Here is a 68,706-nt window from a genome sequence, read left to right as displayed (position 1 = left end):
GAAATTTCAGAAAGATGGCTTTATAATGTTTTAAGAAAAAGCAGTAACAAACTCCTACTATCAAAATTCAAGATGGCCAACTACCGACCTTCTTGTCCGATTCTTCCAAAATTGCAATATGCAATATTGCCTATTAGAGCGGACTGAAGGGTGGACAGGAGACCACGGACTGAAGGGTGGACGGGAGACCCTGGACTGAAGGGTAGACTGGAGACCACGGATTGAAAGGTGGAGGGGAGACCACGGACTGAAGGGTGGACAGGAGACCCTGGACTGAAGGATAGACGGGATACCACGGACTGAAAGGTGGAAGGGGGACCACGGACTCAAGGGTGGACGGGAGACCCTGGACTGAAGGATAGACGGGAGACCACGGACATAATGGTGGACGGGAGACCACAGACATAATGGTGGACGGAAGACCACGGACTGAAGGGTGGACAGGGGACCACGGACTGAAGGGTGGACAGGGGACCACGGACTGAAGGGTGGACAGGAGACCACGGACTGAAGGGTGGACAGGAGACCCTGGACTGAAGGGTGGACGGGAGACCCTGGACTGAAGGGTAGACTGGAGACCACGGACTCAAAGGTGGACGGGAGACCCTGGACTGAAGGATGGACGGGAGACCACGGACTGAAGGGTGGACAGGAGACCACGGACTGAAGGGTGGACGGGAGACCCTGGACTGAAGGGTAGACTGGAGACCACGGACTCAAAGGTGGACGGGAGACCCTGGACTGAAGGATGGACAGGAGACCCTGGACTGAAGGATAGACGGGATACCACGGACTGAAGGGTGGACAGGAGACCACGGACTCAAGGGTGGACGGGAGACCCTGGACTGAAGGATAGACGGGAGACCACGGACATAATGGTGGACGGGAGACCACAGACATAATAATGGTGGACGGAAGACCACGGACTTAATGGTGGACGGGAGACCGAGGACTGAAGGATGGACGGGAGATCACAGACTGAAGGGTGGACGGGAGACCACGGACTGAAGGATGGACGGGAGACCACGGACTGAAGGATGGACGGGAGACCACAGACTGAAGGATGGACGGGAGACCACGGACTCAATGGTGGACGGGAGACCACGGACTCAAGGGTGGACGGGAGACCACGGACTTAATGGTGGACGGGAGACCGAGGACTGAAGGATGGACGGAGACCACGGACTGAAGGATGGACGGGAGACCACGAACTCAAGGGTGGACGGGAGACCATGGACTGAAGGGTGGACGGGAGATCACGGACATAATGGTGGACGGAAGACCACGGACTCATGTGTAGACGGGAGACCACGGACTGAAGGATGGACGGAAGAACACGGACTTAATGGTGGACGGGAGACCACGGACTGAAGGATGGACGGGAGACCACGGAATCATGTGTGGACGGGAGACCACGGAATCATGTGTGGACGGGAGACCACTGACTCAAGGGTGGACGGAAGACCACGGACTGAAAGGTGGACGGGAGACCACGGACTGAAGGATGGACGGGAGACCACGGAATCATGTGTGGACGGGAGACCACGGAATCATGTGTGGACGGGAGACCACTGACTCAAGGGTGGACGGAAGACCACGGACTGAAAGGTGGACGGGAGACCACGGACTGAAGGTGGACTACCTGATGACATATTTTATACTTACGATTCCATTGATTTTCCAATGGGTTTTTTCTAAATCAATACGCAACGTCGACGTCTCTATTGTGACGTCATGATAACGTCGAGTTTTCACGCCATTCTCGAATTTTCTTCAAAATAGTACGAAGAAAAAGAACCTACCAATCAAATAGTAGAATTTAGTATAAAAACAATTAAAAAGTAATTATAATTTATAAAAACATGCATACAAATTGAGGGTAGGTATCTTTGTTGGGCTTTTTTTCCAATCACAATATTTGTTGCTTTTCGAAACATTTATATTTAATTTCTCTTCGTTTTCATAGCTAAACTGGCTTTCTGATTGGTCAATACGTTTTTGAATCCGAGAATGGCGCGAAACCCCGACGTTATCGTGACGTCACAAAGACATTGCGTATTGATTCGGAAAAATGAATCCCTTAAAAAATCACTGATTCACACAGTTTGCAAACAAATTGTTTTTCAAACCCAATACATGTAATATCTAAATAAACATTAATGCTTAAATATTAACAATTAAAACCACTTGAACAACACTCAAATGTCACAACTAACCTTTCGACAAGGTTTGAACAAAATTTCCTTCAGCAGAGAATCTAACAGGAGACAAAAACAGCAAAGTTCATTGTGCCTTGAAAGCTGGTCCCTGCTTTAATGGACTCACTTAATCCATCGTACTCGTACCAGGATCCCGCAAATTTGATCTTGGCAATGAAATGGGACCTCCTACAGATAGTTACAGCAAAAAGTGCATAACTGGAACAAAAAAGATGAAAACTACTTTTTAATGCGAGTTTATGTACATGTATACCAACAAGTAAAACCTACACTAAATAGAGTCATCTGAGATAATTAATACAGAAAATTAATTTTAAACCATACCCTTTTTGTTGATGCGTTTCGTTTTACATCTTACAATGAATGAAGGCTATGCTTTGGTGGCGGATTATCGCCTAAGTGACATAAATTTATAGTCAGGCGAATATCGGACAAAGTCAAATTGATTAGTTTGTGACAATATAGCGATTTGGAACGTTTAAATTTTAGGTAAATTTGAATAAATAGTACATTGTAGCGGAATGGAATATTGTTTTCTACTGTTCAGATAGAAATATAATATAATTGAATATTCTCCTCCAGATTTTCAGTATTGTCAAACCATTTAGTACAATATATACTATTTTTCATCATAACTTCATTAAATGTGTATTCAATTGATACGATTAATGGTCCTTACCTCTTCTCTTGCACAGTCAGTCTTTGATCGATGTCGTTGATGGTCAAATTTCGCACACGGGATAGGAATGACACGTCAATAACCAATATTTCTGGGGCCCTGTCTTTGAATCGCCTTTGCGTGAAAGATCTTGTGCCTTTGCAGATTTTGTTCCTCCTTCAATCAATACAATCAATAAGAATTGATTTAAAGGAGGAGTGTCAATTTGGGCCCTCTGGTTGGCATGACCGATAAGCATTATTTTTTGTTTACAGATACCCGGGGTTTAGGACATCATGATATGAAATATGATTAAGGTCAGGTCGGAGTCCGTTGTGAGTTATGGGGGGTTAAACAGGATGGATAATTTTCGGTTTTGTCCAGTTTTGTTGGAACCAAATGATATTTTTGAATGATTTTACATGCATTTATATGTTAAAAATAAAACTTTTTTTGAAAATAAAACTTAAGTGTCAAAATATAGGTCACAGTGATCTAATTTTGTAAAATGTCAATTTTGTAAGAATACTGTTCATCTGGTGCCATAATTTACCAGAAAAAAATGTTATATATATATTATAATAGATTATATTGAGCAATATATATATATAATTTGCATATTATAAACTTAGGCATAGAGTATTGTGGATGGGATGAGATTGGGTAGGGGGTACAGGGTACAGGGTACAGGGTACAAGGTATGCAAGTATGACTCGGAATAAATTTACCGACTGCCATTGGTATGAAAGTAATTGAAAAATTGCTTTTATATCAAGTAATAAGATTCCATCATAATCTATTGTAATTCACTCGAACATCTTAGGCGTCTTAACCTGCGCAGGCGCAAGCCGATAGTCCGTAATAGCAACTCATGTAGTGGGTAGGGGGTACAGGGTAGAGGGTACAGGGTAGCGGGTACAGGGTAGAGGGTACAGGGTAGAGGGTAGAGGGTACAGGGTACAGGGTACAGGGTACAAGGTATGCAAGTATGACTCGGAATAAATTTACCGACTGCCATTGGTATGAAAGTAATTGAAAAATTGCTTTTATATCAAGTAATAAGATTCCTTCATAATCTATTGTAATTCACTCGAACATCTTAGGCGTCATAACCTGCGCAGGCGCAAGCCGATAGTCCGTAATAGCAACTCATGTAGTGGGTAGGGGGTACAGGGTAGAGGGTACAGGGTAGAGGGTACAGGGTACAGGGTACAGGGTACAGGGTACAGGGTAGGGTACAGGGTACAGGGTACAGGGTACAGGGTACAAGGTATGCAAGTATGATTACCGACTGCCATTGGTATGAAAGTAATTGAAAAATTGCTTTTAAATCAAGTAATAAGATTCCTTCATAATCTATTGTAATTCACTCGAACATCTAAGGCGTCATAACCCGCGCATGCGCAAGCCGATAGTCCGTAATAGCAACTCATGTAGTGGGAATAAAATTACCGACTGCCATTGGTATGAAAGTAATTGAAAAATTGCTTTTAAATCAAGTAATAAGATTCCTTCATAATCTATTGTAATTCACTCGAACATCTAAGGCGTCATAACCCGCGCATGCGCAAGCCGATAGTCCGTAATAGCAACTCATGTAGTGGGTAGGGGGTACAGGGTAGAGGGTACAGGGTACAGGGTACAGGGTACAGGGTACAGGGTACAGGGTACAGGGTACAAGGTATGCAAGAATGACTCGGAATTAATTTACCGACTGCCATTGGTATGAAAGTAATTGAAAAATTGCTTTTATATCAAGTAATAAGATTCCTTCATAATCTATTGTAATTCACTCGAACATCTAAGGCGTCATAACCCGCGCATGCGCAAGCCGATAGTCCGTAATAGCAACTCATGTAGTGGGTAGGGGGTACAGGGTAGAGGGTACAGGGTACAGGGTACAGGGTACAGGGTACAGGGTAGAGGGTACAGGGTACAGGGTACAGGGTAGAAGGTACAGGGTACAGGGTACAGGGTACAAGGTATGCAAGTATGACTCGGAATAAATTTACCGACTGCCATTGGTATGAAAGTAATTGAAAAATTGCTTTTATATCAAGTAATAAGATTTCTTCATAATCTATTGTAATTCACTCGAACATCTAAGGCGTCATAACCCGCGCATGCGCAAGCCGATAGTCCGTAATAGCAACTCATGTAGTGGGTAGGGGGTACAGGGTAGAGGGTACAGGGTAGAGGGTACAGGGTACAGGGTACAGGGTACAAGGTATGCAAGTATGACTCGGAATAAATTTACCGACTGCCATTGGTATGAAAGTAATTGAAAAATTGCTTTTATATCAAGTAATAAGATTCCTTCATAATCTATTGTAATTCACTCGAACATCTAAGGCGTCATAACCCGCGCATGCGCAAGCCGATAGTCCGTAATAGCAACTCATGTAGTGGGTAGGGGGTACAGGGTAGAGGGTACAGGGTACAGGGTACAGGGTAGAGGGTACAGGGTACAGGGTACAGGGTACAGGGTACAGGGTACAGGGTACAGGGTACAGGGTACTAGAATCATACTTTCGATGAGTATTCCATGCACTCTGAGAATAATATTTTCCGTGGTAAGTTATATACAAATGTATTTTGATTTTGAAATTGATCACATCGACAAAATATAAAACTATAAAGACTGTATCTGATTTCATTTTCCATGGTCGGTTATCAATATCAACAAAATTATAATTAATAACGAACGTGGCTATACTTACCATTTTAATGACTTGAGACAGTCTTACCTTGTCATCTTTTAGTATGTAACATTTTAGACTATTCCGTTTTATGTAATTGCATGTGATAGTCTCACATAGTGTCTCAGTAAGCCGTCATTGGCTGAACATATCTGATGTTTGAAGAAGTATTACTTTTATAAAATGATGACAATTTGATATCCTCTAAACCCACCCCATCCCACTCGAGCCCTCTCCTACCGGTAAGCTATGATTTAATAAACAAAGTATATATAATTTAACGGGTGTTAATTGATTAAACAATTTACTAATTATTGTGCTGTTAATTAATTAATATGCATCATTTTATTAGTTTGATGTTTTCCTAATTAGTTTATCTATATTGATATCATAAGTACATCAACAATATGTCGATCAGTTATAATATTTTTTTTTTTATAAAATAATTCCGGAGCACATCAGCTGTTTGTTTTATCTCTTATCTAAGCTAACAAAACTTCCGGTTTTATTCCAGTCCCCCAAGGCAAAGATATACGGGCGACGGGAGATAACCGCAACTTCTTCAAACGCCTCCATATCTTTTAGATCTCTGATAGCAAAAAGGTAAGTCAACATAATTACCAATGGTTTATTTTATTGTTATCAAATATGCGTTCAAATATCGTACACAAGTGTACCTTGTAGCCATTCTTACGTTTGTCTACATATCCGTTAATTAAGGTTAAACACTATTTTATTGAATAATAATTAATGATTATGATACAGTACTACATAATACCTTATCATGAGATGTTTGATTCGGAAACAAGTACAAAATACTTATATTAAGCCGCCTCCGTATAACCGTTTATTTTTTCTATATATATACAATTGACTACTAGCTCAAACATGCTAAAATCGTTTAATATTTAGTGAATTTTTATATGTGCTTATTATGTAACTGCTTTCATTCTTAGATGAACGCCAAAAATACCTCTTTTCTTATCAGCATATCAATCATGTAAAATATGTATCATTTTACCATCAAAATAGAAAAAAAAGTATCTTAACAGGGATTTGCTAAATTGTTAACACGTGAATCAGACCCATAAATCACTTAAGCGAATTAGGCGCATGGCACATCAAAGGGCACCGCCAATCGATGCATTTCGTTGTAATCCTTTAAGCGTTTTTCGTTCGGCACTATTTTCGAAATCATATTTTGCCATTTTTTTTGGAAATTTGCCTTTGTGGATGCTAATGAAAGTGGGTGTGGTCGGAAAGAAATCGTCGACAAATTTCAGCTAATGAACACACACGTTCTTTGTGGGAGATAATTGCCTTAATTCGTTCTGAAAAATAATTATTATGTATGAATTTGCAACATTATAGCTGAAGACAGTCGGTCTCGATGAGAGCCTGACAATACTGAGAATTGCTAGCTAAATATAGAATGTAATATCATCTAGTAGAACATTTTTTTCTCGCGGATTGGTTATTACGAAATAACCTTTGGTTGTATATAACCCGTCATTATATCTTTATTATTCTAAAAAGCAGGTAAAGAGAGGTAAAATTTATTACTCCGTGGTTTGAGGTTTCCTCTTGGATAAAAAAATGGCATTTTGGACATTATGGTACATCTATGCCCCATATGTGATACATAACGGATTCATGAAATGTACCGTCAAAATTCTATTTGCTATTAATTAATTATTGATGTTAAACACATATAGGAATTGGGGGGAGGTCTATTTCGAAATTGCTAAATAGTTAAGTTTGTTACTGCAAGGGAATAAAATATTGATTTGGAAAAAGTCAAGTAACCAGTGGTTAGGTAAAAGAATCCTTCGCTTCAGTACAAAAGGGAGGGAACTCGCACTTACTCATATCATGCTCCTGATATTGTATTCTTTAACTTATAGAAATACAAGGTATAATACATATGCTGTTCTTAAAGTATTCGAAGCAATGGAAATAAAATGAAAAAAAAACAAGATATAAATGTTACAAATGCATGTATTCAATGTGAATATTAAAATAAACTGGAAACTAATGATCAAGATAAAAATCAATGTTATCCATGTATGTTACTGATAAATGTGTTAAATTGAAATATTAAAATAAAATGGAAACATTTATCAAAACAAAAATCAATGTTAAATGTTTTAGACACATTTTTATTAACTGATTATTGATTAAATGCCAGGCTCTTTTATGTTTGTTTGTTTGTTTGTTTGGTTTTTTTTTGTTTGTTTGGGTTTTTTTTTTCTCTGTAACAGTCAGGCTGGTTTGAAAATCAAAACAAAAATAGTTGATAATATGTACATACATATGTATGTATATGTAATGAACCCAATTATACTTCATACAAGATAAACCCGTATAATTCACATTTATACTCATTTAAATATAGTTTTAATCATGGATTCAACCGTCCAATGTCGTTTCAGGTTCATTTTGATGTAGATATATGGCATTTTCCCAACAAGGTAAGTAAATCAAGCCATGAAAACCACTTGAGAAATGTATTGATCTTTACCGTTTTTGTATTGAAATAAATAAAACAACACAGTATTACATGTCTACTTATGATATAAAAATCTAATCAACTATCCAAGAGCTATAATTCAAGGGATTGTATTTGCATTGTTCTAGTCCAAGTAACGAGGTCATTTTACTAAAACTTCAGATATTTAATGATAATATATAGTTTGCCACAATGTTTCAATTCAATGAACACTTATTTACTTTTATTTGCTTTCATACTAAATCCAGCTTTTTTATTGACAGATATGTTTTATTCATATACTATGAAGAAATATCCTTAAATGGCGCGATGCCTCGACATTATCATGACGTCACAAAAGATACGTCGACATTGCGTATTGATTTCGAAAAAAAAGAATACTTTGGAAAATCAATAGAATCGTACGTTTAAACGTATTTTGTGTTATCAAGTAGCATGAAAAACTAATTATAAGTATTGAAGTAACTATATTTAACTTCATCGGTTTATAAAATAAATTTTGTTTGCAAACTTTTGTGACCATCCGCTACGCGGATTCACACAGTATGAAAACAAAAATTTCTACACATACATACATCACACAACTGCTCAACTCTGTACACGTACACACATCAGAACCCGGCTCCACTCTGTACGCGTACATGCATCACACCCCAGCTCCACGCTGTACACATACATAGATAGCTTACTAGCTCCACTCTATACACGTACATACATAACATACATGTACCAGCTCCACTGCACACATATACATCACACCCCAGATCCAAGCTGTACACGTACACGCATCACACCCCAGCTCCACGCTGTACACGTACATACATCACACCACAGCTCCACCCTGTACACGTACATACATCACACCCCAGCTCCACGCTGTACACGTACATACATCACACCACCCCAGCTCCACGCTGTACACGTACATACATCACACCCCAGCTCCACGCTGTACACGTACATACATCACACCCCAGCTCCACGCTGTACACGTACATACATCACACCCCAGCTCCACGCTGTACACGTACATACATCACACCCCAGCTCCACGCTGTACACGTACATACATCACACACCAGCTTCAATCTATACACGTAAATACATCACACACCAGCTCTAATCTGTACACGTACATACATCACACACCACCTCCAATTTGTACACGTACACTGGACATACATCATGCATTAGACACCAGCTCCACTCTGTACACGTACATACATCATACAACAGCTCCACTCTGTACACGTACATACATCATACACCACCTCCACTCTGTACACGTACATACATCATACACCAGCTCCACTCTGTACACGTACATACATCACACACCAGCTCCACGCTGTACACGTACATACATCACACCCCAGCTCCACGCTGTACATGTACATACATCATACACCAGCTCCACTCTGTACATGTACATACATCATACATCACCTCCAATCTGTACACGTACATACATCACACACCAGCTCCACTCTGTACACATACATACATTATACACCAGCTCCACTCTGTACATGTACATACATCATACACCACCTCCTATCTGTACACGTACATACATCACAGACAGCTTTTAACTATACACGTTCATGCATCTGATGTCATCTCCACGCTGTACACGTACATACATCGCACACCAAATCCGCAATGTACACGTACATACATCAGATCCAGGCTCCACTTTGTACACATACATACATCACACACCAGCTCCAACTGTACACATACCTATATCACACACTAGCTCTATTCTGTACACGTACATACTTTGGACATAAACGTCACTCACGTACACGTATAATCATCAGTTATAAACTCCACTAACGTACTCGGACATACCTTATACATTAGCTCCACTCTGTACACGTTCATGCATTACACACTAGCTCTAATCTGGACATATACATACATCTGTATGGGATAGGCTCATACATGACAAATGATGGCAATAGTTTGAAAAGAGGTTCAGACAGGGAAATGGTTGTCATAGTATGAAAATAGGATAATACATGACAAACAGTGGCCACAGTATGTGAAGAGTTCACACATAACAATCTGTAGTTACAGTATGACAAGAGGCTCAAACATGACAAACAGTGGCCACACTATGAAAGAGGATCAAACAGTGGCCACACTATGAAAGAGGATCAAACATGACAAACAGTGGCCACACTATGAAAGAGGATCAAACAGTGGCCACACTATGAAAGATACTCAAACATGACAAACAGTGGCCACACTATGAAAGAGGATCAAACATGACAAACAGTGGCCACACTATGAAAGAGGATCAAACAGTGGCCACACTATGAAAGAGGATCAAACATGACAAACAGTGGCCACACTATGGGACGAGGCTCAAATATGACAAACAGTGGTCACAGTATTGGAAGAGGCTTAAACACAATAAACAATGGCCATACTCTGGAAAGGGCTCATACATGACAAACATTGGCCACATTATGGGAAGAGGTGCAAACATAACAAACAGTGGCCACATTATTGGAAGATGTTCAAATATGACAAACAGTGACCACAGCATGGGACGGGGCTCAAACATTACGAACAGTGGTCACATTATAGAAAAGGCTCATATATGATAAACAGTGGCCATCGTATGGGGAGAGGTTCAAACTTGATGAACAGTGGACACAATATGGGAAGCGGTTCAAATATGACACAGAGTGGCCACATTATGGGAATAGGCTCAAACATTATGAACAGTGTCCATAGTATTGGAAGAGGTTCAAACAAGGAAAAAATTGGCCAAAGCATATAAAAAGATTCAAACATGATAACCTTGGACACAGTATGGAAAAAGGCTCAAACATGACAAAGAGTGGTCACAGTATGGGAAGAGGTACAAACATGACAAACAGTGTCCGCACTTAGCAAGGTGCTCATACATGACAAACATTGGCCATACTATGGGAAGAGGTTCAAATATGACAAACAGTGGCCACAGTATGGGACGGGGCTCAAACATTACGAACAGTGGTCAAAATATGGGAAAGGCTCATACATGATAAACATCGGCCATCGTATTGGAAGAGGCTTAAACCTGAAAACATTTGCCACATTATTGGAAATGATTCAAATATGTCAAACCGTGGCCACAGTATGGGGCCAATAGAGGACGGGGCTCAAAGATTACGAATAGTGGTAACACTATGGAAAAGGCTGATACATGACAAAAAGCGGCCACCGTATGGGAATGGACTCAAACATGATGAACAGTGTCCATAGTATTGGAAGAGGCCCAAACCTGACAAACAGTGGACACAGTATAGAAAGAGGTTCAAACATGATAAACATTGGCATCAGTATGAAAAGAGGCTCAAACATGACAAAGAGCGGTCACAGTATGAAAGGGGCTCATACATGGCAACATTGGCCACATTACAGGAAGAGATTTAATTATGATAAACAGTGGCTAATGTATGGGACGGGGCTCAGACATGATGAACAGTGTCCATAGTATTGGAAGAGGCTCAAACATGACAAAGAGTGGCACTATTAAGGGAAGATATTATGGGAAGAGGTTCAATAATGACAAGCATTGGTCACGGTATCGGAAGGGGCTCAAATATGGCAAACAGTGGCCACCGTATGGGAAGAGGCTCAAACATGGCAAAAAATGGCCAAAGTATGTAAAAAGATTCAAACATGATAAACATTGGCCACAGTATGGAAAAAAGGCTCATACATGACAAACAATAGCAACAGTATGGGAAGAGGTTCAATTATGACAAACAGTGGCCACACTATGGAAGGGGCTTACCCATGAAAAACATTGGTCAAAGTATCGGAAGGGGCTCAAACATGGCAAACAGTGGCCACCGTTTTTGAAAAGGCTCAAACATTCCAACAGTGGATATAATATGGGAAGAGGCTCAAACATGGCAAACATTGGCCAAAGCATGTCAAAAGATTCAAACATGATAAGCATTGGCCACAGTATGGAAAAAGGCTCAAACATGACAAAGAGTGGCCACAATATGGGAACAGGTTCAAATATGACAAATAGTGTCCACACTATGTAAGGGGCTCATACATGACAAAAATGACCATATTATGGGAAGAGGTTCAGTGATGACAAAAATTGGCCACAGTATAGGAAGGGGCTCAAACATACGAGCAGTGATCACACTATGGAAAAGGCTCATACGTACATGACAAACAGTAGCCACCGTATGGGGAAGAGGCTCAAACATGATGAACAGTGTCCATAGTATGCTAAGATGCTCAAACATGGTAAACATGGGCCACAGTATGGCAAAATGCTCAAACATGACAAACAGATGACACAATATGGGAAGAGACTCAATTATGGCAAACAATGCCCATGGTATGGGGAGAGGTTTGAACATGACAAACAGTGGCCACAGTAAGGAAAGAGGTTCAAACATGAATTACATTGGCCACAGTATGAAAAATGGTTCAATCATGTCTAAAAGAGTCAACATTATGAGAAGAAACTCAAGCAAGACAAACAGTTTTCACAGTATGGGAAGAGACTCAAGTAAGTCAAACAGTGGCTACAGTATGGGAAGAGTTTCAAATACGTCAAACAATGGTCACAGTATTGGAAGATGCAAAAGCATGACAAATAATGACCACAGTATGGGAAGAGACTCAATCACGACAAGCAGTGGTCACAGTTTAAGAAGAGGCTCAAAAATGGCACACATTGACCATAATATGCAAAGAGGCTCAAACTTGACATGAAGTGACTATAGCGTGGGAAGAGACTCAAACATGTTAAACATTGCATTGGTCACAGTATGGGAAAGTTTCAAACATATCAAACAGTATTGGAAAATGCTAAAACATGTCAAACAGTGACCACAATAATGGGAGACGCTTTACATGATCGGAATCAGGTCATGGAAGTGATCACAAACTGTCGTCGAAGGAGTTAAGCGAAGTCGATGTTAGAGGAAAGATGCAATCAATTATATTACTAAATTTACGACAGATGAAAGGTTTATGTTTAGAATAAAGGTAAGTCAATTTTGTGGATTCTGTAAACCTACATAGCCAAGCCATTCGATGTCAGGTGACCATAAATGCTTAATAATTCATTTTTTTTGGAATTTTATATTTCTCGATAAGTACATTAGAAACTAAGTCGTGTTACCTCGCTCAACAATGACGTGCCGAGTCCATGTTTCTATAAGCCCCTTATATCGTTTGGTATCACGGAAAAACAACTTTTAGGAAGTACAACTGAACCTATACCACTTGAGGGGGTTTTAATATACAAATCTAGCTGACCTCCATCGATGTCTAAATGGCTTATATGGTTTTATACTACATTTTCTTATGTCCATGTATCCTCGCCTGTTGGTACCGATAAAATAATTGATATAAGACTTACTTACTTATTGTTGTAAGGAAGCTAATGTAATGCACTCGATAAAACCGATAAATAATTGTTAATTCAGCAAGTGACTGTCTCGTATCCTAAATCAGTCAATGGATTCGTATCGAGGTTCGATCATGTTACTTCTGTATCCATTTAACCATACCATTGTGGTCCATGCGTTTCGATTGGCTACGAACAAGGTTTTTTTTGTATTCTTTGCATTTCCTATTGTTCCTTTGAACAGCGGACCACGTTATTTCTTACATCCACATCCCAGTCAATGTGAATTCCAAATGCCAACCTCGATCTTGGCGTTTCCATCTTTTCATCCAATCTGGACCCTGTTAAGTTCGCCAGTTCATCCATATGCATCTAGATGAAATTATGTTATATTGATATCAGAGATGAATTTCATTACTTTTCGATTGTGCAAAATGCGGAAATTACACATAACAGGGGAAACTATTTTGCTGAATACTATATATATTAAAGGCCTGCTACCTACCTTTCCGAAACCAAAATTAAACATTGCTTAAAAACAACAATAACACAAGAAAATTTAAATCGATGCTATATGACTGGATTGCAACACCTAACAAATGTAAAATTATCTGTATAATCTATATTAAAAGGGAAGATGTATTTCGCTGTTTTGCTGTCTTACGCAGTGATAGTCAAGATACGCGCGGTAATTAGGACGACTACTGGAAACATAATACGACCCGCGTCATAAAAATTAACATCTTAGATAGTTTATATACATTGTATAGATGGTGATTGTTCGTGTAATATTAACGTTATTTAAATATTTTTGCGACTCAACAAAATAATCAATCCCGATTGACATTTCCATTTTAAAACTGAAAAGTCATTTCGGAAAAGTAATGGGCCTTTAAATATCCTACTTAAAAAACAGAACGTCCATTGGATATTTGCCATATTCAAATTATAAAAAAAAATATTTGCACTTTTTGTAAGATGGTTGGTTATGATGCTTTAAATTGAACACTATAGAAATCTTGTCATTGTACATCCATTTTTCCAGGCCTATTATTTTGTATATTATATATGCTCCCATGTAATACATTTATATATGCGTGAGTTCCTGCGCAGCCTCTGTTGTCACCATCTCTCACTCAGCCTAGCGTGTCCAATCTGGCTCCTCTTCATCACTTTTCCAATTCAGCTCCGTATTTTGATGTTACAATTCACACGTAATCCATATAACTTTTATACCCATTACTCCAAACAGCTACTTCTTGTTTATATTGTTATTATTATACATATATCACTCTTTATCATTTAATTTTTATCCTTTTGTTTAATATTACATGCTCCACCGCCGACAGAGCATAAATGATATAAATCATTTGAACAATAACAAGGGTGTTTAATCGTGTACATATACGCCTAATTAACACAAAAAATAATATAAAATAATTTATTTCACCTTTGGCGCATGCGCAATCAGTACTTCATTTCATATAGGATATAGTGTCACGGAATTTTTTTCGGGATGCAATTAATTATTTTTCATATTTTTAACTTGAAGTAAAATTAGAAGCTCAAACTTTTCAATGGTGGTAATGGTGTAAAGTAAGTTACTTTTGTAACTGAAGAAAAATACTAAATCGTCTGCTCCTGTTTTTGATAGTGAAAAAATACCATTTGTCAGCGGTGGAGCATCTTTAATATTACAATTGACCATTGTGCCTTGGATAGACCCCTGATAGGAGTTGTCTAAAGTATCTTGCTGTGTGTGTGTTTTTTTTTTGTTTTTTTGTTTGTTTTTTTTTGTTGCTTTTTAATAAAATATTGATAATGTAAACATGTTAATTGATGAACTTTACATTTATTGCCATAAGTTGATAATGCATATTGTGAGAACGATACAATGTATATCCCGATAAACAATGACTGAGCTGACCCGCAGACGAACTGTTGTAGCCGCGCAGCTGTTTATGATAATCACTGACCATGCCATAAGGTCGATCAACTTCATGTAAATCTGAAATCAATTTTAGAGACATTTGCATTTATCATATTCGGCAAATCAAGTGAAACGCGGCTATTAATAGTCATGTGAATTTTATATCAATAGTATTAGAATATCGAAGTAATATTCGCATTGCCTCCCTTGCACTGTAGAATCGTAATATGGTAATGCATTTACGCAATATACATGTACTCTTTTCACTCAATTCACTAAAAATTCAAAGGTCGCTTATGTCAGCAACACTATTTAAACATGATAATTTGTATACATTTATATATCACTTCACTTTATGAAATTTACGTTCGCTTCTTTTATCACCACGGAACACCTTTTTGCCTTTAATAAAAGCTTTCCTCTAAAACCGTTTCAGTTTTTAGCGTAATTTAATGGATGTTACATAATAAATGCGGTAGTCCTGTGAAAAAAATGCATGTAATAAAAAGTAATAAAACAAATTGATGGAAATGTACTTTTAGAGCTTTACAAGCGAAATTGCACTTCGTCATTTATTCAATATAAGTAGCAGTACTTATCGCGCATATATTACTCTTGATAAGTACATGTATAAACACATAGACACATTTAACAGACTTTTCTAAATTTGATTTCTTCTCGACGTGTCTTTTAAAATAAAAATTTAGCTAAACGTTTTATTTTAATAAGTTTAAATGATAGATCAAAAAAATTGAGCTTTTAATTTTAAAATTATACTTTATTGTTTATATGTTTTGTACGTTTCAATTTGTCTCGCTGAAATATGACTAAACTTGCCGTTTCAAAAATAGCTACTTTGCAATCTAGAGTAACCGCCTCTCTTGTGATGTTGACCAGGACCTAGTTTCATAATCCTTCCTTAACTTTAACTTCTCAATTGCATATTCTCCATCGCATTACAAAAATAGGTGAACATTTCTTAACTTAAAATTTCCCCTGAACGTCTGTGATGTTTCCTATTGAGAAGTTATGGAATTCTCTTTACTGTCGAGGAATGTTGATGAAAATGGACTCATGGTTAGTTATTTTCCAATGAAGTATACAATGGCTTGTATAAGATAACATTTATCACTAACTGTTGTTACTTTACTACAAAAACATGAATGATTTCTTAGAGGAATGTTATTATTCTGTACGGACCAAGGAATTTCGTTTATCTTAAAACAAGATAAACGATTTGAGGAGCTAGTTGTACTTATATTTTACATTAAATTAAAATTGACTTTCTTCTGAATTTGTTGTTTTTGTTTTAATGTTCCTGCAAGTCTATAGTTGTGTTGATTTTCATGGAAGCAAAACGTAAATACATGAAATATTCATTAATATAGTGGTACCCATTTCTTTCATATAATTACATAGAAAATAATTTCATATCAGTCAATACTTTAACACTTTGGGTAATGATTCGTCGTTCTGATTTCTCCGTGTTAGTCTATACTCAAAACTTATTTGATATCCATAATAATTTCCTCCAAATGCAGTATCAGTATCCCTGTCTAGTTTTTCGCTAGAATCCATATACATTTCTGTATAGACAACGTATTTGGGTCAAAGAAACACAACGCGATAAAAATGACAAAATATACATACAATTGAGCAGCTTCGGGTTTTATCTTCAAAATCTCAGTTTTAACATGGTTCGTCGTACTGTAATGAATTTTATAATATAGTATCATTTGTCTCTGCCTATATTTAAAAAAGAGTGTGCATCGATATCTCGTGCGATCTCATCTCAAAAGTAAAAAAAAAAAAAAAAAAAAGAGGGCGCTAAACTTGTTATTCTGGTTAAAAATATTGATTTTTCTCAGGAATTCCACCACGGGGGTCTCCGAATTATTTTCATGTTTAGATGTAAATTAAGATAAGTCGTTATATATACACACGTTAACAGACATAGTTGCTGTAGTTATCACAATCCATTTACTAGTTCTCGTATTAATACAAATTGCAGTCATTATTTAGTAAATAATAAGTTTGCATATCCAAGCATTTAAGCGTGATTTTAACTCATCAATTTATAAATTTATTGTCAAAATAACTTAGTTTCAAGATGTTATCTGTGATTGCGTTTTAATGATTTTAAATTATCCGATATCTTTACAGTATCTGACCTAGTTATAGCAACAATCTATGTAGAAAACAGACTTCATGTTTTGAACAATTCTCGTGTTTTAGGACAGAATCGATATTTTATTCCAACAAATAGGTTTCTATCACCATGCGAGTAAACTATGATAACCAAGGAAAATAATTATCAACGATTAGTATTGTATATACCACATGGAGCAGTTGCCTTTTTCCCCATTGTTGTCATCTAGAAAAATATTCAAACACGTTCTTACATTTTGGTTAAATTGTAAGGTTATCTTAACATGACATAAGTTTTTTTTTTATATTCGTTATAAATTAGATAAAAATATATCTAAAACATTTTTTTGCCATTTTTCGGTAAATTGGAAGTCTATCTAAACACGCAATTAAAAGTTTAAAATATATTTAGAAAAAAAAGCACAATGGAATTAAAAATGAAAATAGAAAAAATGAATAAAACATATGTGTTTTAGAAAGTCACAATTTTATTAATTATAACGATTTCTCTCTTCATGTTATCATACAACTTCAATATTCTCGCTAAACAGGGACAAGATGATTCTATTAGAATACTCGAATACAGCAGAATAGGTTTTCATTCTCACAACTTCTTAATGTTTCATTCACTATTGAATCTGGTTTCAATCGACGGGTTTATGTATAAATACAAAACATGTAGGTGTATGCCTTGACAAGCTAATTTACTGTTTACATGCGATCAGAAACACAAATAAATCATCATAAATCCAGATCGTGCGTTTGTTTTATATCTAGAGAATAGTTTAGGCTCAAAGCGCACGATTTAATTATGTACATTTCATAATAAAGTTTGCTACATCAGTTGTGAAGCTGATCGAATGTAAACAGTATAACATAATTTACCAAATATGTGTATGAAAATCTTGAGAAAAACATCAATCCATAGATTATATTCATTCAACACACTCGCTTTCAACCGAACACGTACACACACATACATCAGTTTCTCCCATTATTTGCACTATCAACATTTCATCACACCATTCTTCCGCTATTTCAAAGAATACCGAAAATAAGTCTGTATTTAATTTCAACATCATCTATATATACTATATTTATATATAAATGATAACAAATAAACAATAACTTTAACGTGAGTTTGGACTGAGGATTACAAAATGATCAATATAGCAGGAGAGACCTATACATACACAGTGTTATATATAGAGAGAGAGACCTTTGATGAAATTATATTTCAAAAGAAACATTTATTTTTTACTTTCATTTTGTTCACTTTCATTTCATTAAGAACATGTGTTCTCATTTATTTCGCTGCTTGGGAGAATCGGTAAATAATAATTATTTCAAAACAGTTATGAATAACTGGATTCAATACGGTACTACTTTACTCCGCGATATTCATACGCATTAGTGGGCGGGGCTAATGTGTTGGAGATATATCGAATTTTTCTATTGGATACACGTCGACCAAGTAACTACCTCTTAGTACTGTGTTTATTGGAGTGTAACGCTACACAGCTGGCTGTGTGACTCAGCTTTTATAGCAAGCTTGTGCTTAAAGCTACGGTTTAGGCCTTGACAAACCAAATAGGCCGATAAATATATTTATATATATATGTATGTTGTGATGGACACTTTTATGGAAACATAAAATTTATATCAATGTTTAATTCATCATTTCAATTGCTCTCATATGTCTCTCATTTCGATTTTAGGTTTTAAATTAATGTGCTGGGAAATAACAAAACTGTGTACATAATAAAATTATGTAGCGTTATAATTTTATTTTTGTCAGATTTTGATATTTGTAAAATTGCGTTTTTACTGTTTTACAATCATTGGTGAATAAAACCATTATTCAAATCAAAGAAAACCAAGTGGATTCTATGATCGCGATACTAAAAATATATTTTTTTAACATTTTATGACATGTTTCATATGATTGCAGCAGTTTATTTTTCTGAATAAAAAAAAACATGATTTACAACTAAAAATGATATAAAAATATATTGTTTATGCAATAGCTGGTTTATCGAACACAAATAAAAAGAAATACGAATCCGATAAATTGAAATTAATCAAAACATTGTTTTTTAACGTTTGGATTTCAATTTAGTTTTTCATTTCTATTTTAATGTTATATTGAAAACGCTATAAAAACAAAACAATTTACGTAACTTTTGCAGCGAATTGATAAATTTAACTCTCTATTTTATATGGATTGTTTGAATTTTTGATAATACAAAGCATATTGATTTATGAAATCATATATTATTTATAATAATGGGAAGCAATTAAAATTTCTCACGGGTTATTATCAAAATTACTTAAACACTTATTTACCGACCTTTAGCAAATGTTAAGTATTAGACGGTAGTTACATGTTCAGAAACAATGTATTTTCTATGTGAAAAAAAAATATTTTGATATTTTAATTCCTTTGTGCAAATTATCTTAGCTTTTTTGTATCTCTAAAGTGTGTTTTGTGCTCATAAATGACACATCACTATATAATAAACGAAAAAAAGACTAGTTTGAGATTATTTATCATTTCATTAAAAAAAGACTACAATAGAGAATCATTAGAGAAATTTCTGATATTTTACTTAGTTTGGAGATGAAGAGAATAGGGTGATACCGGCACCCGTGTATAATGTATAAAGTATGTCTCCAGAAATAGTTGATGAACATTGACGATGACGATGAAAAGGAAACACTCCACAAAAGTCTAACAGGATTTGTCCAAAACAAGCACTGTCACAAAACATAAGTAAAATCCTCTGTGAATATTTTCACATTTGTAGAATCAGTTTGCAAGAATACTGCCACTATAAAATTTATCCAAGTTCTCACAAAATATATTTTTAAAGCAGAAATATTTTTATATCTTAACATTCGATGTTTTGCATTAGAAGTTTCTCGTTAACAAATATCTCCAAAATCATGATTTTGATTTTATTTCCTCTGAATACATTTCAGTAGATAAACTACTTCTGACAAGAATAACTAACATATTTCTTTACGTTAAAGTTTGAGATTATGCAATATTTTAAAATCAAATATTAAAAATTGAATTATTTAAAAATGTTTTCTAAGAATACACTATTTGGGTTAGTTACATGACAATATTCCACAACAAAATGATACCGTTTTTCATAAAATAAAATAATATATTTATTCATTCGTCATGCAGAACTTGGATGAATTTATATAGTTACTCTTGACTTATTTACCCTATATAACCAACATCACAGACGGCATAAATGCTACGGTGTGTTCTTTACCGTACCAATGTTTGTAAGCACACACCGTTTTTAAACATAATACCGTACACTTGTAATAAGCGTTCATTAGCTAAAATACACTGGGACCTGCATGGTGAGCAAAAATCGGGAGTCCGTCTCGTATCTAAAACCGTCTTTTTACCCTGAGATGAATAAACGTGTGATCATAATTTTCGTTCTCGTTAAATCAAAACTCTGCCACGTAGTTACACTGTCGTATCATTAATTGGAATAGTTGTTTTCGTCTGAACTTGGACTTGCGCCAATGTTTGTTCTTTCTGAATCTGTTTCCGGTTTTGATCTATCAGGACCGGTTAGTTTTGGGATATTGTTCTCCTTTTTCCATTTCATTCGTCGGTTCTGGAACCAAATCTTGATCTGACGTTCCGTTAATCCGAGTAAATGTGCAATTTCTATTCGTCTCCGTCGGGTTAGGTATCGGTTATAATGGAACTCTTTCTCCAGTTCCAGCGTCTGGTATCGCGTATAGGTTTGGCGTGTTCGCTTCTGTTCGTATGTAACTTCTGCAAAATAATTAAAACCTATATTTTAGCAAGTTAAGACTGTTTTCAACAACCGTGAAAAGTACCTGCAAATAAATCATATATGGTTATTCAAATACAAGCAAACTAAACCCAGGAAAAGCATTGAATTTATATATTTATTCAATTTCAAGCAAATTTAAGCCAGGAAAAAACATTGAATTTATATATTTATTCAATTTCAAGCAAACTAAACTCAGGAAAAGAAATTTGATTATAACAATAAATCTCTAAATATAATACATAATAGTGTCAAAACTGTTACAGTTTTATATTTTGTTTTTTTATTGGTTATCTCCAAATATATACATACATTGTACTAGTTTGGGGAAAATAATAATGCACTCAAATATTGCTTTATCAAAGACTGATATTCAACTTGAAATATCACGAGCTGAATTAGATCTATTGTATCGAACGCGTTTTCTTAGTTTCGGAAATTAACAAGATTCATGTTCACATTGAAATCTCGCAATCCGGATTTAATATATTGCATCGAACGCGACTTCTGTTTATTTGAATCAAACGCAGCCATTAAATTCATTAAAAACCTTAGACAAATTGAATACGAAGTTCATTTATTTATTGTAGCTTGAACCAGATACATAACATTGACACCCTAACCTAAAGCAGAGGTGGAGCACGGGCATATGTGTATAAGCTACCTGACGTTATCGTAAAATCGGGGCTATTTACATTATACGAAATCGGAGCTAACTTTTTTGGCTGAATTTATGCTTTGCTTGAGGGCATTTTGTCGGTTGAACAGTGTCTATTTCTCCTCGTTAAGTGTTGTTTATTTGCCAGATATTATTACCCATAAAAATGAGTAAAATATCAATTATTACTAACTTATGACCCTAAATCATATATATGAATCTACGGTTTAATGCTATAAGTTAAGTTGGTAGCGGTGTACTACTATTACACACGGTATACACATATAACATTTTGTGAATTAGTTGGTGGATTTGAAACAAATTATAAAGATGTTCTTATCCACACTACGTTTCCATTTAATTCACACTATTTTTTGTTCACATGAATAAATAAATATTTGTATTTACGTCCAATGTACACATAATAATAAACTTGAATAAAACACATTTTAATAATATTTTGTTACGTTCCTATTTCTACTATAATATATGTTTATCCCACTACCCACTTAGAAGGCGAATGAAGTGGCTATACGTTGGTATTTAAATTGTTCTACAATACAGGGTCGACTAACAAATATTAGTAATCGTTATCATAAAGAATTCAATGTTATTATGTAACATATTTATATAAACTTATTTATAATAAATAACTTTATTAAAATTGAAGAATGTTTAATAATTATACAGTGATACTATTTTATTTTCAACTCGGTGAAGCTTTCAAGTTCAGGAATGAATTTAGTTATTGGCGTAGGACTGTGTTTTGTTTATACACGTGCATCCATACACGGTAAACTCCCCGCGTAGCAATCTTTTATTGACGAGGTGTTGATATCACGGGCGGTTAAACACCTGAATTATTTAATTCTGACTTGAAACCAAACACCACCACACATGGCGAATACCTGCACACAAATACTTCATCGATTACCGTAAAACGAACGCAACTGTGCATCAAACGCACCTTAAAAGTAAAGTGCATTAATTACAAATGTAGAACAAATTCCACATATTTTAATAAACATATATAAAATTCAAATTTTCTCTACATCGAATATATACATATAAAGACCCTCGTGTCATTCACCACACACAAAGCAGCTGTGGAATTGTAGAAAGACAAAAAAACTAATAAATTATGTTGGAAAAAAAAGTAGAAAATTGATCGATCAATTTGAAGATTATATCTATAAATTAGGTCATGCTTAGAGTAATTATGATAGTAAATCAATTAACTTTGAAGAACCACCACATGAAGGGGAACCCTGATGGTAGGCGAACACGCAACAGTTCGAAATAATACTAAAATTTTGTCTAATGGATTAAACTACTATAATATATAGTAATAAAATAGCATGAAACCAGGCTATGCCAAATGTGAATGTTTTTTTTTTGTTCTAGGTAAATACGTTTTTAATAATCCATCATTAATGTATATAAGTTTATTGGCAGTTATCACTAAATTACAAGAAATGGTGATTTTTTTTATTTTGCCAAAACTTTGTTGTCATTTTCGATACATGTGTATGAATATGTTAATTTTATTAGCCCACAAACAAATATCACTAAATTAACTTATATTCCATTGTTAATCAATAGACTTGTTTTTAATTTCCAGAAAACTTAGAGACATTTAACCAATGAGAAAACTCCCCTGGGTATACGACCATGTCATTGGTCCAGACTCATTAATTATTCTGATATCTGATTGGATACGGCTTCCGTCATGATGTATCACTCCGCGAGTTATGGGAAATGTCACTTTCCGTACAGCTGATAGACTCATATCTGGTGTATGTAAGGCTTGACCCTTGGTGATTTCGTTTTACTAAACTACAGAAGCCATAAATAAGTTAAATGCATATTTCTTTATTAACGAATCACATGGTTTCTTGCTAAATTGTCGATGTAGGCATTTTTCGTAGTTACATGGTAAACATTTTAACAACACTGTCGTATATTAAGTTCCCAGTTTTCATAAACGAATAAAAAATTTCCAAAACATGATAACTGCTTCAGCTATGGTGTATTGTATGACCGTTGTTACCTATATGAATAAGTATACACGGTTTAGCTTTTCGGTTTTCATTCAATATTCCCGCAATGGAGTCATTCACCCATTCTTCGTTTTAAGTCTAGACGCGTTTCTCCTTCAAATGACACATATCCAATGCTCCCTATAGTTCAGCACAAGTGCCAGTCTCCAGCTACACAGCCTAGGAACATATCAATCACAAGGAAACATGTCTACGGTCCAAGTGATGTAAATATTATCGATAGGGGGCTGGTCATTTTGCGAGATTTTCATACACTGACATCGCGTCTAAATGAGATTGGGTTCTTAGCTGAAATCCATTACATACCGCGCGCTCAGTGCTGATGTGGTTACAGCTTTACACTGTCTATGTCACAGTTCTTAAGCAATGTAGATTGATAGGATTTCTCTCTACTTGATAATAACATACGGAAGCCAGCCACAGGAAATTATTGCCAGGCATACCGACGTTAATTTCTAGAAATGTATCAGCGCGATTCTCTGCCATACGCCTTCTGGTGTCCAAAAGCGTCAGAGACAAATGTGCGCCTAATTAGAAAGGGCGCTTTTTAGTGATTTTATGATATATGTTGTGAATGTCACAACCACATTTAAATATATTAATGATTACAGAAAACAATTTCTGACAGAAAGCATGGCGCTATTGGATATCACCACAGCCAGTCATCCGATAAAAGTACACTCATACATGCATCTTTAGGCTTACCAATGATAAAAATAACTTTTGCAGTTAGTGTTAGCATATTGTACGGTTTGTTAGCTATTTACTACTTTTTCTTAATTTTAATGTATATCTTTTATTTTACGTCGGCGCCTAAACTTTATTTAACCTTCACTTTTAATGTGCGATTGAACTGAAGACAACATTATGCAATGTATATATAAAAAGTTACAGATACAAGTATATCCTGAATCTATATGAGTTGATATCTAAGTTATTACCTGTGCTAAGTATAGATGTGATGTTATATCTAATGGTTGTAATCCTAATGTGTGCAGTTTCACAAAACTTCAAAGCCGCATATTTATCTAGAAATATGAAACCGTATTTTTTATGAAGACTAGCTATAAAGCGGATACTTTAATAATGGAATATTGCATTGAAATATACACAGCATATGTAAATATTTCTATTATAATAATGTATATATTTATGCAAATTTGTAAGCGTGGTACGGTGTGTGCTCACTCACTCGCACCGACAATTTGACAATGCTTTTATCGCTGTGTTTCAAACTACATTTGCGTTCTCATAAATCATGCTGCGTTAGATCGTTGTCTTAGTTTTCTGGTTGGATATGATGTATTGATTCTATCCATTTCCACGTGTATAAAAACTTCTAAGTTATTGATACAAGATTTATAGAGCTACCACCTCAACATACAAAGCATGAGACAGTTGTTACAAAATATATGTATTTGTGTTTCACACAATAAATATTTAAGATTTATGAATCTAATTTTCACAGACTATGACTTATTGCATTTTTTTTCTCCACGAAGAAAAATAATTATAAGACAAGTTTTAGATTCCTCGCGTTAAGATATTATGCTTGTAATTATAGGAACTATACATTATGAAACAGGAAGGTTTTAAACGCCGGAAACCAGACGAGACAAGACAGATTCTGCTGGGCTGATGGTCGGCTAATAAAACGTCTCTTATTTAATTCACAGACAGTCGAAATCCCTTGATAATTACGAATTGGATGTATAGAGAATGCTTATTGAACGCTGCTAAAATATCATGTTTGCTATAAAATGTATGCAGACAGGTAACGCAGATTTTATTTGACTAAAGCAGATAGTGTTTTGGAGTGTTTCCAATATGTCAATATCAAATTAGAGTTTAGAAATTTGATCATCATCTTTAGATTTGTAGAGACATAACATAATGTAGTTCTGCAAATTCTGTATGGTGGTATAATATGTTGGTACCAATACAAGGATATATTTAGATACGATCATCTTGAATATCCAACCTGTTTCAAGTTCATCATAATTCCACTCCACATACGCACAAAATCCTGCATAGTATGTAGCTTGCCAAATCATTAAGTCTTGTATTAGCGCTCTTTGGGAGAATTAATTCTTGCATGTACTCTAAATCTGCTAGGATATTCAGTGGAACTATAAATCAATCTTTTCCCTATCAAAGTAGCTAACATCCGAGATATTTCCTGTCGCATATTGTATTGAGACCAACAGCTTTTATTGGCGTAAGGCAACCTTGTGTTAGACCTTATAACAGACACCTCAATTTTGTTAAAATTTCATTGAAGTATACATGTGTGTAATATGCCCAAGGTACAATGCTGTTGTGGCCCAGAAGCGGCCTCTTGCGGATCTTGTTGAGGAACTTTCCCGTCTCAGCACCGCCAGGGGGCGCTACAACACTAGGAAAGGTTGCCATGTTGCCCTTTCAGTCACCATGGATCTCTCGGAAAACCACACGAGACTTTACTGTTCCCATTTATAACTATTCGATGGTGTGTCAAGGCACAACATGTTCTCTCCAAACACAAGCATCCTTGTGGTTCTTTAGAGCCATGGACATGAGCCAAGCCTCGTTATAACCCATATGTGAGTCAGCCTCACTCAAAAGCAGCAATCGTTTTACTATGCGTCCTATATCATGTTTGCCATATTACAAAGTGTTCAGAAGCAAAAGTACTTCATATTTGAAATATTTGGTTAAGAGTTTTCAAATGCGCAGTCAGATTATCATATCTCTCAAATTTAACTCTCTGCTGATATCACTTAGAGCCAGCACACTGCCTTATATACCAATAAAGGTGGCAACTAGCAATTTCAAGTGCAAGAATAATTAGGTATGTATCGCATAGTAAGTGCTTAATATAGAAATTGAAAGGATATCTTCGTTGTATTTTGCAAAACCACAACATTGGAAAGTCTATTTTTCGAAATAAAATATACCCTATATTGCTCGCGAAGTAAGCTGGAAGAAATATATATATGAATACATATGAACTGACTATGAGTGATGTGTATTGCCTTGAGCCTGTCAGCTATTGTCTTCGGGAACAATGTTTTGACTAAGTCTGTCATTTGGTAACCACAGGACGTCACACAAAAGATGGACAGATGTTATATTGTGGTGACTTCTACAAGGTCCAATACAGTCTAATATTGTTTGACCATATGCTACATAAATTATCATCAAATAACTTCAGGTAAAAGACGGGTTAGATTATAGCCGTGTATCGTATTGACTTTAAGTCAGCACGTACGGTGTAAATAAAAGGACAGAACTTGATATCTGTATAACAAAACATATCTTATTACTTATTTGTGAGAAAAGTACAAGTCATTGTTGTGAGCAGTACCAATATAAGAAACGACGTCAACAAGAAGAATACCCCTAACTTGATACAATGGATTTAGCTTTACCCCTTTAACAAAATACACCCATGACGCCCGAGCTAATTCCAGGCTTTGTTATACTTTGTAAGACTGGAATGGTTTTGCATGCACGCGCCTTGTCTGTTGCATGTGTACGTGTGGTATATTATACAAGAATTCAATTAGACAACCTTTCTATGCACGAACTACGTTATTTATGGGCATGCGCAAACCACTATCTAGTTTTAGTCTTCAAGGCCGCGTAGATTCTGGTTGATAATAAAAACATGTGGCGTTAAACAAATTATTGTTTTAGCTTCAATATGATAAAGACACAAGATAGATCTTTATTAAAGCAAAGTATTTCACCATAAATTTCCCTTGATTTGGTGTTCGTTCATATTTTGCTGTTTCATTCTGCGATGAAAAAAACAAGAGCTGTAAAACAGAATTAAATCCCCAATGGACTTATATTCCCTAGGCGGTACTAAATGTTACAGACGCTGGTTTTTTGCCCGTACAATAGAATCGCTGATTTATACGATGAATGCTATTGTCTTTACATCTGTTCAAGGATCGATACTTCCTCTGTGTTAATATCGGAGATGGTTCGGTGAGTACAATATTAAATGGTACAAGTAAGTCCACAGTACTAAACGAACCAAGTAGCATAAGCCTTATCAGTCATAAAACGACTGCTTTAGTAACCTTCATATTAGACTAGCCATTAGTTTCTAGAATATTAAAAACACCGCTAAAATTTGGCATGATAATATTTGTTTCTGTGCTATGTTTATTTTTAAATTTTCAAACTAGGGGAGATAATACTAAATTAGAATTCTGCTGAGAAAATCGTATCAATAAACGGTAGGGACTGACGGCAAGTCTGCATACCTATCAATACGTAGTATTTCGGGAAGACTTTGATATTGATCTAAAGGATTTTAAATATACGCAGAGGAAGATGTCATGGTGTTAGATTCAAGTAGTGCTATTTCAAAATGTGTGCATATATATTGATCATATATTCATGTTTTGATGTTTAAAGCAAATCAACAGCTTGGCAGAATCACATTTCCGTTTGACATGCGCTATAGGAATCCTATTATCAATGTGTATCAAAAGACCCGGATTTTTATCTACTTCGGTTGCATTCTACTTCAGATATACTCGCCATTGTCCATATAAATGAATATTTTGTTTACATTCTGTCTTTTTTGTTCAAGCTCTGGAAACCTGTAGTGTTATTGTCTGTATGAAAAGCCCCTATGTGGTTTAGCGTACGTTTCACGCGTAAAATACTAATTATTGCAAAATAATTAAGTTCAATCCATCATTTAGTGACATGGATGAATTAACTCTAAAGTATCATGAGTAATATTGCTCATTCTTAACAACACGATATAATTTCAAAGCCATAATTATCTAAAGTATTTAAAGTAATTTTATTATCTTTTATGAAATAACTTTAACGTATTTTCTATTTAGCTTTTTTTTTATAATTTTGTGAAATGATTCCCTTAATAATTCGACAATGCACGGAAATACAAATTTTATGATATCAGTTTCACGAATAAGCCCTCTGCTGCGATATCAAAGACAGTTTTATTTATTTTGATTTTAGTTATTAAATTACGGTTATCCCTTGTAGAAAATATTGTGCTTACATTGTCTCTTTCTATTGAAAATTGTATGTTAAGGAAGTGTGTATAGTTTATGAAAAAATCAAGATCTGTTTACAAAGCTTACATTAGATATGCTTCAACCATACATCACATTTTCTAACAACCCCATTGGCATTCGAGTATATTCATTTGCGAGGTCGTGCAAGCAATTTCCATAAGGGCTAAGTGAATTCCATTTAAAAGTCTTAAAATGATAGTTTTGAAATTCCCTGTTAGCAATATGGCGCATGATAACGGATATGTGATGTTGTAGTATATGAAACACTACAATATATACACACAAACGAGTACAATGCAAGAGGCTAGATTTCTTATCCGACAAAAATAATTTCGACAATTTAGGTGTAAAGTCACGTACAGAAAGATCGCCATCTGGGCCAGCCATCGATTGCTGTACCATACCTATCGGGCAGACACGGTCTGCTGGCTTCGACCTAGTAGTACGTACGTAGATCAATGTGAGGCTCTATGTTAAAGTGAAATATATATTCACTTCCTGCCTCATCTTAATTAATCCACACGTCGTTAACGTTATACAATACATATAACGGTATATCTTTCCTTTCAATTCTCCTATTTTATTTACGATTAATCGTATTGCTGTCATTTGCTACTCATTGCAATTTCTTCTTTCAAAGGCAATTTGCGGTTAGACATTATAACAGAAAAGTTTCACTCGACATTTTGCTTTTATTTATGATCCATTTCATTCAAAGTGCAATTTCCCTTAAATGCAAAATTTATTTAGTAGCAATGTGCGACATTTGCCTGTTATTGGACTGAATAGTTACAAATGTTGTTGATTTCCCACCTCAGTATTAAGTACATTTTTGTATAAAACTACGTATGTAACGTTCTCGTTGAAGGACATTGGTGTGAAACGTTTTAATGAACAGGATCAAAGGTCAAATTCGTTTCAAGGGAGGTTTGATTGTCCGTCCGAATAACTTGCACATTCAATATGATATCATGATACAGATGTAAACACAAGGCTCATGATTCAACAACAGATAAGACTGCCCATGTTACCTTTTGAAATGTTTATATAACTTTTATGTGTGGTCATAAAACTTGCAAATATGAATTAATTCCATTGGTGAAATGGTTTCATGTGAAATTTTACAGACCATGACTGCAGTAAATGTTCGCTTACACTGGCATTGACACCTTGTAAGGTATAAACTTAACATAAAGTTTTACGTTTATGGATATGTATTAATTTTTCTTTCGCTGCAGTTTTATGACAAGCGCTGATGTCAGGGGACTGTCGAAAATGATAACACGGACCCTCCGATGTAGCAACACCTGTCACTACGTCATACAACACATTTGTCGTAATTTGTCGTCTCAAAATACACAATTTTTCGTCACAAGTAATCAATTTGTAATCTCAAATATACAATTTGTCGTCAAATATACACAATTTGTCATCACAAATACTAATAGACAATTTGTCGCCATAAATACACCGTTGTCGCCACAAATACACCAAATAAATCATCACAATTAAATCGTCACAAATACACAATTTGTCGTCACAACTAAACAATTTGTCGTCACAAATACACAATTTGTCGTTACAAACACACAGTTTGTCGTCACAACTGTACAATATGTCGTCTAAAATAAACAATTTGTCATCACAATCAACAATTTGACGTCACAAGTAAACAATATGTCGTCTCAGATATACGATATTTCGATACTTCACGGAAAACTTGAGCAAAGCAGACGACATTTTGTCTCGTTCAGAAATCATGGTTTCCAGATGTTTTTAGTGTCGGATGTCAGACTGCACCGTTAACATGAAACTGTTTTGTTCTATAATTGTTCACAGTAGTAAATCTGACGAATGACACCACAGTTTAACTGTATATGCATGCTGTCAACAAATAACTACATGTATAATATTATTCCTTCGATTGGAACCGTCTGCCAGATCAGATGTAGCAGGGCAGTGGATTAATGACAAATGTTGAAAAATGAGTCCACTTCATGAGAATTTTAATGATTTACACGATATTTTGTCAATACGGCAACGTTTCCGGATATATTTGCAACATAATGAGAAACGGATCGGTCCATTGGGTGGTGTAAGGGGGTGTCGGGAAATCCACGTTATGTTTTATCTGTTGTGGTAATCACATATATCACCAATGTTATCACATAGAACCACTTCAAAACAACAGTTCTGGATTAAAGTATGATTCACCAACCGCCTAGAGCTTGTCGTAACGGGCATTGGAACAATTCATTCACATAATCATGTTTGCATCGCCGGCAACAAGTAGTCGATGTTGGGAGATCAAATGTACTGAATAAGTTAGTTATGTTTCATTAAAGCTTATAGCATAATATGCAACTTCGATATACATAAATGTACTTTTGCGTCAAATGAAGCTTGATTTAACAAATAGGACAATTAAAGCTCACTTTGAAAGTGTTTATCGTAAATCAAACATACCAAATTTAACTTCTGAAGAAATAAAAATAAATATCTTTATTATTTTTTCAAGATATAATGGACCTAGCAGTAATCATTTATTTAAATGGCTTGAAAGTCAGAACTGTTTATTGTATATAAGTACATGTAAGTATTTACATTAGAAAAGTATCATTAATATGGTGAACAGGTCATATCTTTGTGAACCAATGTGAATAATTTTTCTGCTAATTATTATGATACCTTTACAAGTATCAAAATAGGATATCTTGTGGTAGGTATTTGTTGATAGGGTATCTTTAAAATTTACACATTTTGTCCAGGTATATTAGATCGAAACCAATTCATTTTTAATTTGTAATTGGAACATTTTATTGAACTTATTGGTTCATTGGTATAGCTATGTCAACTTTGCGCTCGGAGATGACAGATCGCGCGCATGCATATTTAACATGAAGGCATAATGCACGTGACGATGACACGATATCGACAGATAAATCATCTTCCAGCATTGTGGACGTTCCGGTTGGCTGGACGCATCGAAGGACACATCGACCAGGTTTGTGTTATGCATGACCAAGCTTTAAAACAGGCGATGGCGTTTCACCCTCTATACCAAGGCTCACCTTTGAAAAATACTACAAACACGAACGTACATGAATGAAAATATGTGAAGCAAAGTTTCAACAAAATTTACGATCTTCATAAAATATGCATCTTGCTTTATTTTTTCTCTTACACGTTTGATCGTTCGATAAGATAAACATGTTTATGCATGAATGACGATATGGGTATGAGAGTAATGCACAGAACAGGGAAGAATGCCAATGTCACAAACACTCGTACACGTATCTATCTATGGTCTTTTTCCCGTATATCACATCCTAACCAGGTAAAGAGTGGCGAGACAAGAAGAGAGGAAACACTTTACGACTTGTTTCTAAATCACAAAACGGTTACGATATCGTTACATCTAATCCTAGGTCCGGAACTCACGTTTCAACAAATCAATATAGCTTTTACGGTACAGACACCACAACCGATGGATCTGTATTTGATAACGTTGTTTGATAGAGCGCAGGGGTCACATTTAAATTGTTACGACATTTTACTGTATGCTAACGTTGTCAAATTTTACCGGTGGAACATATTGTTTCATTCATTGATCCTAAGCAGAAACAGACAATTTAGGCTGTTGTATAAGAAAATAAATCCTGATGATGTGCATGTTTGCTTCACCTAGTCTTTAAAGGATACTGTCTGTCAATCTTCCTGGTTCTAGACACAAAACATTTATCTAAAACAAAACGAAGTCCCTTTCAGGTCTTTGAACCTGTGTTAGTATCGACCCCTGTCTAACCTTCTTCGTGAATTTCTCAGAAGTCGATGGAATGCAAGCGGGAAATATGTGGGCACTTTAGTAACGAACAACCGCGCTAATGTGGCAAAGTCGTTATTTATCTTCGGTGGTGACAATATTTATTCGAACCAGTCATGGAAAAAAGTTTTTCGAGAGCATCTCTCTTTAGAGCAAAGTAAAACGATAAACTACTAAACTGTGGACCGGTCTACCAAAACGTACGGGAATGTAATTTGTGTAAACGCATTCATTCATAGATGATGAGCGATGTATAACGTCAGCTGATATGATCAAGCGAGGATGCTAACACTACAACCCTGACACGTCTTCATCAGCCAAAAAATAAATACGAGTGGTAACCCCAAACCTAAGGTAACCTCTAGCAAATCGATCCTGCTATTCCTGAAATACTGCGTTAGGCGTACAATACTGTTTACATTTTCGCGTTTGGTGATCTTTTTTCGCTTTGTCACCTTTCATTGTTTAATCTGTGCAGAAACTGTTAAAATTTGCACTCGCGTTCGCGCGATGATATATATTCAAGATTTAAAGAATTCAAAAAAGCCCCGAAAATGATCTTGTCGTAAGTAATTTCTCTATATATAAATGATGAATATTATTTTTTTCTTATATTTCTGACCTCAGTAATAAAGTTTTGTTTTCGTTATTTTTGACAATGTTTCGCGTACAACAACATGTACAAAAGAGGCATTACTCAAGAGAGAAATGTTACTCGTTAGATTAATCGTCACCGCCCGACACGCTCATAAATTAATTATCTCGTTTGCCGAATATACAAATATTTGTCCTCGTTAGCAGAATGTCTCCTACCTGTGTATTAATTGCAATTCGTGCAGGTATGACTTCATACCGTATAAATTTGTCGCCTGGTCATGGCACAGACAAACAATCTCGTGACAAAACACTAAATTAACGATGGAGCTAATTCACACCTCGTACATAACATTTAATTCTTGATAAACATATAGCTCTAAAAATAGTGTCATTCGTACTTTTAGAAAAATATTTTACGTCTTGCCTGGTTAAGCACAGTACATGATGCAAACGTTACATAACGTTTCATGCTTTTTTCAGACATATACACTACATAATGATAATGTAGAAGTTACAGCATCCCTTCAATTATGCATATCAAGACCTAATTATATGTTTATTGACCATGTTTTTATTTCATTTTGTCATAGAAATTTAAGGAAAATAAGAATTACAGTCTTCGTTTGTTTTGTAATATATCTTCATGGTGACCTACTTTCAAAGTCCATGTCAGCATTATTTTCGTAATAATACATGTACAATCTACAGCATATCCCATACCCCCTCCCCCCTACACATCCCACCACAATGAAGTCTAATTGAGAATTACATCAGTAATATGTGTATGAACCATACAGTTAAGATATATTTCTGATAAATAATTCCGTAATTTTTATTAATTTGAGAAGGGAAAACATGGGGAAAAGAGCGGTATTTGCGGTTCGTTTTTTGGCGTTATCATTTTAAAAAGATCTGTCTTAAAACTATAAGACACAGTTTTAGAGCAGTTGTCTAGTTTACGACGTCGACCCGTAGGAGAATAGGGGGGAACCATGGGGCGCAAGGGCCGTAACTCATAGTGACATGTGCATTTTAATGAATAACAGCTCACAAAGCTCTTCAAAATCTGTAATATCTGTAAGTTTCGTACCAGTAAAACCCAAAACTGTTTCGTACTTATCTCAGTCTTTTCAGTGTAACACAGTATATGTCATTTATTCTGATGACCTCTGAGCACCCCTAATCCAAATACTGATTCAATTGCCAAATTGCGCTATCAATTACGTACTGTTGATTTGTAGATACAAATCGCTGGTATGTTACGTAGCTACAAGACTAGATTTGAGAAAAAAATATAGGTCGTCTGATAACTCTACAGAGAAATGTAATGACTGCATTTCAGATATTTGCACAATATGTTATTGTCATGAATCATCCATGTTCTAATTAAACCCATAGTTCAATGATTTTAACCTTGTTTCATTACCTTATAATGTCTATAAAGTTTAACACTAATGAATTAGGGTTGATAATGTAATGGTGAATTTTGGACTACACGTAACCTACGTGTTTTGTGTACCGTTGATATTAGCAAGCATAGTGGAGACCCAAATTGAAAATGAAGCTACAGTGCACCTACCAATGGCTCCACATGATATCCAGAAGTGAACGAGATATTTCATAGCTGTTTAGGAAACTCCATGGTTTTCTTCAATGTTTAATGCCCTACATTGGATCGAATGGTCGGTTAAGCACTCCGCTCCACTGGCTTAGTTTGCAATTCTAATAATTAATCAATTGTAACGCAAGAACAGTGTTAGTTAAAGGGTCTCATTTTCAACGACTTTGATTTGTCCTGAAAGATGACAAATATCCCGTGTTCTGTTCGTTACAAAATGAAACAGACCGTTTAATAACACACCAAAAACAATTAATAAGTTTTACTGGTATTTGATGAATGTGTCAATGACTGACAATTTGAAATGTGTGTTTCCAATTTAATACAATAATATTGAATATAACTGGGTAGTTATATTTGTAAATTTCAATATTTCACATTCTAATGTACAGGTTCTTTTTGCAGTTAAAGTGATATTGAAGAATAAATATATGTAAGTAATGACAAAAATTTCTAAAAAACGTCACAATCACAGAAGAATGATATCCACGTTGACGTTGTACAAACACATTTTTCATTTTACATCCGATAAACTGCCTAGTTCTCGTATAATAGATTCGAGTATGTAACCTGACATCTATAACTACTTTTGATTCAAGTATCACCGTCAACTTCTCGCGTTAAATAGAGAGAGAAAAAACGCTTAAGTGACTAAGAATGACTTCCGGTAACCCTGCCCAGAAGTAATGCATTTTTGATAAATACCAACAGTTTTGTATAGTGGATAAGTAGCAACATGTTCAGAGAAACAAACACATTTTCAAATTTAACGTGTGTCTCTTAGTAAGTTTAAGGAATAACTAAAGAGGAAATTATTAATATGAAACACCTGTTCTGTTCGTACCCTTACTTTGGTTGGCTTTCGTCTTTCACTTCGCCATTTGAATTAAACGAAATCATCCTACACATGGCTTTGCTGTCTATATAGGGTATGGTACTTCATCATTCATTTGAATCAAAATGGGACACGATTCAGAAAGGCTTGTTAATTATTTCTGATATTTGTGTTTTGCTCATTAATTCAATCTGGTTTGTACATCATTCTTTGATGTGGGCGTGGCGTAGGGAATATGGCAAAGCTAGACAGATGCGAATAATTACAGCACATCTTCGCTTTTTTAGATAATAGTAAGATACCCATATTTCTAAGTAACAGTGTGAACGTCCTTAGAAGCTCTGCATTTAAGAACATTCTTAAGAGCATAACGAAATGCTACTCGATCCGATATCAATCAAAAGAAGATTTATTTACTTATCTATGTATTTGTTTTAATATTTGATGACTGAACATAATGTGTGTTAATGAGAATGCACTTTTGTGATCATATCTTAGTGGCAAATGTACCTTCTTTTTGTGGTAATTGCGACAGAGGGCTGACAATATATATATATATATATCAATATATCCTTCTAACACTACCAATAAGATACCAGCCCTAGCATTATAGCGGCCCTTCCCGGTCAGCTGACTGTGGATCCCTTGTATGGACATCTATGCATTTTATCACTGTCGTCATATGGACCTTCCAGAATCATTCCGATATCCATTAGTATGTTGTCTATAGCACAGAGACCCAATCTAGTCGTGTTCTCTTGGGAATCAATAAAGCAAAGTGTCAATTTTTGGATCATTTGAGAATAGGATATCTAGGGGCTAGTCAATGGATTTTGTCAAGTAGGCATTGATTTGGGAATGAAATCACGATTATGGATTTTGAATAAAAAACATTTCAACATTTCATAGGGCTATGTACATATGAAAGCATATTGATTTCTTTATTATAACGGCTTTTTTAATGATTTCTGCGTTTCAGAAAGGTTGTGGATATATATTTAATGATTTATCTGTTTCAAACTGCTATTTTTTTATTTCAGGTTTTACATTCAACTATGAATGTACTTAGATCCGCATTTACCCATGGTCGTATCAAAGAAGAAAAAACTGACTTTCTCAAGATGAATCCTGTTTTAGTAACGTTAAAGGGCCCTGAATGTTATAAAGATATATCATTCCAGTCGCCGGGGGATCATTTACATCATCGTCACTTCACACCTAAAGAAGAAATCACAACACAAACGCCTCAAATGACATTTTCTTTAAACATATCAGTCCCTTGAGTCAGAATATATATTCAAAAGACCACTTGAAAAGGGAAGAATTGAATCATACGATTCAGTGAATACGCTATGGTCGTGGCACGGCGTGGAGATTCCGAGGCGGAGAAACATGTCCGTAAAACATCTAAATGCGATTGTCCACAAAAAGGTTCAAATCACTCGAGTAAGATGTGGCTCCGGTGTACCTTTGATTTCAATTCATGTAACATTATTTATAGCAGATTTAAAATACGGACCCCTTGTTTGCCGTGCTTCCTACGGTTTATTGCCAAAATGACGGTAATTTAGGCTTTCTAAATATTCAACAACTAGGCATGAAGTTAAAAAATGGATTTCTAATGAGAAAAAGATAAGAAACTTAGGGAGAGGAACTGATTCAGCTATACAGGACAGTCTCGGAACAATTGTTGAGGTGGGGTATGGACAGGCATCTCCTAAAAAACCATATCGGGTTTTTGAAAAATAGATTATCGTCCCAACTTGTTGAATCAGCGGTTAATCAAATGCTTTTCTTTGAAAAGTATTCGTTGCTATATTACCGACGTGGAATTTCGGCGCGCGGGCGTTGTGGAAATCTGAATTGCATTTGTCAAATCCGATATGTAAACCTATGCAATACATAAATACTTTCAAATAATTTATATTTTGATTGATACGTTTTTAACATGGAACTTGTCACATAACTTTGCGCTTCCTTATCCTGTTGACATATTTGTAATCCAAATGCAAATTTCAGAAATTGAATATGTACACCATTGTTTACATCCCTATCTAGTATCTATAGTTTTCCGTATATATAGGAACAAAATGTGTGAAAATATGTTGTTGTTTCGATCTGGTAATGTAACATAAAATGTAAAATACCGTATTGACTAACTTTATTCAGGTTTTATATACATGTATAAATAAATATATTTACTTAAATCATTATTTGTTATTTTATCTTGTTATTTATATATAATAATATGCATTTGAAGGGTTGGTATATTAGTGTAATGGTAAATGTTTAGGTCCCGATTTCTCGAAACAAACTTAAGTCATAAATTGCAATATAAGTTACATAAGGAGAAAAACTTAAGTTTTGAATTAAGTCTGCAATTTTGTTTCGAGAAATCGGGGACAGAACTATTATGTAATTATTTCAAAGATATGTATTAAATTTTCTTGATATTTCGTTAAAATACGCATATTTATCATCAATAGATAATGCATTACATGTATACCCTGAGTACTTGTCGTATATATATTTTTATAATGCATTATGTATTATACATGAATATTACTATTTCATTTTAATATTTATTATTTATTTTATTGTTTTCCAATTTTCCCCATGCTCTTCCACAAAAAAAAAGTTTTATCATAATCTTCATAAAAATAAACATTCAAAGAACATGGCGTCAACTGTTTTGGCATTTTATCCATTATCATATTGCTATTTATGTTGTCCAGAATTTGAAATATATATATATGTATATTATCTTCTCAACAAGTATATGAAATGATATATAAATTGTTTTGAATTGTTTGAATTCTCAATTTTTTAACTCAACTCATTTTAATAACAACATTGATATTATAACTTGGTAATTTTACACGTGTTGACAAATGCCCATGAATCATACAGATTTTCTAAATATAGTTAATCTATCATTATTTTTTTAAATACAAATGTTATATTAATATTTCTATTTGTTGTTTGATTAGCTGCATTTCATTAGTATCGTTTTTTGGGTTGTTTTTTTTTTTTTTTTTTTTGAATTGTATATTTCTTTAATTTCTATTATATGCCGAATATCACATATATACATAAAATTAAGAAATCGTATTAAGGAATATTTTAATACAAACTATCAATTTCGTTTTATAAAATAATTTGAAATTGATACATATTTTTAACATACATAAATTTCAAATGAACAATAACAAGTAACGTGTAATATTTTCGTTTTCGTATAATTTGCAATATACTTTTCTTTATTTTGTTATATTTCATCATGTTGTAGCAGCTTTATTAATGTTTTCGTTTTCTTTATTATTATAATATTGTGTTTAATTCAAATTTACTATAGCGTTCTCCTAACTTATGTTCGTCATAATTTCTAATATTATGCATGATTTATATGTTGTATGAATTTTGCATTATCATAAAACGCACCTGTTATACTTTTACCGTATTTGTAAATTTTTAAATGTGAAAACAACATTTATGCACATATATCAATGCTCTGTGCAGTAGTGGATTATGTAACTTATATAACCTAGATATTATGTTATTGATATATATTATGTTTACAATACATTAATTGAATCATTGTAATTTGTACTACGACTTATTGTTTACAAAATATGCAAAAATCTCAATCAATATTTTGAAAATACTACTCAAATTTCTCAACATAAAACAAATTAATATTACCTTATCCTTTCAGATAATATAGATTTAATAGTATGATGTGAAATGTATTGTAATTTAAAAAATAATGCCTTAGAAGTATAAGTGAATATAATAAAATGATATTTTGAAATAAATAAATTATTTATAGAAATTAACTGAATCTATATTATTATCAAAAAAAGAAAAATATATAAGAACATGTAAAAAAATCACATTTTCTTGTGAAGTGTACTGGGAAATCAATTAAATTTATCAAAGAATTCGCTCCTAATAGATCATTTAGAATATTAATGGATAGTTCAAAGACAGACACAAATGCTACCAGTTTTGGTGTTGAGTGAGTTTCTACAACATATGTATTTCTGTAGATGAGTAGACCTTCTCATAAACCAATGTTCACCCTTGTGAACCAATTAAAACATTTCACGGGTTTTCAATCTTTCACTTTCATAATTTCAAACATTCTTTTCCCTGTGTTTTTCGTGTATTGTTGCTAAGGGTCAGTGATAATCTACTGTTAATACTACAAGAGGCTGGGGCTCGTAAAAGCGGGTTGCCACCTCATAAACCGTCCACTACTGACCATAAACGTCTCGGGTAATGAGTGAGTTACAAACTTACTGAATTACTGAGCACGCCTCCTGCCTCGTACGACTCAGAAACAAAAGTAGTATAACAACTTTCTTATGAAGAGAGATATGAATTATGTCGGTTGGTTTTATGACGAATTAATGCCCTAATGGTGACTTTTTATGCTTGAGTTCCGAGTTTAGGCGAGATTTATACAGCTCAAGACAGTGAAACGGTCATAAAAACCTTCCACAACTGCTATGAGCCTGTTTAAGATGATGATGTATCATTTCAAACAAAAAATGAGAAGTTAACAGTTTAAGCTCAATTATATGAATTAATTTACCAGTAGACAAAGTTTTATCGGCGAAAATACATTACTCCTTAAATTGATAAAGTGAATTTGAAATGAATTAGAATATAAAAATAATATACACACATTGTTTAAATGTGAATATATATTTACATCTTTTATTATTTTTTTATTTAATTGTCACAATGATAACTTAACTTTTAATGTTCATTTTGGTATTAGTTCCAGATTAATTGACTATTGTATAATATTGCCATTATAAACACGGAATGAAAATATATAATATGCCTATTTATTTGATAAATAAACGCATTTGGGGTAATGAAGCAAAACCAAAGATTTATACAGATAATATCAACTGAATAATCATTTGTTTTATTATTAAAACACTTTGATTTAAAATATCAATAAATGTTCTATAATGACAAATGTCCCTAGTATGCTAATGAAAATAAAAAGGGGATAATTTTGAAAATTGTTTTACTGTAACGAACGCATCTGTCAACAAATACACATGAGGCGACACTGAATGACCGAAGGGGATTGTCCTTTATGCAAATGAGACTATTATTGACAGCCCTCAGAAATTATTTTAAGGTCACTTGTGTGTGAAGATGTTACGGTTTCTAACTAACGAAACAAATACATTTATAACGCGCGATACGGATCTCCAATGAACCGCGGGTTAGCCTGAATTAGAATTATAACGCCATGTCCTTCAACCGTGAAAAACCAAATAGCTCACATTTCCGTGTTGGACACATTTTCATAAAACATAAGGGTTTTAGTAGGGCGTTGAAAGGAGAATTTACACGAAACACAGCGTCATATATTTAACACTGTACGGCATATCCCGTGGAGAATTGGTTGAAGGCTAGTACAATGTATGTATATTATGAAGTGGCGAGAAACCACATTATATACATCTAGGCCTTACTGCATGTGTAATTCAGCTCACATTAACTCGACCGTAAAGTTGATTTACGGCGGGAGAGCTCGATGACTAGGCTACCTATGGAGACATAAAATATTTATCTTCTTCTTGCAAACATTCTACTTATAATGTATTATTAATAATTTAAAAAAAATACATTATGAAAATTAATACAATACCTCCATTAACAGCCGCTCTCATCCAAGGATAAACTGCCATATTTTGTTGAGAAATTCCATTTATTGATGACGGATTCGTGGAAAGATGTGGATGATGTGGGTTCAAGTCCTGCCCTGATATTGAGGGTAACTGTCCCACGGATTGGTGTTGTTCGTGTAAAGGATAAGTAGGTGGAGGGGTGGGTATACACCCCTCCTCAGTTTTAACACAGCTCGATCGGTCATCTTGGTAAGGTGAAATCCCATGCAAATGATTAGAATGGCTAAAATTGTGTGAATTTTGATAAGGATAAATGCTACCGTTTCCACCGGGACAGTATCCCTGTTGTTTAGCTACAAGGTTCATAGGCTGAATCTGGTTCTGAGAGTCTAATCGCTCGTACATAGGATAGCAATTGTAGTTACCCATACTGTATGTAGAATTTTCATTTTCATAACACATATTGTGTGTTGTCGTCGTATGATATCCTCCAGAATGATGGTTGTCCAGTGACTTTTCCGCGCGTGGATAAAACACATCCGAATGTCCAGCGTTAGCAGCCATGTGTGCCGGTAATAGGTTTCCAAGGTAGGAACTCATAACCTTACTACACTTATTATTTTTATCTTGTACTCCGATGATTTGTGTTTAAGTAACGACTTAGCCGAACATCATTGTACATACACCGTCAGTAAGGTAGCCACCCCCACAACTGAACAACTACCATTTTCACTTCAGAACATTATGCATGTGACTTTTACTTTTGTCCAATCAGAAGCGAGCGCCGTCCCACGTGACTAATTGATTCTGTTTTGCCTCGTGACGTATAGCGGTCGGTTCCTTTGAAGTGGAATAAAAGGTTGTCGTAGTTTTTCCTGAAATTGGAAAGAATGTATATCGGAACAGATGAACTATCTGGAAAATAAAAATATATTTGATATATTATAATGTGAAGCACTATTTTCGAGTGGACCACTAAAATCTTGAGAAAAAATAACCAGTGTTGTGGAACAGAGTTTTAAAAGCATTCTTTTGACGTGAAACAGATGACTGATAAATATTTAGCCAGGGGGCTGGTCTATGCTTCCATGGTTGAGTGACCCTCATTCACACTCAACACGTCTGTATGTACTAGTGTAGGATATAGCTTTAACATCATATCGCCCTAGTTTTATATACTGAACACTTCACTGGCTATGCAAGGAGACTTCACGAGAAAAAAAACTGAATAATTTAGATTTTATTTTGTATTATATATTTTATTTTCTACACATATTCGCTTTGAAGATGGAAGGATGTTACCACTGACAGTGTTTGGTAAATGTGAAAAGAAAACATTTTTTCTTGCACCCTGGTGAGATATTCAAGTTAAATTGTGCGTTAGTAAGGTGGACGGTTATTGAATAACAATTGGGGTTCATAAAAGCTTCACTTTTCGGCGACTTCAGTGAAAGGCTAGGTATAAATGAAACAAAATTAAACAGTTAATTCTAGTCCAAAGAAACGAATTGTTAAGTTATTAGCTTGTTGCTATCATAAACGAACCTGTAAGCAGAGGTGTGTCTATGTTTACGTATACCCTTTGTTACCCCATTGTTGTTACCTGCGTGAATTCTATATTCTCTGTTGGATTTCTTAAATGATCATTTTAGATTTGAAGGATCACAAAAACCCGCTTATTTACCTGATACCTAATGAGATTAAGATCTTTTATCAAAGCAAACTTAAGTCGTCTATGTTAATCTGTCTGGAATTGGAATTTTAAATGTTTCATTGTTAGAGATAAATTAAAACACACTCACCGCAGTGACATAATTTATTTGTATTATTTGATTAAAACAAATATCAATTTACAAAACAAATGCCTGTGTGAAATGATAACAGATGAGTTCTCCAGTAGCCACACTTCTCATCTGTAAAATGGCTCGTTAACTAAACAGTTAGAACTATACCTACAGATGGACGTTTCAGATAAAATTATTGCATTTGTAAAAACGATTCTAAATGATTGCAATTATTTTCAAATAAAATATTTTTTTCAAACGTTATTGGAATGTTATAATTGTAATCGTTTGTTACACGGTTTGGTGATGTTTTCAAGATATCGGTTTTAATACAGATTTAAAATGAATAATAAATCTTATCAGAACATAAATCGTCATATGTGATCAGTATTTTTGTAATTTTTACCTGAAATTAAGATTTGGTGGCGATATACCATATTAATGAATAACACAACACAGGTAATACTACTGCATTTACCTGTCATTGTTTTTACACAATTTACTTACAAAAAAAAAACAATTATTAGTATATTTTATAGATTTCTAAAACTCTATTTAAGAAAAAAACAATTATTATTATATTTTATAGATTTCTAATACACTATTTGATTGATGATAATGAAAAGGTGAGGTGTGATGGAATACGATTTTTAGACGTTATATCATGTATCGTATCTGTATTGAAAGAAAGTAAATAAAAAACATCAATACCGGTATTACTGAAATTTTATTTCTATCTGTGATTTGTTCTTTAGTTATTAAAATATAAATTACGATTTGATTTCGTGAATACTGTTTAGTTTATAATTATAAATAATTAATAGCAAATCAATATCCCAACTTTGATGCGGGTTTTTTAGTGTAACAATTATGTTATATTATATATTCGAGTCGTTATCACAAGTGATGAATATCTTCTCTGCATCTAACACCATCTAGTGGTTAACTGTATACCGACATTCAATGATATTATTTCTCGTTAATTGTTTAGTACGCTAGTGCGAAGTGATCACTCTCACAATCAACTGTACAAATTGCAGGGTAATAAAACGATAGTAAAAATCACCCAAGTCTGTTCGGTGCTGCAGAATGGCACTGGGTAATCTCGATGTCCAGTTAGGGCCATAAATCAGCCACACGCTTCAAGATTGTCTTCCTATGACAAATGGGTGTCCTATTACAACAAGACAATGCTACTGGACACTGGTCATAAATGTACACCCTACTTATGAGCCGGAGTCACGTAAACAATAACAAAACTACGGAACCATTGATCTTGTTTCTGAAGATGTACTTTCACTAAAACAGACAACTAGGGAACCGTGTTACCTTGTTCAAGAACATTTATTTTCTTTGCGAGGAACAAGTGACTTGCAAGCATTATTTTTAGCTATTTTTAGATCCTACGATGGAACAGTTCATTTTATAAGCATATTAATGTTATGAATTATGTATGGATATAGAGAGGAAAAAACAGGTTGTTTGATATTTTTTGCATATTTTGTCATGCTATTTTGAATTGCAGCATTATGAAAATACTTTGATGCTAACAATGTCGCATTTCCTAACAATGAATATTAATATCATTGACTTAAATGATTTGTATTTTAGTTCCGTTTGTAATTGAAATTCATCTAGTCAACGTGGAATGGATAAACATGAATTTGTTTAAATTCTGATTCTATATTTTTAATTCTATCTTATATATTGAACAACTATGTATTTTTCTAACAATGCATTATGAATAACTTTATGTGAGTTTACTTTTTAATACTAGAGTTTTTTATTTGTATATATTAATAGTGAAAATTAAGTTATGTTAGTTATATCTGCATTTCTTTATCTGTCTTTAAAATTAAAATAACTATGTTTAAATGAAAGTAAAATTATTTCATCGAATCTATGTAATTTAAAAGATAACAATTTTGCTCTATCCAGTAAATGGTATATCCCGCCTGCCTCAATCGGTATTAAGTCTGAGAAATATAAATAAGCTTACTTGCCAGCATTAATGTTCCCTATTGCCTTAGTTGATGGTGTAACAACTATTGGTGGCAAAACCGGCCACAAAAAGGTGAGACCCCGTCAGGTGTAATGATAATGTCCATTACCTACAAACCAGGGCCTCAGATTTATTGTAAACGATGTAATATGATCTTGTTTTACGTTCCCATTTTTCAGCAATAGTTGGACGAGCGGCAGTCTATTTATTTTCTTACTGCGGAGTAATTTGTACATTTTGTACTTCATCCGTTACCGACATCAATTTCTATCATTTAATATAGTTAATACGACTATGACTAGTATTGGGATGACCTCCCCCTGTAATCTGTTTTTTGAAATATTTTTGTAATCCATTGAATGTTATACTGTTTACATATGCAAATAAGGAACGGAATATCAAAGAAAAACAATTGAAGTGGTAAGGCGAGCAAAGGTGCGCATGCGCAAAATGTTTTGGATAAATCTCCTTTTCATTATGAATTCAAGCAGACTATTCTATATTGTGTCCACTGTTGGAAGGCATTATTAAGGAACTGAATATATATAAATATATATATAGACACAAGGATAAAATAAAATCTAAATGTTTTGAAATTTTGATCTATTGAAGCAATGGTCGTATATATCATGGGTTATTTATATCAATACCTAAATTCGAAAAATATACGGGAAATATGTAACACATGCTAATATAAAATTCAAATATTTTGCAGATAAATGATATTTTGATATATTGTGGACAATATGATCTGATTCCAAATATCGTATTTTGTTTATTAATTCACAAAACTTGATTGCATATGGACCACAGACTAGATATAAACTGCTATCAAAGTTGTGTTTAAATAGAAAATACATGTATATAACAAAGTGAAAAAACAGCTCATGAATGAACTATTTATTTATATTTTTTAATAAAATAAATATTAAAGCCAGTGCGCAAAGAACCAAAACGTCACTTTATTATAATTTTGAATAGTGTCCTATATGATTTTTTCAACTTTATTTTGTTATGTAAACATTTGATTAAACATTTTTATGATAATTCACTATCCCATTAGAAAATATCATAATAATTAAAAACTAATATATCAGGGCTATACATTAACAATCCAACATTATATCGCATCTCTTGAAAAAATATAACTTAATTTTAAATTGCTATTCATAATGGAATGTAACTTCTATCTTTAGAATAAATTCAAATTTCGACACAAATTATACCATGCACTTGGTTCAAAAGCATATTCTAAACTTATATATTTCAAGAGCTCATGCAATATGCAAATGAAATGCAATAAAAACGGGGAAGTAATTGCTGAAAATTAACTTTATGCATACAAATACATTCTGCATTTATTGCCTAATATTACAAAGCTCGGCATGGCCCTTTGTTAATGCTTTAATATTAATGATATACAGACATTGTCCTGATAGGGAATGGTAATGTATAAAACATAAATAATCATTGTAATTAAATTTTTATATACTTTTGTATTTCTAGTTGCGAGTCCAAATATTTATACACTGGAACGATTTCTTTTAATTATTGTGGATTATATTACCGAATGATAGAATATTTTCATGCTCAGAGTGTCCGAAATAGTAAGACAGGGGAGTTCTCAACGTATAAGACAGATGTGGAATCGTATCCCCAATGACTATTGAGCACTTGCTGAAACATAGTTTTATTTTCATTTATTTTTTACTTTGATAAGATATTAATATGTATAAATATTTTTTATTGAAATACAACACTTCCAACAGGATTGTAACATTTTATTTTATTTTTAGCAAATTTACCAATTAGCTATTTACTAAAATACTTATCAATATTGCATGAACTTTTCTGGTGTGGAGAAATGTATGAAAATGTGTCACTTGATTTATCCGCAAAAAGTATATATTATAAAATGTATATTTAGCGGATTTCAAAAACAAATAATTATTTGTCAGTAGCGTTGGTTATGGGCTATTAGAGGTGAAAGTGGCAAGATAGCTCCGGCATATCTCCATACCTTGAAAACTCACAAGTGTTATGGACATTTTGTCGATAGATGGTCGGTTACTGCCAGTTTTATGTGAACTGTAGACAGTGATATTCAGTAAATTTCAGTATATCTAAATAGTTCTTAAATGTGATGTTATATTCGTGTTCATTGCTTTCCTTTTCCATACATATGCCTATAAATTTGAAAATAAGAATTTACGTCAAAATGATGATTAATGTTGTTAAATGTTGTCGCATTACTGCAATAAAGTTTCTGTTAACTTCATCGTAATAATGATCTGTTATTCAAACAAGATGACTTTGGATGTTTTAAAATATCACACGTTAACATGTAAGTAAGATTTTTTTAAAGTTCTGAATATTCATGTATGTACGAGCAAATATTGAAAATTTTCGTAGCTGGGATAAAATAGTTCTCTTTGCAATTTTCTTTCTGTCTGACAAAGTAGAAAAATGGTATAATACTGCATCAAAGGCTTTCCGATAGTGTGCTTGATACGGTTCTTGTACTGTTACAGTCGGGAGACAATAGACACTCTAGATTCTCTGACGGGCTCACCATGTACCAATAATTAATGGTAGTCCTAATGGGCTGGCCACACAGAAACTCCGGCCGGCAGCAAAAAGAGGCAGTAGCCATGGCAACAGCGTTCAAAATTAATGTAGAATCGATGTCCGCGACTATCATCAAAGTTCAGAGCGCTGCTTTCCAGTTACAAGGCAGAAACGGATTTCGTTTTATTTCACATCTAAAACTTCGCCTAGCGTTTGATGTTTAAACCGCGGGATAGCATTAATTGAAATAAAAGTACTTTTAGAAAAGTTCTTCATTATTCTACTTTATTCCAAGTCGAGATTCATGTGTAACATGTTTGTTCGATTTTCTAGCACATCAATCCATTACATGCTCTCAACATTTTTAGGATATTTGTTTTTTTGACTTGTCCGAGACGATCCTGTATTAAACTTTAAATGGTATGTCATTAAACTCCTGTGAGATTTACATAATAATATTCCGTCCTCTTTTAGGTATTTATTTTACGACTTTCATCACACCCTATTTCTATAGTATGAGTAAAGCTTTATTATTCAATCATCGTAAGTTAGCAATAAAATGTTTACATCAAACACGGATTAACATTATATCATCTTTAAATAATCTCAATTTTAAATGTATGATTTCATGTTTAAAAATTTTCTTTCATATTTTTTCTTTAATTCGTGAATGTAAATGCAAAAAATAACAGATTAATAAAACACATATGTTTGCTTTCTTTTAAGTAAACAGTGTGCTCGTCATGTGCAGGTATTTTTAATCCGTATATAAAGAACGAGATATAACCAAACACAAAAGTTTAATCAATTTCTTAGTCTCATAGGCTCTTTGTTTTTTCATGTTCATATATGTTTGTTTATTAATTGATTTGGTTTTGTTATTTTTTTTTTATTTTTTTTTTATTTTTCTATTCTATTTTAATTTCGATGTTAAGATTTGGATCTTTTCGTGTGTTTTTTTTTTATTTTGTCATGCTTTTGTATGATATCTTGTATTTTAACAAAAACATAAAATTATGTTTTAATGGAATTTCAATTAGAAAACAGCATTAATATACAAACATAACATGCAACACATATAATGCATTGATTTACAGCAAACGTTTGATTATATCAGAAATAGATTCTTGGCGTTTTATCTGCTCTTAACATCTTTACATTTTTATTGGGTATACAAAAGAGACAGGAAAGATGAAACGGCATGATCATTAATCTTATCTATCGCTATTTTCACACTAGTGTTATTAGAACAAGTTTCTCGGTTTAAATGAAAATGGTGATAATCCCTCATCCTTAAACAGACAATAACTAGGTGTGGACTCGTGTTTTTGTCAACTTACTTGATTTAGATGTTAACACCTTAAGGGACAACCGATCATCCACATGCTTTTCTCGAAAGTCGCTACCCCAGGGCTTTCTGCTTACCCATATGACAGGTTTTTTACACGCGTGTTTAACACTTCAATTAATATTATATCCTTTTATTAAAGACACCGAAAATATTTTCTTAAAATATGTTGGGGTGATGTATCATCGATAATAATCGCTGTTTGTTTTCTTTCCAATGCGTGAAAGTAACGCCTTCAATATGGCCTGTTTGAGTTGAATGAAATGAATTATTTCATGTTGGTTTTGTTTGTTTGGGTTTATATTTCAATATATTTGTTTAGTGAATAATTATTGTTCTTGGTACTATGAAATATTAATCATAATAAATTTGCAATGAAAATATTTAGACTATTTGTATTTTCGTGTGTTTATTTTTGATAATATTTACGAATGTTACATATAATATCACATTCTTTGTAATCTCAATAAACTAAGACAATATTTTTTTCGAATTTTAAAGTATTAAATTACTTGCCTATCAAAAGTATAGATTTATTACAAAGATAAATAACACAGTATGTATTAAACAAAAAACTATATCTTATATAAAATGTATTGATGTAAACATATTCTATAGCGATATTTTATATATAAATGGGATTGAACACAAGTTTCCCAACTTATATGAAGCCCTCTCCCTAAAAAATGATCCTAAGTAATCCCTTAATAACCATCAAATTATAATTGTTTATTTGATTTAAGCATGCATTAAAACTAAACTAATAAAGCACAATGATAAAAACACCTAAAATATTCAATGCATTATAACTATGATAATATTAGATAATTTTCTTATCTGAAATGAATTAACGGAGTTGTTTTCTTGGCAAAACAATTGGAGGACAACGTCACATGTTTTTTTCTTACCATTAATAGACATTTTTTAAGAAATGTCTCTATGGCCCGAAACATATATTAAGGTATGTACGTCTCTGCTACAACTAACTGTCAACTATATGCATTTAATATTTTGCTTTCGAAACAAAAATCATCCATTATATTAGAAATAAAATTAACATATTGCATCTATCGAATCCTTAAATAGGGACCAAAGAGAGGCAATAATCCACAAAGTCTTAATCAAGCAGCACTAGTTATTCATGTAGATTATTCATGGTGATTTCGGGTTTATGACAAATATAGGACAAATTCTAATTATTTTGCATTTCAAAGTGATTTTATGAGATCAAATAGTAAAGGAATGCGTTACGATCACTGGTGTAATGGCAATGAAAATAAAGAAATCTAATGGAGGGAGAATAATTATGAGATGCTAATCATTTGTATTAAAAAGAATAGATTTCTTAGATTAAAAACGTACTGGGGGTATTTTTATATTCAGTTTCTACGTGGTTAATTTGTAAAATGTTTTGACTATGTTTTAATGTTCAGGTATTTGAAAATACAAATATAGTACAAAAAAATCGTGAATAATTCGTTAGACGCATTCCTAAGGAACTACAAAAGAATGTGTAACAAAATCCATACATATGCATGTTTTCTTGATAAAGCGCATGTATACAATTTCAAGGTAATGTATGCTTTCTGCTTTAAATTGTATCATGACTTTCTTCGTGTTATATATATATATATTAACTCCACTACAACAAAATAAAACAAAATCTGTAAATTCAAATAGACTATTACCATCTGCATATAAGTATCTTAATTTTAATTAAATTATATATCGGATATATTATGAAGAAACAATCAATTTGATTTAAACATATTTCATAACAAATTTTATGTACATTGGGATTAGTGAAAAGCTTTATTCTCTATACAGACTCTATATGAAGTAGAATGCACAATGAAACGTATCTAAAACATTCAACAAATACAATATGCAAGACGGGCAAATTGAATATCTTTTTTACGATAATTATGTAACAATATACATTAAAGAACATTGTAACATTCGCTAAATTATATTAACAAATTTCTTTGTAACATGTATGTACGAGATTGAGCTTAAACTACATTATTATTCACATGAAACATTTTCTCAGCAAGAAACACGGCAATTTTATAATAATATACATTTATTTACATTACAAAATCTAAATATTATTGTAACGGTCTGGTAACGGTTTTACCTGTCATGTATACCTGAATACGGTACATGGTATTTGCCGGGAAGTAAGTGATAGCCGAAAGGACAAATGACAAGTGAAAAATGAAGAATGAGAGACAACAAAGGGAAGTACAAGGTGTTCTTAATCAGCGCTATATCTTCTTTTCGGCATTGTTCACTAGTCAACATCATATCAATACTCCCGCCGTGGGGCTAAACTCCCGTTATTGTTACCGGTAAGCCACAATACCCGGGGTGTACTTCGCTCCCTATACCCGGCCGCGCGGGGGGTCGGGACAGGGTCGGGCGTGGCGCGTTCAATAGAGACGCAGGTAGATAATTACAGGCCGGGGGATGGGATTTCAGTTTGAGAGATAGCGGATCACGTTTGCCATAGATTAATAGGTTTATCTGATTGAAAGGGTAATTGAATGATTAATTGATTAAATGATTAATGCGATTTTATTCTTTCATTCCTTCAATCTTTCATCCGTTCATTAATTCTATTACTCATTTCTTTAAATCTAGCATATCTCTTTATGAAGTTTGCATTTCTTGTTTTGAATTTAAAAGCACATTTCAACGCTGTTTTATGATAATAGTAAAAAAATAAATGAAAATAGCACTAAAATGAAAAATATATAATGAAAGTTGCAAATGTAGAAACATTAAACTTATGGATGCACAATTTTTAGAATGGTAATCATTTTAGAATTTATTTCTTTTTGAGACAGAAAATAAAATGGCTTCAGCTTACGGCACATCACAAACTTTGCTAACTTTGACAGTTTTATATCTAGTAGTTCTTTTTTAATATTACATTATGTTTTATTCAGCATTATGCAGACATTGTTATATGCATAAACATATTCAAGCACCTGTATCTACGTTTGCTTTATAGACACGGACATGTCCGTGCCGCTTAATCAAAAATAAATTCAAATTATTTCAATTACAATTGTAATTAGCCACTCCTTTCTAATAAGTAAAACATTCACGAAGTATATTATTTTTTCTTCCCGTGCGACGTGTGCAATATTTTAATGGAATAAAATGAAACACCGTCTAATTATAAATTTCAGACCCACATTTTGTAGACTTTGTACGTTATACTTATAAGGTCGCGGACGGCAGAAGTCATAAATGCATTTAAATGATTTATTATCATTTCCCCCAATAATTCATGCACAAGACAGTGTATATATACCTACATGTGAAATTATACCACACAAATACCAGGTAAATCAAAGACAAATGGCTTGATTGTCAGAACAATATTTTAACTCTCGTAAATATTAACACTTAAAATCAAATTAATGACATATTATTGAACAAAAAATAGTTCGTTTGCCAAAAAGGTTAATCATATTTAGTTTTTGAAAATGTTCATGTTGTAATACATTTGTCATACAAGATATAAAATGTTGTGAAGCCAGTATTACAATTAGACGCGTAATGTATTTGAATGTCTACGAATTAAATCAAACTTTTTACTCTAATTAAAATTACAATAAGATTCACGTATGTCCTATCAATTTCGTGTGGTTTAATACACTCAGCTATAAATAGTTTGAATATTTTGAAAGGTGAAGGACGAGGGTTTTGCTTTCCTCTACAGCATATAAATAGTGTATTACGTATATGAAATATGCCGTACATTCCACGATGTACTGTTAGACCTAGTCTACCGTGCTAATTATTTCCAATTAGTTTTATTATTACATAGGTATATATATTTACAAAGTGCGACATAACTATCTTGACTACTTATACATAACACTAAATTTCTCTGTCGACTGCTGGCGAATTGAAGACGGCGGTCACAAGACTCACGATTATAAGACCCAAACCGGAATATGAAATTGTCTCCGGACGAGTGATATAGTAGGTACAGGACAACAGAATAAACTTTTCTTGAAATGAATTTGAAGTGATGACGTGATAGAGACACATAAATATCATTCGTATGAGTAGACCACCGCTTGAATTCGATAAATCATTTTCTTTCCTTCCCAACGTAGCCGGAGCCTCGCAGAACAGCATTTCGTGGATAATGCAAATATTACTAACTAATCAAATATGTCCAGTTTAAATATTTTCAAGCTTTACCGGAACACGGAATAAACCAATATTATAAATATGGATTAATAAACAGATTAATGAAATCAGTGAGTATTTTCCGGGGATTTTAACGTCCGCATATAACGTGCCCCTTGCATAATAACAAATGAAATCACCAATTACTTATCTGATATTTTCACTTTCCGGAATTTCATGCAATGAGATGATTTTTACTGTCGTTCTATTTGATTTCTTAAAAAAAAAAACGAAAAACGAATCAAATGATTTAATATTATCATTATTAATGGTAATCGTAAGTGAAAAGGCGTAATACGGGTTCATATAAAACATGTTTATTGCGCAGCTTTTCATAAAATTCCGATCAACCAGTTTAATGTGAAGTTTTCCTTTTATTTCAATCGTTCAGTCTTATTATTGTTCCCTGAGTTCCCCTACGAGTTCATTTTTCTCTATAATGAAATAAATACACTGACTTATGACTCGTTTCTGATTGGCTGTTTCTAATTCCCATTTCCCCATATCAACACATATCGCGTGTACATATCGTGAATGGAACACGTTACATATACAGATTCATTAAGTGAGGATTAAATATGTTGCCCTCCATCTTATCTTGCGGTGTAGCTTTTTCTGTACAGACAAAACACCAGAACGAAACATTTTGACGTTTCTCAAGATCTCTCAAGAGATGATTTGTAATTAACCTAAAATATTGATATTTTAAGGAAACACATATGTTTTGTAAACTGAAGACCAAAATCATACAGCTACCCTCTAAAGTTGATAGTGATGCACCGTATTAAAATAAATCAGTAGCTAGTTTGACGGAACAGTAACGCCATTTATACACTTAATATTTAAAACAGGATCAGAAGAATATCAGTCTTTTTCTTTAGTAACAGAAGTTACACTATTACTATCATTGAAAAGTTTAAACTTAGCATTTTACTTCAGTAAATTAAATGCACAAATATTTAAAATAATTAATTTCATCCATAAAAAAACCAAAGGCGCTATGTTATATTTGGAATGAAGCACTGGTTTCTACTGTTCATCGGGCTTATAAAATCCATAGTTTCTAACCAAAGTTTAACGATCGTGTGAAGAAATCATCCAAAGCATATAGGATTATATTAACACCTAAAAAATATCAAACAGAGAAATATTATGCTTATTTCCTGGCTTGTACCGACACCATTTCATACATGACTGTATTATTTGTACCGTGAACGTAAACGTTAACTGCAAGCTCACAACATACAACAGACACAAACCACGATTATTGGATTGAATAAATAACCAAATCTCCAGAATGTCAATTTCAAGAGTACCAGCTAATGAATTTGCAGTGCGTTTACTGAGTATGGCCGTTTGCCGCGTTAGTGAGGATCATGGATGCTGAATGTGGTCCAGCTTATCCCATTCATCATCCTCGTCCTCATCAGCGTCCCGGCCAAACGCATATTATCCTAATGAAGTGGAGCTGGTTGGGGAAACATTGTACTTGACTGGCACTCCGAGAAAGATTCTGATAACACCGACAGGAGTTACCGTTCTTTAAAGACAACTAGGTTCCGCTTTCTTTCCTTGATGTAGTTCCTGCTATTTTGAAGATATTTCAAATAACCAGTTTTTAAAGAGTTTTGTATTAAATAGATAAACATATAGCAAAAAAAAATATATAGTTTTCATATCAACCCTACTGCAGCAGCATAGCTTACCGCTGAAGGTTACAATATTAGGAACTTTACAATTTAAATGGATGCTATTAACCTAAGGTTATTCACGATTGATATAATTTCCTTTTTGTATAATGTGCCTTTACTGATGTATATATCGTATTTGTAAACAGCACACCTAGGCTGTAAGCATGTTTAAGCATTGCATACGCTAGAGTTACCGCATATCAGGATATTGTGAAATAATTAAGTCTACCGAATGAAAACTTCATCAGTGATATTAGACAACAAGTCCGCTTTTCCGACATCGCGCACACTTTTACAGAACAAGGGATTATATCCCGACGGAGAGAGCCGTCACCTCCTATATGCCAAACTATCTGAACAATTCAAAATGAGGTCTGTACCTTAAAATCAATACAGATGTTTTGCATTATTATAAGATGCACATGCACTTAGAGAAAGAGGGTTTCCGAGGAATTCTAAGAACATGGTACACGCATTTATACAATACTTGCGCTCCAAAAATCCTGTATGCACGTGATTCAGCTATGGAGTAAACCCGCCGAACTAAACGTACATGTGTGCGACAGTATCTGTTCGGGAACTACAAACCGAATCACGGGGATTTCTTAAGGAACTTAATGTAAGGTATTTTTAGACAAATCGCTTTGAGCAGACTACAATGAACATCGAGCAGACGACAACGAACATCGAGCAGACGACAACGAACATCGAATCTTAGAGACCGTTCAGTCAGCTGTAAATTGATGATCATACTAGTTATTGGAAAAAACAGATATTGTTCTTTTCAATTCATAATCTGGTCCGGATAGTATCGTACGGCTTAAACTCATATTAACGACTGATTGGATAAGTCCGCAATATCAGAACCAACACGCGCGCGTAACTTCCGTGCACTTCATTCGCTGCAAGTTTAATAACAAATAAATAGGCTTAATTACACTAACTTTTCATGATACTTAAAATGACAAAAGCAATTATATTTTAGTTGACTCCGTAATCCATTCACACTGGTTATGGTAACGATGGAAGATAAAAGCGATACATTAACAAGAATGGAAACAATGATATCAACGATTGTTTTTTTCGTTCTGACACAATAAGGATCTTCATTTTATTCAGATTGAAGATCTTCTTGCTTAATCTATAAATGTAAATACAGGAACGTTAATATGAAATTAACATGTTAGCATACAACTTAGCTGTAAACTGCACCACCTTTGGCAGGCGTCAATGGAAGAATCTGCAGTGGCAAATGGGATTGAATTGAATAGCGTATGATTACCATTACGAAAACAAGTAGCATTTATTTTTTTCTGTTTTGCCAAAATACTTCATATGGCGAGCGTACGTGATTCGTTGGACACAGAAGATGATACATTCAATCCCGGCTCCTAACTGTCAACATATACAAACTTAACAATACAGACTTCAATATGTCATAACCAAAACTGTTGGTTTAGATATTGTTCTGCTAATATGTGTGTTTTTTCTCTGGTACTCCAGTTTCCTTCCTCGTTAAGCTCCCCATCCCACATACTCCTTCAACCGGTTCAAGAAGAGTTGTTAAACAAAATAATCACTTTAATTCCATTTTTTCACATTCAGCATTTTTAATTACATCAATATTGGGTTTTATTAGTTTAACGTCCTATCAACAACCAAGATCATATAAGGAGGTGCCACGATTGTTTGTGAAAGAAAGCCAGAGTACCCGGAGAAAAACCACTGACCAGCGGTCAGTACCTAGCAACTGCCCCACATAGGATTCGAATTGCATCAATATACGCCTTTGTTCTTGCAATAAGATATTATATCATGTAGATCTTTACTCACAGCAAATATCTTGCATAACTGATTGTAAAAAATCCATACGTTAATGTAATCGACTGAACGTCCTTGGTATACAATGATCATGACCTTGAATAAAAAAACGATATATTGTTTGTCGAATATTAAGAATTCAACATCATAGCACCAAAAAGCAGCACTAAAGAGGGTTTTCCTCTTAAATCAGGTAAGTTGTCTGCAGTTTATGACGGTAAACCATTGTGGTGGTTTGTGCTTTTAACTAAACGTCTGAAAAGTGTTATTCCTGACTACGTGTATGTTTATGGGACGGGCACAAACGTAAATAATGGTCTCATTTGACCAGACAGTCAATCAGTCGGTTACCACTAAATTGACAGCGGTTGTGGGCTCGGAATCACTGTTAATAGATTTACCAATGTTAATGTTTTGTAGTTGAATGTAAATCATTTTGCGATACAGGTAGCCGTTCCATAGTTGCTAGTTTTCGGGGACGATAAGTCACTCTGTAACGTGTGGATGTCTTGATGACACGAGACCCGCAGCACAAAACATAAACACAACAGATACGAAACTACCGTAATGATAAATGGCCATATCTGTCAGTGGTCTCTAGCTCGGGGTCAAACGCGAGGTCATCTGAGCTAGTCGTCTGCCAACCATTTCGTGATGGCACAGGGCAAATATTTACTACAATAAATGCTCGTAATGATTTGTTTGTTATCATAAGACAACCGCTATGTTTATTATAAACATAATAGCGGTATTAGTTTAATGTCTAGATGAACATCCAGGAATAAGGTGGCGAAAATTCGCGGCAATATTTGTGTAAGTCAAATGATTTGACAAGATTAATAGAAGAAAATGAACCAACCTCAATCCGTCTTCGATTCCTTGGTCAAGATGCAAGCCTGGAACAGAGCAACTCAATATTTCATTATAAATTCATTAAAAATTATTAAACATAATTTAACATAAATCAAAATCACAAAAGGATACGTCTAGATGTCTACATACTGTAGTATTTGTTCAACAATCTTGATCTTTGTCTGAAATTAAATCCGTAGACTTTTTACCCAATGTCTCAATTTCACAATCGTGAAATGTGACCTCAATTAGGATTTTATCCGCTCTTCTCACAATGTCGTCATCGATACTGCCTGACTTCTGCCTTACTCTGTTAAATGAAGGGCTCTGTCCCCGACCAAGACATAGCGAAGTCTACCGAAATGTTCTAGTTTCCATCATTGCTTCATGTTCATCATACACGAAAAAGGAATAAGGCGGCTGCATTTTTCTTTGCCATATATAATCTTGTGACCGTGTTGTTTGTGGTATTCTATATCATTGACAATATGCTACAATGAGACAGCGAGATGCATGGGAAGTCTCCATCATTTCAAAGAGACACACATACTGTGGTCCCAAAAAAGACACTGCCCAGTTCCACAGAGAATACAATGCATATAGAGGATGTCTTTTTAGGATCGAGAAGACATTAAACACTTGGATATGAACTACATATTTATTGACATCCTAAATATTTTTGTCATTATTGATAATACATCAATTCATCATATTTGGATATCCGGAAAGAAATGACTGTGGCTATGCACAAGAATATAATCTGCATTTATATAAAAGTTTCTTGGATGTGGTTGATCTTTATTGAGCATTATTTTCAATTTAGTTTGGGATTAGGATTTCATACACAAAAAATTGTCATTCTTCGTAGATACAAAGACTACACAAAAATAGCCTTAAAATTTCAACCAATGAAAATGAGTGTGATCGGGTGGTGTAGTGGTTAAGCCACTCGCCTTTCACCTAGCTGGCCGGGGTTCGATCTGCCCGATCAAGTGGGTTTTCTCCGGGCACTCCGGTTTCCTCCCACACTAAGACCCCTCGCGTGCTTACATCCGGGGCATCGAGAGTGATTTACATAAGTTGTATAACTTGTTTCTCAATCGATGTAAAATAAATGAAATTTATTTAAATGAGTGTAAGAAATAAAAATTAAATAAGTCTGTAATGAAAGAAAATATTTATCACTTACTATGTATTTATTCATTGCAACTGTAAAGTATTTAAATTCTTCAAAGGATTTGTGATTCATCCGTGTAACATGACGGGACGGGGAAACAATATTGGGTAATGATCCTCATAATGACATATTCAGTATTTGACTCAAATATTAACCAGTAAGTTCCAATAACAGTTCTGGAAGCCAACTGAACACATTTGCTTGCACCAGGTATTAAACCAATTACTTCGAATAACATTTCATGCAATATACATGGTGTTCATTGCATGATCCCTAGTCAACTGGTATTCCATGATAATTTGACATTCGCTTAAAGGCATGGGGTATTACATTTTCTTGAATGTATTCAACAAAAACCTTTCACCGTGTATTCTTCAGTTGCTCAGATGCAATGAAATATTTATTTCAATATTATCGTTGGTTTTCGAATATCTTCTCCTTATTATTTCAAATCATTGTGTCCGTAGACTTTGCTTTAAAATAGGGTGATATTCTGGTTCTCTGTGAGCTCAAATTCGTTCAGTGCTTTCCATATAACTAGTTTCGATTTCGCCGCCTAATATTACTGTTGTTAATGTCTATAGTTAAACGATATCTGCCCACAGTTTTGCGGAAAGACGATTTAAAATTGAGTTGTATATTCAAATGAAATAAAATGTCACCACAATGTGAGAGAAAAATGATAACCAATTATATAATTATAAACCATTTCCTCGTACTTAAAAAAAAATCGGAAGAAATATTAAAATGATAGCAGTGGTATACCATACGGTTACAAATACTGACGCCATCCTGTGAATAGAATGAATTGATGTGAAATGGAATAGGATAATAACAAAGTTGATTATATTTTCACAGGTACTTGGATTCATACAAATAATTTTTATGTCAGCTGAATGCGTTCATATACATGTAAACAAAGACACGGATGATAATTTAGGTTCCTTCACTTCTCAATTATACATAATTTATATGTTTATGTTTTCTGTGAAATTAGGGAATAACAGCAAGTTTATGTAGCATTGCAATAATGTTTTAGTGCTTAAGTAGACAGGAAACGTCTAGTATTGTATGAATCTGTAGTTCAGTAGAGGGAATTATTGTGCTCTACCTGACAAAGGTAAAGCTATATGACCCGGGATGTTAGTTTAATAGGAACGCGACTGATGATATCCCGATGTCATTAGGTATCTAAAGCTTTGTAGCGATCAAAGCGAAGCCGACGCGGGGTGTCTTAATCACAAACGAATTTAACAATCAACGGACATGGATTCCGTAATTTCAAACGACCACCATGCCATACTAATCCATTTAGTTTAGATTGTTATGTTCCAGGGGCAATATACTAATCAGGATGTTATAACTATATTTTGTAATTTGTTCTAGTATAGAAACCAAAACGCATTGAAACGAGCCGATCCTGTAGATATTTGTACAGCGCATGCTTCTGACTGACAGCGATTTCAACAATGACGTCGTCAAATGTACCATTGGCTCCAGAAAGTCTGCTGAACCTTACAAGAGTAATTTAAATGGCCGGTGACATTCAAGAACTGTTGGTCAATGTTATCAAATATACCTATTAGTATATAACATATATATAGTATATAACATATATATATATGTTATATAACATTGTTGTCATTTCGAAGCTATTGTCTTCTGGGTGCGAACGTTGGCACGCGACCAGCACCTTCCGATGGTCGTTATCATGATCGTCAGTGACAATTTTGTCATTGGTGAGCTCCATTAGTTGTAACAGAGGTTCCAGCAAGTCTGCTTAAATATGATGAAGATGTACAGACGATGACAAAAGAGACGAAAAAATGTAAACAGATTCTTCTTGTCATTATTGTATTTCCAAAATAATACGTATCCAGTTATATATATATAGGCAAAGGAGATAAAATTTAACAAATAGACTTTTGGCGTACACTTTTCATTCTGTACATGTCACGTGACAGGTTTCCTCAGCATTTGTCATTGGTGATGTCGTCTGACACGTCTGTCATCGTCATGTCCTGTTCAGGACCCGAAAAGTCTGATTCGGACCAGTCAACCCGTCTGCAACTCACTGTAAATCTTATCTGGACACGTGTTCTGTCCTTGTTTGACGAAGACATGTTTTTTTGGTCAATTTTGTTGCGGTCAGTTTGACTAATGACACAACAGAGCATCGGACAGACTGACGGACACTGAGCTCTCGTGTGACTCCGGACATTAGTAGGGACAATTATAAACACGTAATGATTCCATGTCCGCGTCATGTTACGTGTCACTCCGGACAATTGTTACACTGGCCGTCAAACTGACCGCTGGCCGATCAAAGGGATTGCGGTCAATTGATGTTTAGGTCATTATTACATCAGCAAAAACGCAATTTTGTCAACAAATCTTGCAACTATAATAATAAACATATAACACCTCTGAAGGTATTGCGCATAAAACTAGGAAAAGCATGGAGTAGAATGGTTATCAATGACACATTTCGTGAATACATAAGCTATGGTCGATTGAACTAATACATGTCAATTTTATGTCAATACAATTTACAATGAAGGTAAAACTATACTCAAACAACTATCTATTTCCCACGAAATGTTAAATGTGACATTTGTTAAACTTTTAAAACTTTGGCAAAAAAAAAAAATTAAAAAAAAACGTTTTCATATCAAACAATGTTGTCAAATACTTAAGAAGTAGACTTTTGACAAATTGCAATGGGTTTTTTCAGTCCACACAACATTATTTAGCAAGTTTGTCATGTGATATGACATAATACTATTGTATCTATTGTTTCTTATTGGACTAACTCCAATATATTATAGTCTACCAATAATGAGGCGAGATATTTAGCAATCGCTCGAACAGTCACTGTAAGCATACTTTTAGCGGTTATGTCATATTCCACAGTAACGCGTTTCGCGTATGGGATATGACGCTAAAATGCGTTATCTAAATTTTCTGTTTTTGTTGTTGTTGTTGTTGTTGTTGTTTTCTTTGTTGCAGATATATCTGGTGTGATGAGGCTACGTTATTGATTGTATCGTACATGTCAAATTTCAAGCCAGTCATATTAACATAATATTCGTATAACATTATTATTTCCATGTCAGTGTAGTTGTTCGGCCATCTTTGATCAAAAAGTTAGACGTAAATCATAGTGTAGATTTTTAGATTTTGTCACAAAATTATAATTATTAGCTTTTTATTGATAAATATGAACTGGATCATTAGTTTTTACGATATTTCACGTTCAGACATGCAGCACCCAAATATATGCACACATATATAATATTTAAAAGAACATTATTAAACATTGGTTGTAATACATGCAATTGAACATGTACCGTCAGTTCGTGCTTTTTTAACACTCTCCTTCATTTCTATAGAGCATTGTGGAATAATAGGTAATTTTATTCGAACAGACATTATGATGCTCTAAAAACGTAAAGATAGTATAATCTAGAATCAAGCTGACACCACTCAAAAAGTTAAAAAATGGAATTGAATGTTGAGAAACAGCTTGTGGACTTTCGTTCGTAACCCTACCACAGTGATCAGAACGTAGCATGGTTGTAAAAAAGACGTCTGTTTTTTGGACATAAATCGACAATACTTGATTTGTGCAACATCTGATGCATAGTTCTACTGATCACGTACCGGAAAGGCAGACCGACCCGCCCTCTATCGGCAGAAGGCGGGACTAATGTTGTCACCAACGCGTTTAGAAGTTTTATACCAAGACTTTTATCAATATCAGTTAGATGACCCGAAAGTGTTAATTAGACGGCAGAATAACAATACATCATTATTGAAATATTAATGGTATACATTTTATTACAATATATAAAAACAAATAAGATTAATCATAATTAAGTAATGAATATGCATTTACGAGGCAGTAGAATAACAATATCTATTTTAGCATTATTTTTCAAATTATATAAGAGTAGCGGTGTAATTTCTATGGGAATGCATTGCACTTTTCGAAATGAATGCAATGCACATAATAATGAAAATATAACCCCAATCAATGACATATCAGAATAATTATTAATATTTCTTCGTCGATCTAATTCAAATATAAAAAAATATGTAAAGGAATTTGTTATTTTCGTAAATAATATTTTCAATGTTTTGTTTATCTTTTTTTTTTTAATTTACAATGATTAAGAACGAACTGCATTCCACTGCTATTTTAAACTTCATGTGAATGGATCTTGAATTAATGGCGTTGAGTAGCATATTCTTTTTTAAACAGGGAGGTTTCTTTCCTTTATCAGTTAAATACTTGCCAGGCATGTTTGTCCTCAATAATGTTCCTCTACATACATAGTTTATACAGGCTGAAAGGCAATATGTACTGACAGCTAAACTACTAAACCTCTGCCAAATTTCTATATATATATATATATCCAACACCATTACAAGGAGGAGTGCACGAGAAAACGTTGTAGATAATAAAGATTAAAACCCAACATCGTTCTCGTCTAAATTTTCGAATGAATTGAAAGCAAAAAACCAATACCAATCGGTTGATAACTTAAAGTAGAATGAATTAGAACAGGTTTTGACTTCACTGAAGTATAGATTTAACACCTTGTATAATGCTAGTTAAAGAACCGTTCGATTAAGATGAATTTCATTACATATTGAAAAGTAAAAGACCCCGAAATCACTGAAGCGTAACATTCTTTCTGTGAGTAGATTTGATAAACCTGAAGTAACGGTGAACGACGTCCGGTTCAGTAAATTAAAGACTTTCCAGAAATTGTTGAGATATTTCTTATCGAACTAGAACCCTTGTCACCCCTTTCCAGTCGGTGCGGTACTGATGTTTTAACCGTAACCACGACTCTCATTTACATCATTTTGTAATCAAGGGAATCACATTTAAATCACCTCTCGTATGGGATCAATAGAACTCTCCATGACCGAAAACCCTTTGATGTCCAGCGCTAAGATGTATTTAATACTATATTTCGCTATTTGTAAATTACAAAACTTTCAATGTCTCAATGTCATTCCACGCGAGCCTTTTGCTCAATGAAATTACGCCTTCTAACAAAGTCGGAAGCAACTACGCAGTAAAACGGTCATCAAATAGTTCGCGCTGATTTCATTCTAAGTCGTAATGACGTTTAACGAAATGGAAAATATACTGTGTTGATCTTTCCGACCCGACGCGTCCCGTTCCCGCCCATGTTTACGTGCTCGGCTGCGTTTCGGACACTGGTGGCGCCGCCAGTGTATGTAACCTATTGAGGCCGGGCCGTAGGGGACTTACTCACACATTTAAACAGTAATTCGTGTGATCTTACCTAACCAACAAGCCAAATAATTCAATGAGATCCTTATAACACGATTACAACGACTAAACTGAGAAATCATTGATGATGGATGTAATTTTGTAATTTTGCCTGGATGTTTTGATATGGGGGAAGTGTCGCCAAATCGAAAATGCTTAGGTTAACATATTCAAATTCAATATCTTAACTATATTTATTTCTAGCAATTATCGTTCTGTCAAGTTAGAATATTAAAACTAATGCCGATGAAATAAAAGAAATAAAAAATAAAATAAAAAATGACTTATCAACCTTTCAACAATGTTTGTTTAAATATATTATCACTATGAAGCATCCTCGTGTCGTGTCCACTGCATCCACTACATGCTGATCAAATATGAACATCGTTTTTCGGTTGATTCCATATTTACGTCTTCAAAAGCGAAATTTAAAACAGGTTTTGCTATACATTTCCCATATCACTTTGTAATGCGTTTCTTGTTACATTATACAGATAGACATCCAACATAGTCTTAAATATTATTATCATTAGGACTATATAATATACTATACGCAAAATGGAAAAATACATCAAAGATAATCAACTTTAAAGACTAATTGATATTCTAAGAAAAAGGTTATTGATTCATACATAATGAGGATGGACATACATAACTAGTTTTAAGTCTATGAACTACAAAGGCACTCTGGACAGAATGACAATTCAAATGTGACGTCACATACTGCATAGCTACTAATATTCGCGTTGTAAATTGTTTCGCTAATTCGTGGAGTAGCCCTGACTTTCGAAATTTAAAATACCGCAAAATTGTTTAAAATTCATGGTTTGTCCTTTCACGTCATATCCCGTGAATGACGCTTCCAAATGCTACAAAAACGTTTCGCGGAAATGAACAACAGAAAATTAGTTGTAAAACATGTATCGCAAAATTTTGATAATTATACAGTCTCTCCGTATTTTGGAGAAAGACCCATGAGTGAAAAAGATGAACACTTTCTGTATCATTATTTTTTGCTTATGCCCTCAGTACATTGTACTGTGCTTTCAAATAATCTTCCCTGAAATTGTAATCAGTGAACTTCGAATAAAAACATGCGGATATTTTAAGATCGAAAAAGTTTCCTCGTAAAGTCTTTTTGATCAATGGGAATAGGAATGGAATTCATTCTAAATCTTCTTGTTTAAGCTGTATACCTTTAAACGTCAAGAGGGTTTGTGGTTTTACTGGCGTATCTATAAGAATATGTTAAGACATACTTGTTTGATATATAAGGAATAACAAAAACCGTTGACAGGTTACTTGAGATGGTCATTTTTCTCAGTATAAACTAGGATAAATTGGGATAAGGCTGGAGATCGTGATTGATTATATACTATACGATTTCATCTCGTGACTTTTATCCCTTGATGTCCCGTAAGGGCATAAGACAGGAATCATTTTACTTCTCACAGCCCTTTTGTATATTGTCCATATTCGTACACATGCGATACGCTCACTTTTCTTGATGAACTTGACAGATGAGCCAAGGAAAATTAATGAATTTGAACTTACACATTCAGTCTAATGGCCGAGAGATATGATAGCGCATCCGATTAGAGTAGTCTGTCAAATTAAACGATAAATACCTTGGTGAGAAAGTAAAGAATAATCACCATTTTTACCTGTGACGGTTCGAATCGCCTGGTGATGTTTATTACTCGTTCGGAAGTTTTCTATTGTCATTGTCTGTTTACCTATACGCGTGATAGACCATTATGAGCGTTTTACCTCGGACCTATTGGTTGGCGATTATTTTCTCGTTTTTGTGATGGGTATATGGATCTGGAGGTGATTCAAACATTTCCCCATACTACACATACACACAAACAGTCCAATCTCCTCGCTTAATGATCATTTGAGTCATTTTTGTTGTCCATCATTGAATACGGTCAGTAATCATGGTCAATAAAGAGCGATACTTGAGAACCAAAGGCTAACGGTAATCTAATATTTTGTTCTTGTATTTAGTGATTCATATTTGAGTTTCATTATTACTTAGAGTCATTGTTAATAGGATATAACAACTTTTTTGCGAGGCCTGGAACTATTGTTGTTATTCAATGCCACTTGTGGTGGACTTATACATTAGGAAGACTTATATTTTCAGATCTTTCAATTTTTCTTTGTGTACAATGACGTTTTAATGTATATATAACACTTTCGCTGTTCCGAAAAAAGACAATTTGTCAATTCAGCTTTATTTCGGAACTTTGAAACCGTCTCACTATAAATGTCACTTGTAGGAAATGAAAGAAAAAAAAACACATTTCAAAGTATATTCAAATAAAATGATATATCGAAATGTAATCATGATCCCGCATAATTCGAGTTAAGCGAGTTTGGATTATGACGTTGTCTGATTGTTTCGACATTCAAACGAATATTTAACGACTAAATCAAAATTTCGATTTTATCACCATTTTATTTCATGCTCACGCTTTCCTTAGACAATGCTGTTATGCTATAGAATATCTGTCTTCAGTAATCGCAACAACTTTGATCGTGACAACTGTAGACAGCCATCAACGATTGCAAAACCTCTGAAATGATTTACTAACAATGTGACACATCTGACGATAATACAAGAATCCATTCTCCACTAAAAGTATTAAAAACGCATTGTTTGCATTAGGTAACGTTCTTATCTCATGTCTCGCGAGACTTCGCCACAGTCGTGATGTATTGTTTACAACGCTCGGTATGATTGGGTCCTTAATTTTCACAAAATGGAAGCCTCGCATAGATCTTTCTATCGTAACATGTGACTGGTGCTCGGGCGTATAAATCGTGCGCCAGAGGACAGCCATATCTTTGGTAGGATTGTTTACGCACGCAAAACTGTTATATTTTCCCTATACCTCTCACTCTTCATGAATATAGAGTTTCGATACATCTTTGTGATCGATGCATTCTTTCAAGCTTCCAATATGCCATTTCAGATCAAAGTTAAACATAACGGTTTTTTAGATTTGTACTACACAAATGTATGTGTCTAGCAGATCATCTCTGTCACTTCCCATTATCAATCGATGTACACAGAACATGTATATTAATTGCAAGAGAAAATATTTAACTGGTTTCTTCATAAATTAATCAATGTCACATTTATAAAGTCAACCAGTTTGAAGTGGAAAAACTACAAAATGATGTCGCAAAATATATCCAATTGTCATGCATCAATTTAACAGGAATAATATATACGTCCCAGAAAACGTCACAATACCATTATCTTGTCATATCTGATACCGCAAAGCTCGTAAATCTATTATTACCTTAATGCAAAACGATCAAATGTTGGATATGTGTACGATCACGGCTGATATTGTTATTCATGCAATAAGTGCAATCAACGGAATGCTTTTAACCCGTCAGTTTTACAGCCGTGTACATGTTCACACGATCTCACGTGGGGCGACCGTGCGTGACCTCGCACGTGCAACAGGCGTTATCGCCTCCAAACAGTTTTACTGCCTTTGTAGCTAGGTATACAAACGATGTTAAATTTAAATGTTATTCAATACAAATGCATCGTATTTGAATGACAACTAGTTGTAAGCGATGAATCAGATTTTTTACACCAAGTCATTATTTCACTTATTGTTCTGCCGTATAAACAATCACATTAAAACAATTGGCTTGATGATGATGATAAACATTGGTTGTAAAAACATCGGGTGTTAACAATACGTCCTAAACACTCTAATATATATCAACAAACGTCAATCGCAATTTTATAATTCAGTTAGCATACGATGATGCTCATCCCAAAATTTGATTATTTTTAGGCCAATTTACTGGAAATTTTATTTCGCTCTCTCAAAACTTTCATTTATATGTCCGTGTTCGGACACATTGATAAGTGCATACTATACGTGACATATGAATAAAATCATTATGATTCTGCATGTCGCGGACGGCATGACTAAGCGAAAATATCTGCACGCGAAAAAATAACCACACACGAAAATAACGAGTTTGGCAGTATTAAACGTACCATAGATAGCGGACACATAGCTATGTATCCTTATAGTGACGTTTGTGTATGACAATAACCGTCGTATACCTATTTTCATTCCCTATTGCCATCTGTCTTTGTTGATACCATTATGGAATTTTTTCTATATAAATATTTCCAGGTGTTTTTTAACCCTCCTGTGAAATGTCAATTGCTCTTTCTTCTTGTACACATGTATGTGTGGAGCTCCAATCATACTACAGTACAATGCCCA

At 34.2% G+C, this 68,706-nt stretch overlaps 1 protein-coding gene across 2 annotated transcripts; it reads right to left on the bottom strand.

Annotated features, from left to right (window-relative positions):
* Nucleotides 1-20,040: 20,040 nt before the first annotated feature.
* On the bottom strand, nucleotides 20,041-42,543 carry LOC138321841 (homeobox protein Hox-D4a-like). 2 transcript variants are annotated; one of them, XM_069265834.1, is made up of 2 exons: nucleotides 41,690-42,543; nucleotides 20,041-21,375 (listed from the first exon to the last, which is right to left on the bottom strand). In XM_069265834.1, exons 1-2 carry the CDS (start codon nucleotides 42,267-42,269, stop codon nucleotides 21,056-21,058), a joined length of 900 nt encoding a protein of 299 aa, XP_069121935.1. In that variant the 5' UTR covers nucleotides 42,270-42,543; the 3' UTR covers nucleotides 20,041-21,055. The 2 variants fall into 2 exon arrangements, with proteins under 2 accessions (XP_069121935.1, XP_069121936.1); XM_069265835.1 differs by having other exon boundaries at nucleotides 20,041-21,357.
* Nucleotides 42,544-68,706: the final 26,163 nt, after the last annotated feature.

Source organism: Argopecten irradians, chromosome 4 (assembly GCF_041381155.1).
Source record: "Argopecten irradians isolate NY chromosome 4, Ai_NY, whole genome shotgun sequence".
In the NCBI taxonomy this organism is placed as follows: domain Eukaryota; kingdom Metazoa; phylum Mollusca; class Bivalvia; order Pectinida; family Pectinidae; genus Argopecten; species Argopecten irradians.
This window is presented reverse-complemented; position numbering and strand designations above follow the sequence as displayed.

Coding starts and splice junctions, on each gene's coding strand:
- LOC138321841 (XM_069265834.1), bottom strand. CDS start 42,269: ATGAGTTCCTACCTTGGAAACCTATTACCGGCACACATGGCTGCTAAC. Junction 21,376..41,689: donor GAGAGCGGCTGTTAATGGAG/GTATTGTATTAA, acceptor GCTAAAATATAG/GTTTTAATTATTTTGCAGAA.